This window comes from Lathamus discolor, chromosome 6, assembly GCF_037157495.1.
Source record: "Lathamus discolor isolate bLatDis1 chromosome 6, bLatDis1.hap1, whole genome shotgun sequence".
Lineage (NCBI taxonomy): Eukaryota > Metazoa > Chordata > Aves > Psittaciformes > Psittacidae > Lathamus > Lathamus discolor.
This window is the reverse complement of record NC_088889.1, coordinates 6,232,977-6,304,323: the sequence shown is the minus strand read 5'-3', so window position 1 is coordinate 6,304,323 and position 71,347 is coordinate 6,232,977. Positions and strand designations below refer to the sequence as shown.

At 48.3% G+C, this 71,347-nt stretch overlaps 2 protein-coding genes across 10 annotated transcripts in view; one reads left to right on the top strand and one right to left on the bottom strand.

Moving 5' to 3' along the window:
* Positions 1 to 7,246, top strand: part of SYT13 (synaptotagmin 13) — a 14,578-nt gene extending 7,332 nt beyond the window's left edge. For both annotated transcript variants that reach the window (XM_065685516.1, XM_065685515.1), the window contains exons 4-6: positions 1,798 to 2,111; positions 6,546 to 6,675; positions 6,942 to 7,246. In XM_065685516.1, the coding sequence (XP_065541588.1) occupies positions 1,798 to 2,111; positions 6,546 to 6,675; positions 6,942 to 7,246 (749 nt within the window). The remainder of the gene's footprint in view (positions 1 to 1,797; positions 2,112 to 6,545; positions 6,676 to 6,941) is intronic.
* A 9,789-nt stretch (positions 7,247 to 17,035) lies between these two features.
* PRDM11 (PR/SET domain 11) lies at positions 17,036 to 70,233 on the bottom strand. 8 transcript variants are annotated; one of them, XM_065686741.1, is made up of 8 exons: positions 70,140 to 70,233; positions 49,412 to 49,530; positions 48,762 to 48,865; positions 47,606 to 47,868; positions 46,617 to 46,684; positions 30,764 to 30,951; positions 27,028 to 27,678; positions 17,036 to 26,195 (listed from the first exon to the last, which is right to left on the bottom strand). In XM_065686741.1, the coding sequence occupies exons 2-8, from the start codon at positions 49,525 to 49,527 to the stop codon at positions 24,031 to 24,033; spliced, it is 3,555 nt and encodes a 1,184-aa protein (XP_065542813.1). In that variant the 5' UTR covers positions 49,528 to 49,530; positions 70,140 to 70,233; the 3' UTR covers positions 17,036 to 24,030. The 8 variants fall into 8 exon arrangements, with proteins under 8 accessions (XP_065542813.1, XP_065542810.1, XP_065542812.1 ...); XM_065686738.1 differs by lacking the exon at positions 70,140 to 70,233 and adding an exon at positions 69,662 to 69,868; XM_065686740.1 differs by lacking the exon at positions 70,140 to 70,233 and adding an exon at positions 69,523 to 69,632.
* Between the last annotated feature and the right edge of the window lie 1,114 nt (positions 70,234 to 71,347).

Here is a 71,347-nt window from a genome sequence, read left to right as displayed (position 1 = left end):
ATAAATGTCCCCAGGACTGTAGTGACAGAACAAGGGGTAACGGGTTCAAACTTAAACAGGGGAAGTTTAGATTGGATATAAGGAGGAAATTCTTTCCTGTTAGGGTGGTGAGGCACTGGAATGGGTTGCCCAGGGAGGTTGTGAGTGCTCCATCCCTGGGGCTGTTCAAGGCCAGGTTGGATGAAGCCTTGGGTGAGATGGTTTAGTGTGAGTTGTCCCTGCCTATGGCAGGGGGGTTGGAACTAGATGATCTTGAGGTCCTTTCCAACCCTAACTATTCTATGATTCTATGACCACAGGCTATTTCACTTGTTCTGTTCTTGGAGAATAGAAATACCTGGCGATGGCACTGCTTGAAGTGAGTATGAAAACATAGAATAGTTTGGGTTGGAAGAGACCTTCAAAGCTCATCCAGTCCAACCCTGTCACAATGAGCAGGGACATCTTCAACTAGATCAGGTTGCCCAGAGCCACATCCAGCCTGGTCTGGAATGTCTCCAGGAATGGAGAACAATTGTCTGCACAGCTCAGAAAGCAGAAGTCAGGCACCAAATGGGCCTCTCCAGTCTCAGAGCACATAGCAACATCTTCTTTCTATTTTTTGTTTTGGGGCAATGGGAAGGGGGTTGCAATCTCCTTCCTCTCTATAACTTGCATTCTTCAATTGACCCACTCCCTACTGCCTCTTCCTCCAGTCAAGGTCTGATCTGGAGATACCAAACTTATCTTGTAGCCCACTGAGGAAGGTCCCTCTGCTGCGCCTGGCCAGGCAGCCAGGCTCTGTGTCACTCTCTGAAGTGGGAACTGACAACTGTAACACCTTCTCCGCTCAGGGCTGGAGCATCATCGGTTCCTCTGGGAAAGCAAAGTAAGCTGAGTGAATAATTCATGCACTGTGCAGATCTCTGTGGAAACCTCATCAAATCACACCCTCTGAGCCGAGAATCGAAAGGGTGCTAAACGGCAGCCACTGCTGTGGGTTGCCTGCCAGCAGCAAACCCTCCCCTCCCTTCCAGGGAGGACACCACGACTACTAACTGCCACCACGGATCTCCTGCATATGTGGTGCAGTAGAACCTGCACCTCCTCTTCCTCCTCATCCCTTAGAGCCCCTTTGTCACCCAGCAGGGTCCAGCTCTGCTTCCCAAGAAACCAGGAGACCCCACAGACTATGGGACGTGGGAGCTCATGAGGAGCTGTCCGTTCTCACTCCAGGCTTTTCAACATAAAAGGGATATAAAACTAGGGATGAATGCCTCTGACAAAGATCGCTGGGGCTGTGGGATGGTTTCTGAAGGATTCATTTACCAGAGGTTGTACAAGCAAACTGTAATAACCCTTAGATGTATCCCCCACTGGCCTGCAGGGGTGGATGTGTGCCAGGAGGGAGGTGTCTCCCGTCTCTGATGTCTGTGACCAACCATAATGCTTTTGAAGCCTCCGTAAGAGGCTTGCTTTGTGTAAAAGTAAATGAGAGCTCCCAGTCCCTGTGCCATGATGAGGCTCAGCTCATTGCTGCTCTCTTTCAACAGAGCATGTTTCCTTGAACTTAGCTGTTACTCTCCCAAACACCAACAGCATCCTTCTGCAGCAGCAGAAGGACAAGGACATTGTGCAGCATGAGCAAAACATCACAGCAAGGGCTCACAGCTTACTCCGCCCCGTATAAGCAGGAACAGGGGTCAATGTCTATGAAGCTGTTCTATTTTATGGCTCTCATAAAGCGAGCAGTTTAGTCACAGATATTTCAGGGCTGTCTTTTGTGAGAGGTCCTTAAAATCAATCATTCTCTTCCAGCTATGCATGGCAGAATGAGTGGGGACCAAGATGCTGGCTGCCATTGCTACATACTGGGCACGCTGGTGAGCAAGGCTGGCACTGCTGAAGCCCAAACAGAGCTGAAGAAGAAGGTGCTTCACACCCTCTGGGAGGAGGTCCTGCGATTCCCATTAACAGAGGAGGAGATGCCGGAGGGGACATTGACTCTCACCCTGAGAAACTGCGACAAGTTCTCCAGGCACAGCATTGTGGGGGAGCTCAAACTGAGCCTTGCTAACATGGAGGAGTCCTTCGGGACAGCCCAATGGGAAAGGCTAAAGATCCCAGAGAAGGTAAGGACCCAGGAACTCTAATGATTAATTGTTTGGGCAAGAGAAGCCCTATTCCATGTCAGTGGGTGGCTGTACTTGTTTGGAGCAAGGTTTAGAGGGGTGATGTGTGACTGCAGAGGTCACTCTGCACTGCTCTGTGTTGGTCTCTAGCTAAAACCATTTCAGAAAGCAACCAAAGGCCCATCAACCAACCCTTCCCTCTACAGCTTCTGGCAGTTAAGATGTGTCAGGACCCCCTTGCCTCCTCCTTCAATTACATGACCCTTGACATTGGTATCTCTAATTCAAAGCCTGTGTCTAGAAGCTACACGGGCTTCTGTGAATTAGTGATGCAGGACCATAGTAGCAAGAGCTGGAACACCAGAATGAGTGCTTACAGAGCAGGATGGAGGGACTCTGCAGAGCTGGATGTGGGTAAGGCATATAGGAACACCCCAGGGAGCCTTAAGCTAGGAATGAAGTACATTGTTGAGACCAAAATGCTGGCCTGAAGACAACTTATCCTTCTGGGATCAATCCAGTGCTGTATGTTCTGTTAGATGTCAAAACATCACTCACTGCATTGTGTTGGTCTTAAACATTAAACCCTCCTTTTCCTTCTTTATCCACACCTTCCAGCTGCACAGACAGGGAAAATGGAGAGAAGATTCCACCAGTACTTGAAGTAGGTACAGGGGATGCTTCACATGCACTAAGTTCTTGCACATCTCAGGAGCCTTTTCCTTGCCATGATCTAGATTCTTCTTTTGGCAGCAGCAATACACTTAACAACGCGGCAGCAGGGTGCTGCAATTGTTGCTACTAGTACATTGCTACAAGTGGGTACCTATTGTACTCTGGTATATGGGGTGAGCAATGCAAAACAACAGCATCATTGTCGCTACTCATACTGAAATACATGATTGCCTATCACCATTCGGGGTGAGGGCTCTCCACTGGGATGCCCACAGGCACCGAGTACAGAGTTAGAATGTGTGATTTCCTATAATGCTCATTTGCCTGATCACCACTTGAATGCTAATAGTGCTGGCCTTTAAAAATCCTCTGTCAGAGAGAGAGGCAGCAGAAACAAATTCGAAGCTTAATAAGCTTCAAGAACCAGGCTAAATAGCTGCATATTAATAATGAGCAGCCTAACAGCTGTAAATTGAACTCAGTTCCCAATCCGCTGCTGCAAAAAGAGGCGTCCGAAAGAAATTATTCCAATGATTTAAATTCCTAAACTGAGATAGATGGAGCCTCCCCCTCAGCTACTGCAATCTCTGCTTTGTGAGCAATACTCAAGGAACAGCCTGTGCACAGCAATGGTCAGTTGTCAGTCAAGGGCACCCGATGGAGTCCTGACACGCTGGGTGTTCTGCCTTGGTCCAGCTCCACAACTCTGAGCAGAAACAGGGCAGCATTCTCTTCTTCTCCAGGCTGACAGCACAAGGTTAACACTCACAGCACTGCTGAGCAGTGCCCCAGTTTGAGCTGAGGATGTGCAGTGAAAGCTGAATTTGCGTCATCTGGGACCTGAAAGAGCCAACCATTGCACAGAGAGCTTATATACAGATCCTGAATCATTCATTGAGAACCAGAGCGGGAGGGAGTGAGGAGGAGCTGATAAAAAAGAGGAGCTATTTTTGACAGCATCCATCCAGGAACAAAGTTCCTGGGCTTTAAACAAAGTCTGACATTTCCTTGAGATGCCATGAGAGGCAGAAAGCTCATCCCTGCCTTCCCAGTGATTCTCCCACAGGCAAGCGAAGGAGCTCAGAGGGGAGCTTGCAGCTAACCAGGCAGTGCAATTCGTATTCAGGAATTCAGTGAGTTCTGTGAGCAATGCAAACACAGATCCTGCAGGCTGATATCCTTATCTTGTCTTCCTTCCCTCCCACTGCCTTGCTAATGACAGTGATGATAGTGGCTCTTCGAATAGCACCTTCCCCTTTGTGATGCACACGTAACTCATTGATAACTCCCTGATGCTTTTTGTCCTGTTGCACAGAAAGGAAGACTGAAAGGCTCTGGTGGTTGTGTGAATTGTAGCACAAAAGGCAGGTTATGGCTTTAATAGGAAAAAGAAAAATACAGAAAAGAAATCCCAGAAGGAGTGGGAAGAAAAAATACCTTTGTCTTGGTCTCTTCACACAAAACTCCAGCAGACACCAACCACTGTAGGCTTTGTGCTCATGTGGATGCAGACTGGTCAAAAACTTGATCAGAATATTAGGAGCTCGCAAGCCATAAGCACAAGATGTGGTGTGTGCGTACAATGTGTGTGTTTGTGTACGTGCATGAGTGTGTGTGCACGTTTACAGAGCCCTGCCAACCCCTATCTCCAATCTCCACGTTATCTATGTGTGCCTGGAGCTACAGGAACCAAATTCTAGCCAAGAGCTATAGTGTGAGACCTGGTGAGAGGTAGAGGGTGTAAATAAACAAAAGCATCTTATGACCTGGCTTAACTATGGCTTTGTACTGAGGTGGTATTTGTATTTGTCCATCCATGTACAAACACCCATTCTTTCATAGTGAATATACATCTATTTGAACCTGCCTCTGTTTTGGTTCTATGTTGTGGGGTTTTTCAACATCTACTTCGACATAGGGTAGGATTTATGCGAGTGAAATGCACACGAGCCCTTTGTTTCTACCTGAGCGCTTGAGAAAGAGATTTACTGGGGCTGATTTGGGATTGGATTTCAGGCTTCCTTGCTAATGGCCTCCCCCCTGATTTGTGCATGACAAATCAGTCATTCAAACCAGACAGCGATGACAACCGTGTTTGCTGGAGAGTCAGTCAGCTCCTGGGGAGCACACGGGGGCCTGCCCCCGCCTGTTGTGAGTAACCGGGTGAAAACTCAATCTGAAATATTTATGGCTCACTTAGGAGCATAGCGCAGAGTACAGAAATGGCCTGGAGAAGGGCTGCCTGTCCTAAAGCGTGTAGATCATGCTAAGGAGTCCAAAGGGAGTCTATCGAATTGACATTGGCTTTCTGGGACTCTTCTGGGTCATTAACCTCACACTAAAGCAGATTTCTGTCGCAAGCTCCTACTCACTGAGAGAATTACTGCTCCCCTTTTGCTCCTTGCCACGGGCTGGCAGCTCTGCATGTACCAGCAAGGGTTTTCCTGGCTTCCCTTGCTTCCCAGCCAGCTTCCAAGGAGGAAATGGCACTGATCTCCCAGGGAAAAGTGATGGGTGATGTGGTTTCTCTGCTTCCCCCTCCGGGGGTGCTTGCCCAAGGCAAGGGGGAAGGAAAGGTCAGGAGGCTAAGAGGCCAATCACTAGTGGGAAGAAAGGAATAAATGAGAAGAAAAGGAAAGAAAAGCAAAAGTGTGCCCTGCTGAATTGACTGGTGGTTCCAAGCCTTTGTCCTGGAGGAAATCCTGCAGGGCAGCAGGGAGAGATGCCCACAAGCTGGAGGGAAGACTGTTGGGAAGGAAGAGTAGGTAAAGCACTGTGTGGAGCTCATGGAGGATTTCAGGATGGGTGGGCTTTTTACTATACCAAGTGAGTGTGTCAGAGAAGATTCAGCTCCAGCTCCAGGGTCTGGCTGTGGCACAGCCCCGGGTATATCCTACTCTTTCCTAGGGAGACCAACACTCCTGCTAAACAGTGTGGACCATGGTCCACATGAGGTCAGGGCCTTCTGAGAAAAAGAATCATAGAATGGTTTGGGTTGGAAGGGACCTTAAAACTCATCCAGTTCCAAATCCCTGCCATGGGCAGGGACATGCCCACTAGACCGGGTTGCTCCAAGCCCCATCCAACCTGGCCTTGAGCACTGCTAGGGATGGGGCAGCCACAGCTTCTCTGGACAGCAAGCTTCTCATGTCTCACCACCCACATAATGAAGTTATTTTCCTAGTATCTAATATAAATCCACAGAAGCAGCTGAAATGAAGAGTGAATGATAAAAAGCAGTAATAGAAGTAGGGGACATAGATAAAGAGCAGCTAGATGATCAAAAAAATGAGTATCTGACTACTTGCATGCAGTTCAGCCCCAAATCCTCTTCTTCTGATTAAATATTCTACTAAAAGTAGATGTAAGGAAGCAGTTATTTTCCAATGATAAAAGAAAGCAATAACTCATGAAAGAAAGAAGTAACCTAACTGTGGAGGACAGACATCCTTGTCAAGTTTATTCTCATCCAGTGTAACTGGAAAGATATCCCCTGTACAAAGACATGGAGACAACTTGGTCAGTTCATCACGTCATAGTATTTAGCATTCCTATATAGTACTCCAGTATTCCACTTTTTCAAGGCCAGGTTGGACGAAGCCTTGGGTGAGATGGTTTAGTGTGAGGTGTCCCTGCCCATGGCAGGGAAGTTGGAACTGAATGATCTTAAGGTCCTTTCCAACCCTAATGATTCTATGATTCAATGGTTATGGCCATGATTGTATATAAAATGAACCCTTCCTGCATCTCCGTTTCCAGGAGCCATCTACGGGCCATGGGGAGGTCCTGCTCTCCATCAGCTACCTGCCAGCAGCGAACCGCCTGCTGGTGGTGATCATCAAGGCTAAAAACCTCCATTCCAAGCAGCTGAAAGATCTACTTGGCAATGGTGAGTAGAATAGCAAGAAAACAGAGACTGTTGTTTCTGCTGTTATGTAAATCTAGAAGGAAAGTGGGAAGGGTGGTTGTTTGGCAGAAAAAAAGTAAATGTTTGTCTTAGAAAGTCAAGGAGATTTGAATAATTGCTAAAAAGTGAAAACCAAAACCAAGATCAATGTTTCTCATGTTCTCTCTCTCAGTCACCAGTTAGAATTCTCTTGCATTCATTTTGTCGCATGCTCATTAACACGGTGCCTCTTTCCACTCCCTATACAGACGTTTCCGTCAAGGTGACACTAAGGCATCAGTCCTTGAAGCTGAAGAAGAAGCAGACCAAACGCGCAAAGCACAAGATCAACCCTGTGTGGAACGAGATGATCATGTTCGAGGTGCCTCAAGAGCTCCTGCGTGCCTCCAGTGTGGAGCTGGAAATGCTGAGCCAGGTTGGCGCTGGGCAGAGCCACGTGCTTGGCAAGTGCAGCCTGGGCTTACATGTCACGGGCACGGAGAGGAGCCATTGGGAAGAAATGCTGCGGAACCCCAGGAGACAGATCGCCATGTGGCACCAGCTCCACATGTAGGCTCCTTGTGGTTCCTGCCTCTGAGCCTGGGCGAATAAGCTGCATTTCACCTTCCACCTTCCCCTCCACAAAGCTGACCAGCACAGCATCCTTCTTATACCCCCTTCTCTGATCTTCCTGCCTCATCCTAGCCCGGGGAACTGCCTGGAAAAGGTATTTAAAGGACAATGTCTCATCTGATCAAGTGGTTCCCTCAAACAAGGGGGTTGGCTGCCTGGAGGATTTGAATGAATTCTTTTAGCCTGCCCACTGTCATCTGTGTGAGGTCCTTGTTCCTACAGAGGAGCAAAGGTATCATGCAAATGTGAGATCCTCCTTGGCATCTGGCTCTGTCACTCAAGTCCTTGATGAGTGCTGGCTCCATATTCACAAACACATGGAAGATGTTGTACCAGTCATTGTTTTCCATAATACTTTGTAAGACTGTGAGAAATGCAGATCACAGAAGTGACTTTCACTGCAAACATAAAGTATCAGCATGAAAGAGAGTGAAGCCGAAGTGCAATAAATGGGTATCTAGAAATAAGGGAGAAAACAGAGGAAGAAGAGAATGAGACAGTCAACACTATCATCCTATGTAGCCTTTGAAGCAAACACTGCCAAACAAGAAGTCAAATACCTTCATGTACTTTTGTTTCCTGTAGTGTTTGATATTTAGGATTCACAAAAACTGCTGAAAATGTGAATGTTTCAGGATCCTTCAGCACAATACATCTTCTGTCTTTCCACACTGTCACCCAGGAAGACCCTAAACACGGACAAGAAGTCACCTCCAAAAACCTGGACCAAATCTTCCTGCTTACTGCCACGTTTTCTGTTTGGGTTTTTTTCTGAGCTAGGAAGTCTCAAATAGTTTTATTCCAGGCAACATTTAAGACTAGGCAAGAGAAATGAGATCATTTCATACCTTAGCAGTTGATTGGCGGTTTTGGCTTGACAGTTAACTATTGCTCCTAAATCCTCATGCCAGCCTTACTCAAAAACAGCCCCTAAGAACTGCCATGTATTTCATCACTTCCAGACAAAAGGAATTCACTGACCAGACAGACTCCCCAAGGCTTGTTTTTTGTGTGTGTGCACTTTCAAGACTTGATGTAGCTTAAATGTTACTGTTTACTGTCCTTTTGTGTCTCTATGGGCTGAAAGTCTGGCATTGGCAGTGATGATGTTATGACCCCATAAGCACACTGCTTGTCCTATCACTTCATTTAAAGGAGTAGACAACAGCTTTAAAGGACTTCAACTGGGACAAGGCACTCAACAGCCTGAAAACAGAACCATGTAGTTTGTAGCGCTGAAAAACTCAGAGAACTTCATATTTGCAGGGCCAACTTGATCCTCTGTTCAATTCAGACTATAAGCTAGGCTTTATCTAGTATCCATCCCATTTTGATGGCTTAGTCAAACAAGTCTAGCAGATGCTGCCATCCTGTTGGCAAAGGGAAAACACCAAAACCAGTGTCTGAAAACTGTCTGAAGTGACAGCACAGTTACAAACAGGGCAATGAAGCTCAGATGGAAGCCAATCACTAAGTGGTGACTGGAGCTGGTAGTGGGGATGACTGCTTAGCTTCTTCTTAAATGACCTGGACAATAGGGCAGAGCATGCCCTCAGCAAGTTTGCAAATGTTGTAACACTCAGAGTAGTGGCTGATACACCAGGCAGTTGTGCTGCCATGCAGAGGGATGTGGAGAGGCTGGAGAAATGGTCTGACAGGGTCCTGCTGAAGTTCAACAAGAAGAGCTAAGTCCTGCACCTGCAGAAGAACAACCCCATGCACCAATGCAGAGCTAGAGCTGACCGTCTCGAAAGCAGCTTCCTAGGAAAGGACCTGAGCATTCTGTTGAATATGACCCAGCAATGTGCTCTTGCAGCAAAGAAAGTCAATAGTGTCTTGGTCTGCAATAGGAAAAGCATTGTGAGCAGGTCAAGGGGGTGATCCTCTCTACTCAGTGAGGGCACATCTGCAGTGCTGTGTCTACTTCAGAGCTCCCCGGTGCAAGAAAGGTATGGACTTACTGGAGAAAGTGCAACAAACGGCCATGAAGATGATTAAGGGACTGGAGCATCTTCTGCACAAGGAGAGCCTGAGAGAGCTGGGTCTGTTCAGCCTGGTCAAGAGAAACATCGGGGAGGGAACTCAGCAATATGTATAAATACCTGATCTAGGAGAAGACTCTTCAGTGCCGTCCAGTAACAGGACAAGAGGCAAGGGCACAAACTGCAATAATGGAAATTCCATTTGAACACATGATAAGAACAAAGAAAAAATATTCTGAGGATGGTCAAACACTGGAACAAGTTGTCAAGAGAGGTTGCTGTGAGGTTCCATCCTCGGAAGCAAAACTTGAGGGGATACAACACTGAACAACCAGATCTAGTTTGGACAAGATGATCTCCAGAGGTGTTTTCCGTCCTCAGCAATGCTGTGGTTCTGTGAAAAGATTGACAAGGTTGATGCACACTGAAAAGTCTGTTACCCTTTATAGGTAAAACTGCTCTTCCCTTTAAAGCTGGTGTAGCCAGGAGTTACAGGATCATTTTATAGAGAGTGATAGAAACAGCTTTGATCAACCAACCAAACATTGGCTAAGTACGCCAATGGACCTTAGAGCTAATGTTTTAACCTCTGCTATTGCTCCACTGGCTAGAGGGGGTTTAAACAAGAAATAATTGACTTCTCGTTTTGCTCTGTGGGGCTTTGTTTATTAACTGAAAGCTGTAGGATGCTGCGATCAAAGTAGACACAGGGTTTCATCTGATAGTGAATTCTTAATAGTTGCTCTGTTCATAGGTGCCTGTAGATACAGATTTGGAATCATTATTTCCCTTGAAGTGCAAAAGTCATTGTAATGTTGGCCTACTCTACATACAGGCTCCTGGCAGCACTGTGATCCTCCCTTCTATTTAGGATAACGATAAGGATAATCCCTTGGTACGAACCTATTTGGCTGGCACCGGAAAGCCTAAAGGGCGAAATATTTGCCTTGCTGCCAAGAGATTTCTTTAGTTCTGCCTCCTGTTTATTTTAATGAACCTTTTATAACATCTTGGTGACTGATGGTAAACAGCATTATCTGCCCCTGGAGATTTTGGCACACCCTGTAATTAGACAGCAATCCTGTAGCATTCTAAAGGCACAGCCCCTCACATAATCTCATAATGTCCCTTTTACCTGTCTACACACTGCTTAACTACAAATCTGTTTTAGGAGCAAAGTGGTGCCATCAGTGTTAACAAATGGTGGTGTTCCCTCACTTTGCTGCAATGGGATTTAAATAGGAAAAAAGGAAGAGGGAAAGCGCATGCATCTTTCCCAGCTGGATCATTTCTGTTGTCTGGCATTTTATCCTGGAAGGAATGTTTCTCACATTCAGCTCAACCTGAACAAAGCCTGACGGGTGCCTGTTTAATGAGGCAGCATTTGATGTGCTGGGGCTGGAAGCAGGAGCAGGGAAGGGCACTGGTTTTCCTGGACAGGAGGAATGCTGCGTACGTGTGGTACTGGAGGGGCAGGGACCCTCAGCTCAGGCCCTTTTGAACTCTGTTAATAGGAGCTGTTTCTCACCGCATTCCATTGCCTGCCATGGCCCTGCCCTCATCCCTGTTTAGCAATGCTGTATGCCCCTAAGCCTCAGCACCCCAAGGGCTGGAGATGCTAAACTGGTCCAAGCAGACAAACTGCAGGGAGCTGTTGTGGTGGATGACAACGTCATGAATACAAATGCAACATGCTTGGAAATGCGTTGTGCCATCATATCCAGCAGTTTCAGCAACACAAGCTGGTGAAGCATCACTCAAGTGCAGGAAGGACAGGGAACAGAGCCAGGCAACCCTTTGGTTTTCAGCTCCTAAATACAGGAACATCACGAATGTCTCAAATCAAAGGGTGCTGCTTATAAACTGCATCATAAGAGAAGCAGCAAAAAAACCCCCCCACAGTTATGGCAATTAATGTTCTTTAGCTGTGTGTGTGACCAAAAATAGGCATTAGAGTCCCCAGTGGCTATTTGGTGGTTGCACTGATTCTTCTTCATGTTGTTCTTCTCATTATTCTTCTTCATGTTAATGGGTTATAGCAAAAACCCATTAACATGAAGATGCTGTAAGCCAAGAGACTGCAGGGAAGAAGGAAATGAAAACAGAGGGTGGGGGGAAATCTACCTGGTCAGAACGAACAATCCTTTCACAACGGGACAGAGAGCTACAAATTCAAGGACACGGATTCACAGTCCCTTGTCCAGTGACAAAACCTAAACAACGCAACTACTGTAAAACAGAGTGGGAAATGCAGCTCCCATATTGCATCCAGCATGCCCAGGGAGAGGTGGTCTCATGCTGTGGCCTCTGGACAGGACCGAGAGGCCAGAGGAGATAACTTGAGGCTAGTTACCTGGTTAAAACATAGATTATAACCATGTGTTGCTTTGCCTTGACCTGCCCTCAGAGCTAGATCTTCCTAGAGAAGTGATTTAGTCTGATTTTAGGCAATTTGTGTTGCAGTAGACAAGATTTAAAAGCACAATCACTGATTGTTATTAAAACATCTCTGAGATGCTTTAGACATCTCTGGGATGATTTAGACTCATTACTACCCTCACCCCTTCCCCAGTTGTAAGGGGGAGCAGTTGCAGCTGGTCTCCTGTAAGGGTAACACTATTTCAGTGCACAGTTTTCCCCTCACTTTGTGTCCCAAATATCCCCGCATGGCGATAGGAACCATGCTTGCTTTGCAAACAGGGAATACATCAAAATCAATGGAAAATTCCCTTCAACTGGTCTGGGAAAAGATTTAGGCTTAACTATTCTCCCAGGCACCACTGTGCTTTCAACACCTTGAGCAAAAGTACTTTGCATTTTGCTAGCATCTGCTGTCAGTATAATCTGGCAGTGGTGCCCAAAAACACCCAGGCTGGTTTTCTTCCAGAATGGAGGAGGTTGCAATTTGGGCTCTAGAAATACAGCCCGAGGTTTTCCTGTTTTCCTCATGTCTAAGATGAGTTGGGCATGGTGATGTTTAGTAGGAGTCAGGAGCTAATGTGGCTTGGACCACACTCCCTGCACTCTTTTGAAGGTCAGTTTGAAGTTGGATTGAATTGAAGGGCAGAGCTTTGGCAGCATTTTTTATGTGTTTCTGCTTTTCACTGTCCCGAGTGTATTTGATTATTGTGTTGAAAGAGAAGCATGATGAGTAAATGCTAATACTTGACACCTTATATTGTTTGTTCTATCGGTAATAATCAAACTGCACAAGAACAGTAGCAAAGTGAAATAGTGTTTTGTAGCCTTCCAGCATGAGAAGGTTTTTCTGCTTACTTGGTCCTTTGGTGTCCCAGTGTGTTTACTGTGCAGAGCCACATATTGTTCGTCAAGACTCTATATTGTTCACACAGTCCAAAGCACAAACCAGAGCATGAGGCTCAGCTGTTGCGTCCCATGTTAGAGCACAACATGTAAATCACTGCAAGTAAATGATTCCAAACTGTTCCAACAGTGTGTCTGTGTTATTTCCCCTTTGCTTGCAGCTCACGTCAGGGGTACAAAGGACAGGGATGAGTCAACAGAAGGTCCTCAGAATGGTGTCACCAAGGATGGGTGTATGATGAGAAGGGGAGCAGTCAGCTATGGAGTCCTATCATGGTTAAGCACAGGAAATCTATTGGCTTTTTCAGCAAGGAGGCAATTAAACAGTGTTGGAAAGGCTTCCCTGCCACTGTAAGGAGGTTAGGGAACAGAATCTGGGAATCAGGTTCCTCCCAGATATTGGCTCCAACTCTGAAACAAAACTAAGTGAATTTGGATTCAGCCTTTTTGCCACTCAGTACTTCCAAGTTAACTGCCTCAGTAAGGAGGAACACCTACTTAGCTGCCCTAATACCATCACTGCAACGAGCTGATTCCTAACAAGACATAGAGATCAAAAACTGTACATAAAAGAGAAAGCAGATTTTGGGGGCAGGAGTGGGAAGCCTTTACCTCACTGACAGTTTGGGGGCACCCTCTTACCCATCACAGTCTGCATTAAGGCACAAGGAGAAACAACAAAGGGAACCTGCCAGAGCCCTTTCAAATGGATGTCACCAGCCTGTCTGCTGCACAGTGAGGCTGATGCTACTGAAGCATTACGCAGAGGTGGGGGCAAAGGAGCTGTGTTTTTGCTGCACAGGGAGTGCATTTGCCAGGGGCGAGCCTTCCCAAAGGGGGGATTAGCATGGGGTTACTCAGTAATTCCCAGCCCAGCGCATTGAGAAGCAGCAATAGCTGCTGCAGAACCATTCTTAATGCTGCTGTTCATTGTCACTTTGGAGTTATCAGAAGCTTCTTCTCCTCCCATGGTATTTAAACGTTAAAATGGGACTGGCCCAGGACAGTGGCACCCAATCTACCAGCTGTGTGCAGCCATTGTCAGTGCTGGCCATAGAGGTTTGCAGCCTGTTCCTGTGCTTCCTTGAATTTAATGCCTGCTGAATGTGAAATCATAGAATCCCAGGCTGGCTTGTGTTGGAAGGGACCTTTAAGCTCATCCACTTCTAACCCCTGCCACAGGCAGAGACCCCTTCCACTGGAGCAGCTTGCTCCAAGCCCCTGTGTCCAACCTGGCCTTGAGAACTGCCAGGGATGGGGCAGCCACAGCTCCTCTGGGCACCCTGTGCCAGCGCCTCAGCACCCTCACAGGGAAGAACTTCTTCCTTATATCCAACCTGAACTTCCCCTGTTCAGGTTTGAATCCATCACCCCTTGTCCTATCATTACAGTCCCTGATGATGAGTCCCTCTCCAGCATCCCTGTAGGCCCCCTTCAGATACACTGAGAATAAACCCAATGAGGAAGGGGCTCCAAGATGCCCCTGAGAAGACAGCTCAGACCTGAAGCCTACCCAGTTCTCCAGGACAGCTCTCCTGAGCATCACAATGTGAGGCAGCTCTGCAAATCCCATCCCACTGCCACACAAGGCTCCCCATCCTCGTCCCATCCCCAGCACCTCCATGCTGCTTTCCCACCCCTCTGTGCCTCTGGAGGGACCATCAGTGTCCCATAAGTGGGGCAGCTGCAGCAGCGCAGACAGCACACTTGTTTCCCCCCCAGATCAAAACAACATCAAACGGGGCACTTCAGAGAGCTCAGAAGCCCAGCTGGCACATATGCTGTTCTGTGGGAGCCTTTGATTATCCTGCAGATATTTTTAGAGCCCCTTGTAAATGAGCTATGGCTCCATCCGTGTGGAACGGCTCTGCAAGAAGCAGCCTCTGGTCCCCTGTGCCCACTGCTCTGGGTCACCACAGAGCCTGCCCCATCCCTTTGATTCAAACACCTTGAGGGTATCATAGAATCATGGAATCATAGAATAGTTAGGGTTGGAAAGGACCTCAAGATCATCCAGTTCCAACCCCTCTGCCATGGGCAGGGACACCTCACACTAAACCATCCCACCCAAGGCTTCATCCAACCTGGCCTTGAACACTGCCAAGGATGGAGCATTCACAACCTCCCTGGGCAACCCATTCCAGTGCCTCACCACCCTCACAGGAAAGAATTTCCTCCTTATATCCAATCTAAACTTCCCCTGTTTAAGTTTTAACCCATTACCCCTTGTCCTGTCACTACAGTCCCTGACGAAGAGTCCCTCCCCAGCATCCCTATAGGCCCCCTTCAGGTATCCCCTTAAACCCACTCGTGTCAGTGATGTGCTCAGCTGCCCATGTTCCCCTCCTTCCTCAGGAGATGTACATAGGGAAGACAGACCCAGGAAGCACTGCAAACCCCTCTGTTATGCCTGCAAGCATCGCGTCACAAGTCCTGTTTCCAGGAAGAAACAACACATCGGGGTTATTTTGCTAAATCAGGTTGTAAATGCCAGCTGCTGATCAACAGCCATCTCCATGGACCATGTCCAGGGCACCAGTGGGGATGAGGAACACACCAGGCTTTAGTGCTATGACAGCCATCACAGAGGAGTGTTTCAATTTCCTTTCCACTCCTATTGACATGCAAATCAGTGGCCCTAAACACGAAGGGCACCTTTAGCCCTACATCAGATTTACTTGTGCAAGCTTCCCTTCCTGACACCAGCTCGTGCACTTTGCTTGAAGGCATCTTCCTTTAAAACCTTGGTTTGAAGTTATCATCAGGAAGCTGATCACTGCCAACCCAGCTGGTCAAGTGTCCACAGCACAAAACCACTTTAGCAATGCACTTCACACACTGCCCTGACTTACACATGGTTGAGCTGCTGAAAGTGAAGCACTGCCCTGTTTTGTGTGCTGCCAATTGACTAGCAAAGGCAAAACACCAGAGGTGAGGTTTCCACCAGCCTGGAGCCTAAGTTGGAGCCCTGACAAGCAGCAGGACTTTGCTTACTGCTCAAAAAGAAGTGATTTTAAACCACTACAGTGAAAGCTGCCAGGTAATGGCAAGTTGTTTGTAACACTTGGCCTGCTCAATGACTTCGAGGAAGTCACTAAAAGCAACCTTTTCTATTGGATCACTGATTTTGGGTTATTTCCACTTCTGAGTCTGGAAATAACCTCTCGCTTCCAGTCCCTAGGTTAAAACTGGGGAGCATTCACTCTGAAATCAAAGCTTCTGCACAGTCCATCACCCATGGGGTCTGATGCATCCATACACACGCTTTTCCTTGGACCAGAGACCTCTAAACCCAAATCTCTGTGAAAGCCAGAATTTCCACCCAAATTACCTTTCGTTTGGGAGCACCAGCAAGCTGCAAAGCATTTCACCTTGCAACAGTGGGATACACCTGGGCACTTAACTTATGGATGCTCAAGTCCAAGACTATGAGCATCCATATGACAGTAGAGCCTCAAAGGGGGAGCAAACCCCTTTTTATGCATTAAACATTGCTACAGGGCCAAACTGTGTGCCTGCTTCATGTAACACTGACTTACCCGCTGGCATCCATCTATTTCCAGGTATCCACACCCAGGATTAATTGGAAAACTGAGATCCCTCCCAACCCAGTTAAAGAGCCAGTCCTGTTTATGAGAGCTTTCACCTGTATGTACTGAAGCTCATCAGTACCGTCAGCATCAACACTTACAGCACACAGTGCATATACAGGATCCATGCAGTCGGCTGCACTGCTTTGCTCCTGTATGTCCTGATTTCCCCCCCAGACACATTTACAGCTGAGTGAGCAACTGAATGAGCCAGAAGGCATTTTTCCTATGTTCCTCTCTAGCTGTGGCTGACACCCTATAGTGGGGTTGGCCTAAACCTTTGCAATGTCCTCCCTGCCTGCACTGCCCTGCAAACCCAAAGTGAACCCAAAAGGAGCCAATGTTCTCAGCTTTGACAGTGTTTGGTCAGGAAACACAACTCACAGCCCAGCGCTAACCCGTGGATACTCCAACTGAAGATGTTGCCTCTCACATTCATGCAGATTTAGGAGGTACAAGCACCTCCATGTCCAAAATGTCTCTTCTTTAGTTCATCCCTTGTGGACTCAGCCTCAACCATAACCTTAATGTCAAAGAACAATATAAAGTTAAACTTGCCCTTTCTTTTAAGGGTAGAAAATGTCCAACTTCCCCAGGCTTTGGAGCATGTAGAGCTCAGGAGAAGAGCCTCCATCCTTCAAGTGTCAATGTGTGTTACAAGCACATCCCACTACAACAATACCACCACTGCACCCAGTTAGAAAGGGAACCGCACGGGCACCCATATCCTTAACCATAACCCTTATCCCTATCCTCATCCTCATCCATAACCCTGCTCTGGGAAAACAACATTAACCCCCAAGCACAAGGTAAAGAATGAGCAACCCAACGTGATAAATTTAAATGTTTTTTTATTAACAAACATTTTACATTACAAGGATAATATGACAAAAGGAAGGTTCTCGTGTACATACTATGATATATCAACATAGCTCTATTCGTATCCAGTGTCCTAGGTCCTTTCACACAGGTACTATAAAGCATAGTCTGTAAAGTAATAACATTTTTAATGTTCTCCAAAAGAGTGATATTAACATATTAATACATATGTAATAATAGACGTCTAGATATTTTCCTCTCATGTGTTTGTGTGTGTGCGGTGGGTGGGTGAGAGATCGTTTGCAACAGTTCAGCAGGGCTGTGCTTGTGGATATGGAGAGGTTCGAGACGAAACCTCCTGTTTTCTGCAAGTAGAAAATGCCTTTTTTGCCAACAGTCGGGTGAGTTTATGAGGATGCCATTGACTGGCAGAAAAACTCCGTGGCCCTCCCATAGCATTCGGGACATTTACAGCATATGAGACATGGTTTCCTCACGAGGCCCAGCGAGCTTATTCGACATGAGGTGCAGTGCAAGGGGAGCCCCTCGCCGGGCTGAGCCTCCGTGAGTGTCAGTGGCATCCGAAGGAGAGGGCTGGGAGCGAGGAAAACCATCGCTGAGGTTCATGAGGAGCCGGCGGGGCTCCCCATCGGCACTGCATGGCCGGGATGGGGAGCTGCCGGCAGGCGGGTTGTGGTGAGGTGGATTACCAGTTGTGTGGAGGAGAGAGGCCGGGGAGAGGGCACTGAGGTGTGTGGTAGGGCTTGGGGGGAGCTTGCAGAGCTCAATGCGATACCAGTGTAATGAGTCGTTCCATTCGGCAAGGCGGAATTACAACCCATCCTCTTCCCTGCAGTTAGAACCAACGGAGAGGAGCGCATGGTTGGGTGGACCTGCAAAGCCAAGCCTCCATGCCTCCCCTTCAACACTTAGAGGGAAGCAGCATGGTGATGCCAGCCCGGCCAGAGGAACCTCTTGGGTTGCCTCAAGCACCAGCCAAGGACTGCACCCTGCAGTAGGGTCAGTGTCCTAACAGTGGCTGTGTGAAGGAAGGGATGCAGGGATGAGGCTGCTGTCCAACCCAAAGACATGGGCACTAAGGGGAGGCTGATCCAGTGCCTGGATCCATCCCCAGTCCCGGCACAGAAACGCCTGTCATGCAAAACCAGCTTGGGCAAGAGGGGTGCACCCTCTGGTGCTTCAGCCTGGTAAGGTCAGCACACAGTGTGTTGGGGCCCAAAGGCCACATGTGCCACCGACCACATCTTCTGCTCAATAACATCATTCCCTCCCTTCCAGAAAAGCCACCAGGTCCCCAACCCAGGCAGGATGCTCACCAATGAGGAGCATCCATGAAGCCTGAGGGAGCAGAGTGGCTCCTGCAGCACAGCAGTGGCCAGCCTGGCCCAACAGAGCTGCACCATTGGGCTTACACACTCCCACCATTACTGCTCTGAGCTTGCAGTCCTTTCTCATCCGTGCTGCTCCAGCTCCAAACACCATCCCTGTCACCTCCGACCGCGCAGCAGCAACCCTCCCTCTACTCAGGAATGCCTTGGCTTTCTTGCTGCCTTTATCCCAGTGCGTGGCTGCGTCACTGACTGATGCCCATGAGCAAAGCCATGCTCTCACTGAGCCTGCCAGCACCAAGGAGCACTGGGAACAACAGCAGAAAGCCCCATTCTCATGGCACCAGTTGCCAGCCGCGTCTGTGCAGAGAGCAAAGTGCATATGAAGGCGGGATATGTATCCGTGCAAGTGCGAACACACAGGACCTCAGCCAGAGGCTCACTCGGGAGAAGACAAGGACACTCAAGCAATTTCCCCCCACCAAGACATTCCCCTACGACACAAACCTTATTTAGCACTTGGTTAACATGCCAGCAAGGACACCCCTTGCCCTAACCACAGCAAAGCCCCTCTCCATAGAGTGCTATACACCTAAATGCAGGCCTCAGTGTATGGCTAAAACTATCCCAAAGTCTTCAGTGTTACGTGCCTTGTGCCAGAACACAGGGCCAGCCTTACACAAGGGTGGTTGAGACTATCTCTATATTATATCTTTATATCTATTGAAAACATAGAAATATATAAATATATAGGATTTTATTTATAGATATATAAGCATGTGACTTTAATCTTTTTTTTTGTACTGTGTGTATATGTACTGGGATGTGCGTATATACAATATATAGACCATATGCATATGTACTGTATACATACACTAGCTTACATGCACACACATCATATGTGTCTCCAAGGGAGACAGGAATTGCATAGGCATTACTGCATTGAATACAATGGCTGGGGGAGCAACGTACCATTTCTCTGCTTTTAAGACCTCTTTCGACAGGGCTCAGTGGGCAATCTGCAAAAGCAGAGGTTGCTGATGCTTATTTGCAAGCCGGCTGTCTAGGTTGTCTTACCCACTGGTCAAACAAACAGCAATCCTCATGAGATAAGAAAGAAAAGGGACCCCGAAGGACCCCGAGGGCGACCTGGTTGAGTTTGTGCTGTGAGAAAGAGATGGACTGAGCCTGAATCACATCTGAGGAGTTGTATCAGCAAAAGCGCAACAGCACAAGGGGGACATCACCGCAGTCAGATGAGACCCAAGGCAGGCAACACATCAGGACCCTGCCCATCATGTCCCCTCTCAACCCCCTGTGGCTCCCACCTGCTTTTGCTGGTATGGGAAGAGCTTTGGTCTCTTGTGAGGATTATCCCTGCTGAGTTCGGCCTCGTGGCCAGAGGAACCCCTGCGGCCACAGGCGAGCCCTGCAGAAGGACATGTCTGGATGTGCTTCACGGATTCCTGCTTCACAGCAGGGTGAAAGAGGCAAGAGCCTGAGCGAAGAGAGGGGAGGGGAGATTGGCAACAGAAACCCGAGGGTCTGGAGAAGTGTGCATTATTCACAGTCCAATGCCATAGCGAAGATACAGGGAGGGGGGGAGAACATAAAGAGCTCATCTGAGACAAATTAAACCCTTCTCTCTGTGCAGCCGAAGCAGTTCAAGATGCTGTAAGCAACATGTTCAAAACAACCTCCTCTCACTCACTCAGCACAGCAGGAAAGGCATTGATTTAACCAAAACCATGGTGATCTCTGATCCAAAGAGCCTTCCCCATGCCTGCTGCTGCCCAGCCGGGCCCTGGGGATTGTAAACAGGGCACAGAATTGAACCTGCTCCTAGGAAAGGCCAGGCAGGGAAGCCAGAGGCACTTTGCATTGGTATTCCTCCCCGTCTTGCTCGTGCCTGCAGTCACGTTTCCATCCACAGCCCATCCATGGGAGTAACAGCTACAGATCGGAGATAGGCAGGGAAGGCTAGAGGGAAAGCTTGCAAAGCACCTGTGTTTGTCTAGGACAAAAGCCGGGAATTGTTTGTGCTGGGGGAGCTGGGCTGGCTTTTTTCCCCATCACAGGTATCCATAACATCCCGTGGCAGGGAATCACGCTTCCTACCAATGCTGCTCACTGATGCACACAAAGTCATTTGCAAAAGAAACAAACACTTTCCCTTTGCCAGCTGACTGCCTGGAGGAAAAACCAGCACTGGTGCACGTTCCGCTCTGCCGTGAGGAATGAGAGCAGCCGGTGAGAGCTGTCACCGAGGATGGGATTCGCAAAGGAGTGACAAATTAGAGGAATCATTCTTGAACAAGCCTGTGGCAGCTCTTACTTGCCAACAAGGCAAGGCACCGTTTACTACCCACTGGCAACAGCAGAAAGGCTCAGAGCAGTTCTAAACGGGCCTCTCGGGTGGCTCAGCACAAGCCTTGGGGAGCACTCCTGTCTGCAAAGGTGCCTGGACACTCAACTGTCCCTTCCCTCCACGCAGGCCAGGTACTTCGGTGGGCCTACGTGCCCACAAGCTTCCATTGCTGCAAACAGCATCGTAGAATCAATCGGGTTGGAAAAGACCTTTAAGACCATCAAGTCCAACCGTTCCCCATCACTGCCAAGGCCACCACTAACCCATGGCACTGAGGCCTCGTCTCCACGGTGTGTGAACACTTGCAGGGACCGTGACTCCAGCACTGCCCTAGGCAGCCTGTTCCAATGCCTGAGCACCCTTTGGGGAAGGAATTTGTCCTAATATCCAACCTAAACCTCTTCTGGCACAGCAAGGCAGGTGATTATTTCCCCCCTGCAAAGAGCTATGGAGTTGAGCAAAAAGAAAATAGAAGAAAACGGGAGGAGGGAAACTGTCTTTACAGCCCCTCTGACAGCCAACACAGCATGCATCAAATATCTTTGCTACTTGTGTCTTCTGCTGCTCGACAAGGAAGACTCTCCCCAACCTGCCTACTCCCCTCTGCTGCACCAAATCTCTTCTTGTCTCCAGCATCTACATTCACCTTGCCCATCTCCAGGTCAGAGACTAACAGAGCAGCAATTCCACCTTTCTTTTTACATCTCCAAAATGTTAGCTAAGGAGGGAGCCTGCCTCCTCCCTACCAAGGAGCAGCTCTGAGAGCTTTGGGGCAGCACCCTGAGCAGAGCTGAAGCACCTTGTGTGAAGAGATCCCTATTTTACCATCAGGCAAACAACAGCCCAAGCCTGCCCGGCTGCAGAGGGTTTAATTTTTACTCCTCTAGATGAATGGGTCAATCTGATCACATCATTTATTGGGAAGAAAATGCAAACACCACCATATTATTTTGCTTGCTAGGTGTTGCGTATCGATGCCCCCGCTCTGCAACGGCGCAATGCCCTGACCTAGCTCCCGACGTTGCCATCTGAGGTAAGGCAGAGGGGACAAGGAGTAAGTGCTACGGAAGGTATGTGGGGTCTGCTCTACACCCCTTGGACCGTCTGGCCCCATTTTACAGCAAAGGAAGCAGAGTCAGGACACAAAGACTGGCCACCACTAGTGCTTCGGGTAGGCTCAGTCCCACAGGGATAGAGGGAAAATGCTTCCAAAGCTCTGACCAATACCAGTCTAGCTGTTCCCATGGGATCTGAAAGCTGATCCAGCCCACAGTGGCTTGGCCACACATCTCTGCCCAGTGCTGGCTGTGTGGTTCTGCTGGGGGCAAAGGGGTTTAGCAGGAGGTGAGCAAGACCTAGGTAGAAGTGCGTGTTTTCTGGGGAAGACAGTGCGTGAACCCTGGCAGTGAAAGTGACTCCGAGAGAGATCGGTTCCAAACATGCTACATCTCCATTGAAAACAAACAAAAAAGTTTTAAAAATAAAATAATATTTTATATATATATATATATATTTATATAAATGAAAAGCTATCAACTAGCAGCAACGGTTCTAGAGATATCTTAGCACCAAGACCAAGGGCAGGGGGGTAACAGGAGAAAGGAAAGGTTCAGTGTTGCTGATACCACCATCATGTTTCCAAACAACACAGCTTGGCACAAAGCTCATCCCTCTGGGGAGTAAGAACGTGTTGAACACCTTCTGGACAACATGTTCTCACCCCCACGATGATCTGGTCAGGTTGGTGCTGTCCATGCCACATCAGCAGGGCAAGGCACTAGCATCTGTGGAGTTTTTGCACCTTTTTGTTTGTGTGGGGTTGGTTTTTTTTGGTTAGTTTTTCTCTTTTTTTTCTCTTTTTTTTTTTTTTTTTGCTTTTCTAACCTGAAGTGATATTGTGTGAATACCTGGAGCTCGTTTACTGCAAAAGAATAAAACAAAGAAGAACCCCAAGCCCACAGAACAATCTCTATGTGATGGAAGGTGCAAGTCCCCCATTCACATTACAGCTGGGCTTTGCATCCCTTCAAGAAAGGAAGAAGTATTTCACAGGAAGAAGCAGAGCAACCCCTTCTTCCTGCTGTCATCAGTCTGCTGTGCTGTGGAACATGTTACCTTGGTCACAAGAGAATACGTGAACCTTTGTAGAACATCATCACATGAATATAATCCAAGATAATCTTGCATTGATAGCTCCTGCCACCAAACCGCAGCAGGTTTTTCTTTCAGTCATTCCAAAGGAAAACAAAAGGAAACAGAACAAAAACCCCCACAACAATCTAGGATTATAAAGACATAGTATAAATAATGTAAATTAGAATATACTTTTTTAAGCCTTTGAATCTCAAAGCCCATGGATGGCTCTTGACTCATTGGCTGTCTAGCTTCCACAGCAGCCCTGGTTTTCGAATGAATAGTTGTATATATATATATATTTATCTCCTACAATATAAAAATATAAATGCAAAAAATTTCCCCCTGCCTTCTCTAATTTGCTATTTTATAGTCTGCACATGACATTGTGTTAGAATATATGCATGATAGACTGGTACTACTGTAATCAGACAAGGAGCTGAAAGCCAAGTATTACTCTACAGCCCAAAAGGAAGGAGAACTGAGAAAGCGGCATCACAGTTTTGTTGCTAAATCAGAAGAAAAACCCAAAATCACACCCCCAGCTTCTCCCTCCTGCCAGTAATCTCTATGAGTGAAGATTATCTCCCACTCAGCCAAGAGGGAGAACTGGGGACTACAGAAAAGCACGGGATGCTCTGTCAGGAATCAGAACAAAGGGTTGTCAACGAAAGGCTCAAATGGCTCAATAACCGGACTGAACAACGGAAAGAGAGGCAGAGATTCAAACTGAGGAGGAAAAAAACCCCAATAACCAACCCCAAAACAAAACAACAACAAAAAAAAACAACCCAACAACAACACACATACAAAAGAAACCGCCGGGAGGATGAGGCTGACAAAGACCCGTTGTGTAGCTTATAGAGAGTTAGGTTTGAACATGTAGAGTATGGCCCCAGCACATGCTTCTAAAGAATGAAATGTTGCCACCTACACTGCAGCTGCCATGGTTGGAGACACCAGTAAAAGTCTAAACGTTGTCTCAATCTTTAAAACTCTGCTTAGGTTCTATCAGACGCACATCGTCTTAAAGTTTTAAACTTTCAGTGTGGGTTTCTCCTTAGTATAGATAATATATATATATTTTATATAATATATCAAAGTTTAGAGTATAGATTAAAAAAATTATTCAACAGCTTTCTGATCTGAGGCATTCCTTCCTAAATATCGGGGTAAAACTCAGAGCCGTGGTCCATGCTCTGCAACATCGGCTTCTGATCAAGGGACGACATTCTGCTCAGCATTTCAGCTGACAGAGCGTAGCTATTGCCCGACTTCTCCTCGAACCAACTATCTAGTGCCCTTTTGCAATCGAAGTTGGCAATGGGCGGCCCGTTAACGGCAATGGTCAGAAGATCACTGAGCTGCTCCAGCGTGAGCCGGGAGCGGTTGTTTTTGCGCACTCTCTGCAGGGCAGCGCGCCCCTTCTCACAGCAGGCCGATGAGGTGGGAAGGACTTTGAGGATCTGAACTATTTTATTGAGGAGGGGGAATCTCTGTTTGTATTTACAAATGTGACTGAGCAAGTCTTTAAAACCATTTTTGGTATAATAATCCACCTTGAGTTCTCGCCACTCCATCAGCAGACTCCCGCGGGTGTCCATCCCCTCTCGGCAAACCTCTCTGGAAAAGGATGGGACCGTCTCCAGGTGTTCAAATATCTGTACCATATCCTCCTTCCCATAGCTCATGAGCTCGTCAGTGCTTCTGGGCCAAGCTGCAAGGTCAAATACCTGACAGGCCTTCACAAATGTCCGGCTACGGGAATCGAACCTTTGGGCTAGGATCACCTGGGTCTTCTGGCAGATCTTTTCTCGGATCGACTGGAATTTGGCTTCAGCCACCCGGAGGTTTTTCACAGCAATGCCATTAAAGCTTTCACGGAAGTTTTCCTCAAACTCCTGCAAGTATTCCCCGGGTGAGTCCGCAAGCCGGCTGATTTCTTGGATGGCCTCCTCTATCTTATCATCCACCTGCGACACAAGAAGGTATTCCCCTTGGAAGACGTAGGCGAGGCGTGAAAGCACAGCAATCACATCCAGTAGGAAGTAGATGAGTTTAATCGACTGGTAGTCCATCAGGAACTGCAGGAGGGCCAAGGCAATGGCAGAAGCATCCGCTCTTTGGGTCTGGCCACTGACATCTTTGAGATGGGCCACAACCTCAAGGTAATCCTTGATTAGAGCATTGAGCACATTCTGCTCCCCGATGATCCACTTCACTGCTCTAATGTCCCCCAAGAACTCGGTCTCCTCGCACAGAGTGGCTGCAGTGACCCTCAACTCGCACATGAGTCGGGGAGAGTAACGATAGAAACTGAGCAGCTGCTTCAAATTGTTTTCCAGCTCCTCCAGGCATGGCAGTTCCTTCCCACTGATGGCATCCAAAATTTCCAGGTGGGGCCTATGTACCATAAAAGGCAGGCAGAGAAGCCAGGGCAAGGTCTTTCTGATTGTCATGAACAAGTTGGCTCTCAGGCTGGCGGTAATGTTAGCACCATCGACTCCCAAGCCAATAGTCGGCTTCTCATCCTGCAGTTGTATTCCGAGGCTGGAAAAAGCCCTGTCTAATGCTTGGAGGTAACTGTCTGTTGTAGAAAAGCCCAGCTCCTGAAGAGACAGGAATTCTGTTGCCGGGGGCCCATCACTGCTTGTGTACTGCACATAAACTGCCACAGTATCTGCAAGCAAGTCATCACTCTGCCCATCTAGGATGATGCTGAGAAAGGGAGACTGTCGGATGCGTTCAACGAGGTCCTCTCGAAGAGCCCGGGCAATGTGATGGATTAAGATTTGGCAGTCTCCCTCATTCATGTACTGATCCACCACCTTGAGCTCACACTTCCTCAGCAGTTCTGCCAGAGGCCGAAAGTCATAGTAGGGCCTGCCCTCCAGGGCCAAGTGGTAGGCTGTATTGAAGAGGAGGGTCATGTTCCGGCACATCTCTTCTGTCTTCTCCGGGTGCATCCTGAGCTTGTAAAGCTGCAGGCACTTCTTGTGGAGGTTGCTCTGGCTGTGAAGCTTTATTGTGTGTATCTTGAACTGCTTTGAGCCAATGATGAAGGCTGAAGTCCGAGAGGATTGCACTGTGTACTGCCTGCAGACGTGGCACCACATTTCATTCAGTGTCGGGGAGTACCGCAGAAACCAGAACTTTTTAAGCCACTCTTGCTTGAACCGCCGTATCCTCCGGCCCGTCGCAGAAGACATCTTGGAAGGCTCATCTGTAGCAGCAATCATGTCATTGGAAACTGATTCATCAGCAGAATCTACCTCCTGGTCATCGTCCTCCATGATGGTGGGAACAGAGATGATGCTTTCTGAAGCTGTAACAAGAACAAAAACAAACAGAAAAGGTATTTACAAAGTTGCTGAGCTAGAGAAGCATCCTACTGGTGACAGTAGAGCATTGCCTGATGAGGCAGCCACAACCTGCCCTCTCCTGCCCCCACGGTGCACTACAGGTAGAATTTGAATCATGGCTTTGAAGGGAAAACAAATCAATGTTTCTGCATATGAACTTTGTCTCCAACATGCCACAATGGACAGCAAGAAAGAACACTACATCCTGGCCACTTACACAATACATAGTATGACCCACATATTCCCTTTGGTGAAGGTTCCTGGCCGCTCAACAACACATTCCTGAAGGAAATGAAATGTATCTTCAGAAAGGGACACATGGTTGTGTTAAGGCAATGGAGAAACAGAGAGGGCTTTCCAACAAGGGGCACAGCGGGACATCATTTCATACACAAAGAGCGCACATTTCAGTGTTACCACAGTCATTCAGCCTTGCTTGGTAGCCCTTGAGGCACTGCGGAGGGGCTTCCGCTGGAAGAGAAGGCATCAAAAATACAGCAAACAAACTGTCTGCAATGGAATGTCTTTTTTATTGGCAGTGCATTATTGATTACAATGGCAACAAAGAGCAAGTTGTCATACAGAGTCTTTCCCAAGACAGTGTTTTCCACTGTGCCCACAGCGTCAGCTCCTGGCCCACCTGGTCACAAAACCTGACAGCGAGCCTTCCATGGAACCAACGTGTTCACCTGAATACTCAGGGCAAAAACGCTTTAGATGGGCACACAGCACACAGGCATCTCACTACTCTCCTTAGGCAGGGTTTGGAGAACGCTGTTACTCGGCAAGGCTTACCTGTGGGGTCTGAGAATTCTTGGAGCTCGGGTACCTGGGGCGGTAACACGGGTGGCTCGGGTAACTTCCCAGATCTCAGCATGTCTAACTCAGCCTGCAGCTCCCGGATCTTCTTCTTCAGACGGATGCAGTTGGGGCAGAAGGAGGTGGTGGGGATTTCATGGGAGTTGCCTTGTGCAGAGGCCAGCGACAGCTCCGTTGGGCTGTCTGCTTTGAGTGACAAAGGCTCTTCTTCCTCATCTTCAAGGATTCCCATCTCTTTGGCAGAGCTGAAAGAGGAACCATGAGGGACCTTCCATTCCCCCTCGCTCCGGTTTCTGCTGAGGCCCAGGGAGCTGTGCTGCATGGCACTGCCACACCGCTCAAAGATGTCTTCAGCCTGGTATTTAGATGCTTTTCTGATGGCAAGTGGTGTACTTGTTACTAACTGGTTCTCTTCGAATTTGGCGGACTCCAAAGAAGCCTCCAGGACATCTTTGAAGATGAGGTCAATCTTTTTCTTCTTCGTTTGGGGGTGGGATTCCCCCTCCTCACAGCTGCGCTTGTAGGGGCTCTTCCCTTGCTTTAAGGTGGCGAGCTGGAGCGACCCCCTCGCGTCCTCTTGGCTCTCCATGTTCTTTTCCAACTTTTCCCTCTGTAACCTTTTGTCTCCTAGAAAGGAAAGCGAGGGGTGGGGATTATCACCGGGAACCCAGCAACATCCCTCAATCTAAAACTCAAACAGAAAACAGAACAAAAAGGCAGGCTGAATCCCTGCAGGTCTGCACGTTGCGTTCCAAACCAGGGAACTGACACAACCCAGTGGAAACCAAGGCTTGTGAGAGGAAGGAGCCCTGCTAATGGGCACGTCTGCAAAAACAGAGACAGTTTTGGGTAGCCACAGCGGAGTAGAACCCACACACTTTAAAGAGAAGAGCAACTATAGGCAGCTCGTTTAACCTAAAGGTGTAACCAACCTGTGCTGGAAGAGGACTACGAGTTGAATGACTGATCGCAGTGGAACCTAACGCTCAGAGCCCAAGCACTATTTTGGCTGGCTGGAAGACCTATGCCTGTTTTGACTTGGTAAAAGGTATCAAGTGTACAGCAGTGCAGCGAGAGATTTGGACCATTTCATGACAACCATGGTACAAAGTTTGCAAGCCCCTTTACTCTCGTTCAGTTTGGAGGCTGCTCCAGAAATGCAAAGGTAAAGGAGTAAAAAACAACCTGCACTCTTAAACCCCAAAGGTACTCATTGTCAACTGAGCTACAATGGGTGAATGCCCTCAAAGGATGGGGCATCAGTGGAGTCTAAGAGCGTGGCCATTCAATGATAAAATGAAAATAAAATAAAAGCAACCTCATACAAATTATTAATTGCTTAAAATAAATGGAATAGCCAGATTTCCTTACCTGGAAATTCAAAAGACGATAGGTTTGGCTCAATTTCCATCATTCTTCTATCTTGTAAATAACTTCAAGCATTGATGGCTTCCCAAGCAAGACGCTGCTTTATGCTGATTTTTGGTTTTGTTTGCTTTTAAAGTGTATTCATGCTTTCAGAATTGTTACGGAGCAAAAGCTACCATTCCCTCTCTAAGGAGAGCAATGCTATGAATGCAGAAAAGATGCAAGACTTGAAACAGTTAGAGTAAGGCACTGTAAAAAGGGCTGGCCCGAAAGGCAGGGATTTTGCACTGGGTTTGGATGCTGGCTGGCAACCCCAGCCTCTTCTGGACTGAATCCATAACAACAGATCTCATTTTCAACACATTGATGAGGATTTCTATGGGCAAAGCTTTTGAGCCTTGAGTACTGGTATTTGAGTCTTGGTATTTCCCCTGTTGCAGACTAAAACAACTGCTGGCAGAGGTAGGGGTTTAGAGAATGGGTTCTTCTTCCCCAGTGATTTTTTCCCCCAACCACCCAAGTGGTTCAGCCCTAGGGAAAAGCTATAAATCACAAGATGATCCCTCACATTACTGTTCCCAACTCCATTGGTGGGGCAGGTCAGAAACTGCCAACAGAAACAAAACCCTGTGAGTTTAAAGCGTGCCACTTCACGCACGGGGCTCATCTGCAGGGGATTTGAAGTCTGTTCAATAGAAAGTGACTCAAGAGGTTTTGGTGCTGCTCCCTGACCACCTCCCAGTGCCCTTCCAGCTGAGTTGGTGATGTCTCTTGCAAGTCTAGCAATGGCTCAAGTGATGCTCCGTTTAACAACGTCCCTGTGCTGCTTTTTGGAATGCAGGCTGAGCCCAACATGCCGCAGGATGCTCCTAGAATGTTTTCCATGGCCATGTAGGTTTCTACCTGAGTGTGTGGTATGGCAGGTCCTGGTGAGCAGATCTTCACTGCACTTGTAGCACAGAGCAGGCTGTGAGCGACCATTTCAAATCATGACACCATGAAAGACCGTGACTAAAGGCATGTCTGTGTGGCAGGGCAGGAGCCTTGGTGCCCATCCAGAGCAGCTGCTCCAAGGGCACGGTCCTTCTCTTGACATACTAAGTACTAAGCCATCTGGACCACTAACGTGTGCATGTTGTGCAGCCAAATCACTGCAGCCTGGACCTAATCACTCAGTGATGTTCATTAACATAGAAAACCACATTCAAATCAACGTTAATTCAGAAGTGGGAATTGCCCAAGTACAGCCATCAAGATGTGACACAGCAAGTGCATAATAACTCTAAGGTGAGAGAGGATAACCAGCTTTGTCAGGACATCTTGTCCACCCCATGATTAAAGAGGAGACACCTTTTACCAAGTCAAGGCAGCAACAGCAGCTGTGTAATAATATACATGGAAATCTTAATTAGAAAGTTATATTTAGTGTGGCTGCCCCTCTGAGGCCCTGCCATTCTGTGGGTAGGCCTGGAAAAAAATGCCCTTAATTAACTTCAGGTATCAGCGCTATATAGATGAAGAGATGCATTAAGAGTTTTGCCTTCCTCTAAAGCTTCCTTTATTGCTGACATTACACTGACCTAAAGGACCGCTGGGTTTGTTCCAGAATGGCTACTCCTTAAGATAAGAACAATTTTTATCCAGGGAGGAATCAGTGTGACAAGAACAAAGCCTCCTGTATGTTGTACACGCACTCTAAGGTTGTGAGACTAAGGAGTCTCTAGCTGATGTCGTGCTGATCCCAAATTATCTCTCTGAAGAAAGAGGAGATAAATTAAGCGAGGAAAATGGACATACAAACACACCGAGGAGATCTCTCTTTCTTATGCACACAAAACCAGATGGACCTCCCCCAGACGGGCTACTCAAAGAGCCAGAGGTAGCAGCATGTTCAGAGGAAAAACCTAATGCTGTCTGTAATCTTCAGGCTGGAAAGTCTTGTGTTAGAGGAGCTCTGTGATCCCTGGGCTTTGCTTCAGGCTCTTGTACACACATGACATGACACAACACATGACATGACACATAGCACAAATCTCTTTCATGATGTCCATGACAGTGGTTATCTGATTCTTCTTGTACACCTACCCATCCATCCATCCATCCACGCATCCATCCATCCATCCACGCATCCATCCATCCATCCATCCATCCACGCATCCATCCATCCATCCATTCATCCATGCCATGCATAACTGGTGACTCTCACCTAGAGGTGCTCTGTGTCTAGAAAAACAGATCTCCTCACCTAGCCTGTGCATCACCTATTCCACCCATCACACGTGGTCCAACAAGTGTCTCAGCCCAAGGGGATGAGGAGAGAAGAGTGGAAAGGGAAGGGACTCACCGCTTGTGAGGTTCCTGTTGATGGTCTCCTGGGACATACAGTGTAACCTCTTCATGTAATCCTCACTGTACCAGACCCGCAGCTTCTCCCCAGGGCAGATGTCACGGCAGGCACGGAAGTAAATCCTCTCACTGTGCTGGAAGGCCATCAGGTTCTGCTCCCTCTCCTCCCGGGAGATGATCACGTACCTGGAGGCAAGGTGACAAGGCAGGTGTGAAGCACAAAGCTCTCTCCTATGCCCTCCCCTCAAACCAGAATGACAACCATGATGGAGCCAGAATGACCTTCATAGAGAGCCATCAACACAGCCACACTGGAAAGCATGGAATTATAAGTAATGGTGTGCAAATTGCCAGATACAGGACAACAAGCACAAACACCCAGGGAACACTAAGCCAATGGGTCCATTTCTGCTGGGGAAGGGATAACAACCATGTCCATCCAACCTGAAGGAGCATCTGCCAGTGAGGGTGACACAGAATCTTAAAGCAGAAATATCTTTGCCTGGTGATGGAAACAAGGACTTCTTGACTCCTCACTACCACTTCATACCCCAAGGACTCCTCCCTTGTTCTCAGGAACATCCGGAATATGGCAGTTTCCCTCAGCCAGTCTCTTTTCCCAAAACACCATCTCTCTTTTTAGTAGATACCAGATTTCCTTGCTTCTCTCCTCTTGGACAAGCAGAATTGAGATCTCAGGACAGAAACAAGGACACCTAATGTGCACGGGGGTATTCACTGGTTGTCCAAAAGGAAACCAAGGACATGCCAGAAATGGAAGGTTTTGCACTTGGGCATTCAGCAGGGTGGGACATTAAGAGTACAATCAGTCCTGCAAGTGGAAACCCCAGCACAACATTGGGCATCTCTTTGCAGTGCTGACAGGAAGATTGCCTTCTGGGCATGGGATTTATCTTTCCGATTTAAACCAGCTAGATTTCAGCTCAGCAGAAATGTATTAATTCCCACTCCAAGCAACTGGCCTTCTGTTCACTTGCTCAGACAGATATATAGCTAGGATCACATCATTTGCTCTCATACTTCTTGTGTTCCTGTTAAGAAAACATTAAAAAGGCTTGGTAAGCCTGGTTCCAGCTGCCACCAACACAAGCTCCTAACACCCACCCAGAACCAGGAGGAGGCCCCATCATTGCACATACAAGCAGATCTGAATGGCTCACAGCTAAAAGCTTTTTCTTTTCTTATTCCATTTGCCTCTATTATTCGATTATTATTATTATATATGCATTATATACTCCCTGCTGCAGTAATGTTAATGAAGGCGAGTGGCACATGGCTCCTCTGACATCTGCTGCTACGAGTCCTTGCCATCCTCAGCTCACAGGAATGTCTTTGGCTTAAGAAATCCAAACACTCCCCTTCTCCAGCCATGAGCATGCACACACAGAAGACACAAGCCCACCTGCCCATGAGCCCTCTAACACAAGGTCACAAACTTGGTGAAGCTTCCCACAAAACACCCAAAACAAGTCTGCAGTATCTCAGACCACCCATTCTGGTTTTAATGTTCAGCAACGGTGCATGAACCTGCAATCAGTTGTATTTTTCCTAATGTGAACGACACAGAATGCTCTGCAATCTTCAGTCATTATCCAAGCTGCAGGCTCTGGCACTGCCAAAATTAGCCGTTGTTTTACTTCTGAGCACAAAAGGCACTTTTAAACCACCAGCTTGTGTGTGTCTGAGAAGGAAAGGAGGCCTGGAGCAGTGCAGTGGGAAGGAGGTCCTGCAAGAGCACACAGCTAGTGCTGCTGGGCTGTCACTTCTGAGTGTTAGCTATCACTACAAAAGGTGCATCAGGCATTCAGAGATGCCTTACAATACAAACCTTGAGATGCAGCAACTTGCTGTGGTCAGCCTGGTGCCCCACAGCACAGGAGATCCTAGAGGATGCTCTCCCTAGTCCAAGCAGAATGCCAGGATGCTTCTATCAGCTAAAGAGAGACCCTGCATCTGTCCTGCATCCCACTGCCCAAACAGAGCAATGACAAGATGAAGCTGACCCTGCAAAGAAGTCTGGTCACCTGAAGTCTGGTCACCTGCACAGATTTACTGTAGAATCAAACATAGAATGGCTTAGGTTGGAAAGGACTTTATGATCGTGCAGCTCCAACCCCTTGCCACAGGGAAGGATGCCTCACACTAGACCAAGTCGCCCAAGGCTCTGTCCAACCTGGCCTTGAACACTTCTCACCCTGAGGTTGCTCACAGCTCCTCAGTGCAACACAGAGGGTTCGCATTCCCACAGTCAGTGGCACTGAATTCAATGGGCAGTGGCAGGATGCCTGGTGCATCCCCATCAAAGTGCATGTGACAGCAAGATGCACAGAATCCTCTAAAGCACAACTCTGCATGGGAAAGGGAGAGCATGGTTAACTGTAACTGCTCCCACCAGGGCTCACTTTTATGATGAAGTACGATTAAGAATGAGCATGCTTTTCCTGTTCGCCTCTCTCTTTGCGCCTCCAAGTTTCTGCCTGAGGAAAGGCAGCTTTGCTGCTGCATCCTGCAGCGACGGACACATCCTGGAGCATCAGGAAGCTGGGAGGAGAGCGCTGCTGCTTTTACCAGGAGGTATGTAGGAAGCCCTTAGCAGAGAGTCGTGGAATAATCCAGTCACAAACACGTTTGTTGACTGCTTCTGGCAGCTGGTAACTGCTTTACACTCCTTGAGAGGAAGCTTTACAACTGTGATACTTCCCTGAGGTAACATAAAGAGGGATGAGATCATCCATATAAATGAAACCAGTGCTTCTCTGTTGACCACAGAGGCACAAATGACACAGGTTATAAAGGACTGCATTAAACCCAAATTCACCGGCTGGCCTAAGGTCTGCACACCACGGGTTGAGGATGGAGGAAGTCACAACATTAAAGAGCAGCCTGCTTGGCAAGGCAGGGACACAAACTGCCTCTGAGGGCAGAGCACAGGATCTGCCTTCACTGACACATCCTCCCGAGACCGCAATGCTCACACCCTCAGCAACCGTCCTGTGAAGGCTGGGAAGCAGCCAGTTCCCTCCCGATGCCAAACACTCAAGCTGCATGGGGGCAGGATGGCTCCCTTAGTTTAGATGCCCAGGACACAAGTACTGCACGCAGACAGGCATGGCTCTGCTCGTGTAGTGAGTTTCCCTTGGAGCACGATCCCTGGAGGAGGAGCGGGATCCAGATCACTGATGGAACAGACCCAGCCACCCAGAGCTGCTCCTGCTCCTGCAGGAAGCACAGCCAACAGCTACAAGTAGGTCACTTCATGTCCTGCTCAGTCCCTCAGCCAGGCTCAAAAACACCACAGATTCTTGCCCAGGCTACTCAGGAGCAGCCACTGCATCAATGGAGACTATTAATGACCCATTTGCAGCTATCGGGGCTTAGATCAACTCCATGGCTATTGGAAACACCGCCTTCCCGTTCAGGGCCACCTTTCCCATAGCCTCTCCAGCCAGCAGCACACTCAGGACACCCAATTGCCAGGTTTTGGGATGGCCCAGTGAGTATGCCCAGGAAAACATCAAGGTAATGAGGAAGCTCAGGCTCCTACCCACCCAGCTCCTCCCCATGCAGGCTCTGCCCTATGCCTACCCCATGCCTCCGTGTTGCTCACCCTCTGGCTTGGCCCTGGTGGTGCTCCACTGATGCTCTGCCATGGCTGAGCACCACAGGGAAAAGGCCACTCACTGGCCTTTCCCAGAGCAGAGGCAGGGCAGGAGATGCCACATGAGAGCTGCCACAAGCCCAGATGCCATGAGGTGCCATACCCACAAACCCTACCCCAGCACCTCCAGGAGACCCAGGCATGTGTAACAGGCTTATCACCAGCTCAGGCAGATCTTATAGGAGAGAAACAAATGACTCGGCAGCTGTGTTAAAAGTGTTATGTATTTATTGCATTCTTAACAAAAATACTTTGAAAGAGATAATTCTTTTTCAGCATGTACAAGACATGGAGATACTGGGGTTGAGCACAGCAGTTTGCTTTGACACAGGCACTTACTTCAACAGTCAGTTAACATGATGGGTGCAGGACAAAGCATCCTTTGCAAGCCAGTACAGACAAGCCACTCCACCAAGGGGTCTACACAGGGCAGGAGATACGTCCCCAGAGCTGGGCCAATCTGTAATAGTCCACAGAGGAAACTGGGGGAAGACATCAGGCAGTTCACAGCACGAGGTCCTTTCTCCTGACCAGAGCCCAGCCTTTGGGGGCTTGGATGGAAGGCTGCACATCCTGCACCAGGATGCTCTGTCTGAACATGTCTGTGTGGGCAAACTGACGGCAGCAACACCACCAGCTCCCTCCAGCGCCCAGCACCTATGGGAGCCTCCTCCTCTGCAGACCTGAGGGTTCCTGGAAGGGATCCCCCTGAACAACATGCAAGGCGCTTATCCTATCACAGTGCATCCACGGGAGAACATCAGCAGGGACCAGGTATTATAAAAATATAAAATACCACTTTTAATATATAGCAGCAGCACTGTATGGACTCAGCCTTTAAAATATATCATGGTTTTTATTTCAGTTCTTTGTGATTCATAAATTAGATCCATTTCTACCACCTTTCCCAATCTTCCCTTCAGCTGAAGAGAGACTGTGACTTTACAGAATACACATGTTGTAACAGAAGTAAAACTACATCCTCTAAGGAAGGTGAGCAAGTACTGCCCTGGTCTGGTACCAGCACTATGAGGAATGTCCTCTGCACGAAACTAGCCAGGTCATTCCTCGGAGAGCAGGTTTTTCTCCTTGCCAGGCCTCTGCTTCCTTAAGCAAACCTTTTACCACACCACTGAAAATAAATTACTTGCATCAGGATTACAGAACAACTAAAAAAGGACAGGCAGGAATGCCTGACACAGCAGACATCCAGTGAACTTCCCAGGAGAGAAGCTAGTGCACCATACTTCTGAAAGACAGCCCAGATAGATTCAAGATCTCTCAAGACTATGTAAAGCCATCCTTCTGCTACCCTGCACTGCCTATGTTCAATACCTGATAAAGTTTATACAACTTTTTGGCCTAGTCTGTAGCCCAGACATGGCACTGAGAATGGGCATTCACATTGCCTGCAACCACCACATACAATAGGACAGCCTGGAGAGCAGCAGTGTGCTAACTGTGTGCTAGCTTGGAGCTTTTCCCTGCTGGAGCATATCATGGTAACAGAACAGAATAGGATCAACTACTAGTCCATTTTTGTTTTGCAGGGATGGAAGGTGCAGATGTGCAAATCAAAGAGAAGACAGAGATCACGTAAAAAGGTGCCAGATTCTCACCACCTGAGACGGCGTTATTCAAGCCTAGTTTCAGAACTGGGGCTGTGCATGGGAACCTCATGCAGCACTAAAGCAATTCTAATGTTGTAACACAGTTCTTCCTTGCAGCTGTATTGGGAAAGCAAGCAGTACAAAACCAGCACGTCTAAGACTTTCACCTATGCAGCTGTGAATTTAGCTCGTAAACTCTTCATGAGAGGAGAACAAAGTACAGATCTCACCCTAAGTAACACTAAGTAAGTGCAAAGTAACTGAAGTTGACAGAATTACAGCGATACAGAACCAACCTGTTCCCAAGGTCAGAAGAAGGCCCTACATCCTTCCTTGTTTCTGTGCAGTCTCTGACATTTTGGGGAGGGAGAGGTGGTTCTAAACTGAAGCTTGTAACATGCAAGGAAATAATACGGTACCATTACCTTTAAATGCTGTCACATTATGAATAACTGCAGGTAGGGGTTTTAGACTGGAGCAGACAAAGGTTAAACTCTCTGATGTAAGTGCATGTGGCACTGCAGGATCCAGGCACATGCCATAGCAGCCCTTCTGAGCAGCCTAAAACCACACAGTGCTCAGACCTGTCCTTCTGGTCTTAGCATTGTTCCTCCTTGCCTTCCACTGCACAAGCTCTGCTTTACATCCCTCTCCCCAAACCTATTCCTAAATCACAGTAAGCCCTGGATTACCCATTCCTGCTGGTAATAATGACAGTAAGAGTCTCTAGAGCCATAAGGATATGACTCTGCACACTACATACAATAACTTGGAGGAAGATGATGGGAAGGCAGTAGTAGGGCAAATTTGTTGGTTGCTTGTAAAGGGAGCTCTGGAATACACTGTCTCAGTAAATAACATTTCACAGGCACAAGAAAAGATCAAGACAATGATTCCTATTGCATCTCTTAGTTTATAGAGCATTCAAAGCATGGGGAGCCCAGCGAAAACTCCTAATATCTATGAATAGAATGATGTCCTACATTCCAAGCTCTATAAGATTTAGGATTCCTCTTTGCCACTGCAGAGGGCCAGCCCTACTATTCAGCTGCCACAATTCATACTGCTGTTAGCTAGCAGGGGGATGGACCAGTTGGGGTAGCTGCTGACCTTCCCCGCAGAGTACTGATACAGATGGAGAGGCCACATGAGCATGCAGCAGCTCGAGGAAGGGGCACCCTTCTTTATGTTGTATCAGACTAAAGATGGTATTTTCTCTTCCGTGACCTGGTAATCCGTGCAGGAGGGGTCTGTTTTGGGGTGTTTTGGTTAGATTCTGCACTGGACTCAGGGGGCTGTTTTGAGCAAGCTGCTTGAGGAGGAGAGCCCTGCATGACACTAGGATCCTGCATCCTATGGAAAGCCTGGACCCCATCACGGATTTCTGATAGGGTCTGGCACAACTGGCCAACCTGGCTGGTGAGGTCAGCTGTGCTCTGAGCGATGACATGCATGCTGTCTGCCATGTCCCTGTGAACAGCCACCAGCTCCTGGCAGAACTGCCTGAACAGCTCCATTTGCTGCATGTGCGAATGGAGAAGCTGGCGGTCGAAGCTGGAGAGGGGAGGGCTCTTTGTGCGGGAGCGCGGGGGTCTGCAGGACGAGGTGGTGTGTGGGGATGGGCAGTGCAGCTCCTGCCTTTGGCTGGTGGCTTCTGACTGCTCCGAGGAGGAAGAAGTGTGGAGAAAGGAGGGCCTGGAAGGCTGGTTGGCTCCTGTACCGGCCCTCTGCAGCGACGAGAAGCAGTGTCCCTGAGAAGTGCCTGGCATCTCTTCATCTTCATCAGCTTGAATAGAAGAGAAAGCACGGATTATTGATGTGAATCTCTCACAGCTCTGACTTCTGTTTCATGGTATCTAAAAGTACATGGAAAAAGAGTTTTTCCCTCCCCCCCACCCCGCCCGCCCCCCGACTGCCAGTTGAGACAAGCCTGTAGCACCTGATGCATAACTCAGCATGCACGTGCTGCAACATTAGCATCTGGGTGACAAGCTTAGCCATAAGAGCCCTCAAGAGCAGGCGAACTCAGTCAACAGAGGAGGAATCCAAGCTGCCAAGGTAGCCTGTACATAGCATTGTTCATTACTAGAACATAAATCCATTTTCAGACAGTAGCAATGAATCCCTTCCCCAAAACCATAAGCAGCTAGAACATTTTGGAGGGAGAAAGGCTCCTGGCCATTGGTCCAGTCTCTGAACACCCTGATACATTTGGTTCTTCATGGCAAAACCCTGCTCCCATGTGATTTCTTACATCCTCTGAGCAAAGCGTAGATGTAGTATTAGCTGCTCATGAAGTCTGAACTGCAAAGCCACTATGTGGCTTGGCATCACTGGGATAACCAGGCAGTCAGGTACAGCAGCAGCAAAACCCTGTATTAATAGGGCAAGTATACTTGATGCAAAACCAAACCCAAAGCAAAACACCATGGGGAAGTTCTCATTAGTCTAATGATATGCCAGTTCACAGGTACAGGCAAAAGTAAGAAGAAACAATACTTCACTTGTTGCAACTGACCACTACCTCCTTGCACAAACTGTATTCGTTTTACCTCTGAAATAGCGCAACTGGCTTCCAAGATAGATGCAAAGAATGATCAAGTCCCACTTTGTTCTTGAAGACTTTTGTCCTTTCCCGTTAACATTACTTCAGATATGAGATAAGACCTAATGTGGTAGGACAGTGCCACCCATGAAGTGTTAGTTGGCTCTCTTCCCAAGAAGTTATCTCCTCTTTCTCTCTTTTGTTAACCCTAGAAGCTCAGAGACCACCTCTGAGCTGCACCTCCACACAAGACAACCGTATGTATGCAAGTGAGGAAAGAACCTGCAAAAAGCAGGTTATGGTTCAGCACTGGAAGGTGTCTGAGAGTTGTGGTGTAAGAAGATTAACTTGGAAGGCAGGGCCAGGAAGAAGAGAGTCATCATCTACCTATTTCACAGCACTTGCGCTGAATCTTCAGAACACTAGTGAGAAATCATTAGTGGCCAGGCCTCAGAGCATCAACACCAAAGAGCACTGAGCCCCCTCAACAGCCCTCCTGGAAGACGGTTACCATGCAGTGATCCATTAGTAACTGGCACATGATTCTCAGCTTGATAGCATTGCTGTTTTATTGGGGTGCATGCAAGATGAAGAACTCCTAATCCTTTACGAACACTTCTTCATGAACTAGAGGTAGTTGCACTTCAACTACAGATGTTCCCTCACTTGTAAGATTAGTTCAGACTTACAACCCATTAAGCAAGTGGAATCTGAACAGCATCTACCCTAAGAAGGAAGCATGGAAAAGGACTAGATGAACAGATAAAGATGATTTTAACTTGGAAACAGCTTTCCCTCAATCCATCTCAACGCCCCACCAGAGCAGGCTGTCCTGAAACCAAACTCAGCAGTAAGGACCTGGTTTGACAAGGCAACCCAGCATCTCACAAACCACACAACGCTCCTGTGGTGTCACACTGAGATATGCAAGCATAAGACAAAGAGGTGTTAAGGCAGTGATACTTACAGCTTGTTGACGGGCTGTCAACCACGTCCAGATCCGCGCTCCGGAAGCCGTGCCTCTGGCGTGTCGAATGCAGTGTGGACTCGATGGCTCTCTCGTGGGCAGTCAGGACGATGGCCGAGGGCCGCCCCGCTCTGCCGGGGCTGGACAGGGACCTCTGCATGAAGGCCAGTTTGTCCTTGGTCCTTCTCTTCATGTCGTCCCATCTGTGTTTAATGTCTTTCACAGACCTGGGCACCTGGCTGACTGATGTGATCTGCCTGGCTATGCTTTCCCAGATCTTGTCCCTGTCAGCATGGGATAGACGCACTGTCTCCCTCCCAAACAGCATGGCTTCATTTCGGGTCACCTCAGTGACCAGAATGTCCAGTTCTTCCTTGGAAAACTTGGGCTTCCTCTTTCGTTCAGCCATGTTCCTTAGGTTGAACATCCCACAAAGCACAATTGGGTAAAAGGAAATCAGCACAAAGCATCCCCCTGCAGCCAGCCACTTGGCCAGTACAGCACGGGGGCAGAGGAGCTGGGTGGGATCCAGCTCCCCCCCAGCCTGCAACAACCTCTCAGTTTTCCTCACTTGCACCAGGAAAAGGCACATGATTTAAGAAGCAATTCCCAAGCTTAGGTTAAAAAACACCAAGCGACACTATAGTGTAAAAGGAGCCTCCTCAGCTTTACAGTTACAATGAAATCTTACACTTTGTCTGATGCCCTGGCTCAGCTGTGAGGATTTCAGCACAGCCTCACATCACCTGCTTCAATTTGTGCTCAGGAATAAGCATGAAAAGTCACAACCATGGTGGTGAATTAGCTTCTAAGGTGATATTGCTCAGAAATGAGCTCTCGAGGAAATCTAGAGGCCTGAAGCATACCCTATTGCTCTGCCTGGCACAACATGCAATGGAAACTTTTACATCACCCTTTCTGTTAAAACTTGCAGGATGTCATATAGGGGCTACATCAAATTGGGATGTTTTGCAGGGGAGAGAGATTCCTACTAGACTGAGGGGCTAATTCTGCAACTTGTTTTTCCTAAGGAAAAGTCTCTTCTTCAGCACCAGCAGTATGGCACATCCAGCATTCATCTGCTCCACTGCAAACCCTTGTTCCACCCAGAAATGGTTGTCATTTCCCATTGTTCTCAAAAGGAATGAGGCCACCCACTTGTTTTTCCTGGCTAGGCTTTGCTGTCACTGGTGCTGACAGGAGCCTGCACCCAGTTTACGGTGCTTCAAATCAACAACTCGTAGCCTCAGTCCATTGAGAAGAGGAGGCAGCATCCTGAGAAGAGGCACTTCTGCCCAAAGGGGGAGGGTGTTAATTCTTCCAGCCACAGTCAAAGGAAACTTAAACAAAACACTAGTCCTAACTGTGGCTTTTTATTAGGGGAAGAAAGGCAGTGGCAGATCTATTCAACAGAGAAGGAGAAAACAGACTATGTGAACATCCAGCACATAAACAAGGTGGGACTGCAGACAGGGGAATAATGAATACCCTGGCCAATGCTGTGCATGAGCATGGAGAACAGCATGGAGCATGGAGAACAGCACGGAAGAGAGTAGATGCCACGGAGGAGCAGAACTGCTGGGAAAACTCAGTGTATGCCTTGACTTGAATGATAGCAGAGAGAAATAAAATGCCAAAATGGTTATTCTAGTGCTATACATTAGAAAAAGATTTGCTTTAACACATCTTAACACAACTGAAAGCAGGGATGTTGGGAACTATTTTGAAAGAGGTCAGACTTTTTGGTCCTCACATCATGTAGTTCTTAGTAAGTTAAAAGGAAGTTCTCAGCTAGAAAACTACATCAGCATGGAGTTATGGAGGAGAACACAACATTCATAGAATCACAGAATGGTTTTGGTTGGAAAAGACCTTAAGATCATCCAGTTTCAACCCCCTGCCATAGGCAGGGACACCTCACACTAAACCATCTCACCCAAGGCTCTGTCCAACCTGGCCTTGAACACTGCCAGGCATGGAGCATTTACTACCTCTTTGGTCATCTGAGGTAGAGGCCTTCAGTGTTAATATAAAGTGCTCCCAAAAGCTGTCACCACAAGCCTATAAAATCAATTTTAAAAGGGATATTACGATGTAACATACAAGAAATAAGACATCTTAATGGTTGGGACACCTAACAACTGTAACTCTGAAGTGACACCATGGGAGGGAAAACCTATTGGCTTTCTGATGTGTTAGCTTTCTTTCTGCTTATGGTCCCAAATTAAATGAAACCAAAGGTGCTATGTAATAGCAATAGCATCTTTGTTACTACTTTGCTACTACTATGCTATCTTAAATTACCTTTAATCCCAAAATCTCAGCTGAACACCGTCTATCACAGGCTGGCTTTAGCCACCCCAAAATACTACCTGAAAGGTTGGTATAAGCAAAGGCCCTGGCATTTTTCCCACTTGCCCCATGTTTGTGATGGCCCTGCTGGTATCTCCTCAGAGAAAGGTGCCTCCCAGCACTGCTGTGACCCAGCAGAAGGATTGGGATGCACTCATGTGCTTGTGGGCTGCAGACTAAGAACCTACAGAAAGGCAGAGTGCCCCTTGTCAGATATCATTCTGGTTTCTCCTTAGTGCTGTCACACAGCTGCTTAATGAATCTCACTGACACTGCTGCCCTCCACTGGGATAAGTGTCAGAAGCTGTTAACCTTGGTTAAAGCTGGAAAAACAGTAGGAAACGCTGCTCAGATCCAGGCTGGGAGCTAAGTGCACAGATGCATTTCACCAGGACAAATGTAAATGCATCCTTGAGAGGCTGTTGGTGGAGCTTCATTTACAGAGAGAAGATGTAATGAAACAATGGAGAGCCAGGTAATGAAATGATGGAGAGCCAGCAAAGCACTTGCTACACTGACCTCAAGGGGATAATAAATAAATAAAAGCGAAAAGGAGTTCTCCCAGCTGAACACTGGAAGAAGGCAAAAGGCCACAAAGAGCATTGAGCAAAGGAACATTTACCGTTTGATTTTTATCACATTCAGCAAAACAGGGATTCATGTATATTCTCCACGGTACCTACAACCAGAGTATCATCAGTGCCTCCATGTGGTGGAAACACACCTCCACTGACAAGCTGCTCTGGTGAAAAGGAGTAACTGTATTTGCCAAGTGCCCCTGGGTGGGGGTGAGCTTGCACAACCCAAGTCTCTCCAGATCTGGTCAAGAACCCTCTCTTCTAAGCTGAACCTATGGTTGCTCAGCAGCAAAGCTGCCCCCATCGGGAATTAAAGCCTTTTTTGCTCTTCCCACACAGGATATTCCATTAAATGCACATAGGACAATGTGTGGCAGACCTGGATATTTAGATTTGAAGGTTTCCACTCATTTACTCCAGCATGAGTTGGGTCAAAATGATTTAAAGAGAACTTAAGTATTCTAATAGCTAATTCACCATGCAAAGAGTAATGAGTTCTGGCCAGTTTTAATTACAAATTCAATCAAGGTGAGGTTCCCAGCAGGCACATTAACCTCCTCCTTATAAAAATGCAGACGGCATTACAGGCAGAGAGATCTTTTCCTCTCAAGCATTTCCTCTAGCATGCAGAATGTCCCTAGGAGCAGTCACTGATACCTGGAAGCATCTCTCTGGAGATGCTGTGTGGGTTTTATCAGGCTGTGAGGCTGCGAATTAACACCTCAGCCCTGGTCAATGTGAAAGTGCAAGACAGCGCAGCTATTCCTTTAAAAACACATGTGATGTTGTAACTATGAGGACAGGGAACACTTACTGATCACCCCACGAAGACACCGACCAACTCCATTTTTCTTGGCCTCTAAGAAACAAGCATAATGCTTTTTCCAGGGCTCTCCAGTAGGTTTTTTTACAAGGATCAGTGCTGCAGTACTTTAGGATCCCTTTGCTCTGCATAAACTTCAGTAATGGATAAGAACATTTGCTCCCCTTGCTGCAAGGTAACAGAGAGCAGTTCATGAAGTTCAATAAAATGAGTTGTGCAGAGGCTGGTGGCTTTAACTGCCCTTGAACACATGGGCGGACACCGTAACCCTGACTTTTAAAGGTGTTATGTTTAAAAGGTCCTCTAAAGTTAAACCAACAGCTTAAAAGACCTACTTATCATGCTTTGAGCAGGCTGTTGGTGCACCTGACCAAAGCTCCCTTCCAAGCTCCATTATTGTATGAAGATCAAATCACAGACATCTCCATTGTAGGGAGATACAGGAAGACTTACAGAACAGCCTTGCTCTCCGTAACCTCTTTTGTTACTGCATTCGAAGTGGAAAAGGGCAGAAAGGAAGGCAAAGGAGAAGGAATGAGGAAGTCCTGCACAAGCCCTTTCGCCATGGGCTGAGGGAAAGGATTAATTTGAACTGTGCCAAAAGCCTGAGAACTCAGGGAATCACATGTAAGAAGCGATACAGACTATAAATGCCCCAACTAGCCTGAAAACCCCACACATGAGGCACTTCAGCAAGAAAGTGGTAGATACTCAGAGGGATGTTAACTGGACTTCCTGAATTACTTTCATTTTTGGTCTGATCCATTACTTTTTTAAAGGTCTCAACAACTGAATAACAGAAATTCCTCAGAAATAACCAGGAACTGGTTCTACACAGTCCTTCAGAAGCCCCAAGAACTCCCATAAGCAGCAGTTTATGGTCTGTGTCCAAGCCAGCACCAATTTTGCTTGAGGTATGCTGCAATCCACAGTAATTGGTCACCCTGATGCCCCAGAAAAGAAAACCAGAGGAAGATGTTTGCACACATCCCTGCAGGTCAAAGCCATGGAATTTCATAAAGTATTGGAAACACTTTACCCTGCACAGAGATGAAGGGTGCATTATCTTGTGCCAAAGCCAGCTTAGGAGAACATGCTCCCAGCATCAGGAGTTTGTGTCAACTGACTGATAGGGAAAGGGCAAGAGGATGTTCCCATTGCCATGCCATCTGCTGTGCTTTGTGCTCCTTCCTCCCTGTCATCCACTGCCCTGGGTAAACAGCCACTTGAAATGAAACCAGCAAGTGCTGCAGAGCACACACTGTTCTCAGCAGGAACATGAAAATGGACTCAGATGTGGTAGTCAAACAACAAAAACAATAGCCAGATCTACAAGAAGAGAGAGGAGTCAGACCAAGCTGCCCTCTCCTTGCCATACCCACCTACCCAGAGGGTGAGTAGATCTGCTTTGCAAAGCACTCCATCTGTGAGTGATGGCAAAGAGCATCATCTGAAAAACAAAAAGAGTGCTGTCTACAGTGTCCTGGCAGTGTGGTTTCTGTGGGTAATCTCCATGACAAATGTCCTAGCACAGGGTATCCAGTGCACCTCTGTTTGAAAGCTGGTTACAAGCAAAACCAAGGCTTTTTGAGGACCACCATCTCCATCTGTCAAATTTTCAAGAGTGAAAACAGAAAGATCAGTAAGACTGGTACAGCCTGCACAGGTCCTTTGATACATCCTTTCCCAGAAGAGCTGCAAACATTCCCTTTCCACAAAGCCATAACCTCCTTGCCTTTCCAGGTTGTAGAGAATGGCCCAGACCACACTCATCCTGAGACCTAATCATGGCAAATACAAGTTCAGACAAGAACACTCTGTTCTTTGGTGCTGGGACCAGGAGTAGTGCCCCTTTAAATCCAGACATCCAGTTCATGGCAGCAAGATGAGTTCGTCACTGGATTTTTCCTTTCCAAGACCATGTTTCCCGCTGGCTTCTTTATCATCCAGATCACACAGAGATCCAGATCCAAGCAGAAAAATCTCACTCTGAGCTTTGAACTTTGTATTCTTTACTTCAAGATACACAGAATCACAGAATCATAGAATAGTTAGGCTTGGAAAGGACCTTAAGATCATTTAGATTCAATGCCCCCATACCTATCTGTCCACTGTACCACTGCCTCTTTCGGGGGTGACAACTCCAGCCTCAACCCAGGTCTAGCATTTTCTTTCATTCAGCGGTGAAACAGCTGGAATTCTTACAGAAAAATGAGATTCTTTGCTGAACTTTGTGAAGGCAGTGGTCAGAACTGCTCCTTTCCATGTGAACGCTCACATGGAGCAAAAGTGGTGCAACTACATTTGACCAGCAAGGTCAGGCTTGCATCCACCTGCACTTCACCCTCTCTCTTTCCTAAAACCCAACTGAAAATCCTAGACATCCAGGCCAACAAACCAGTTAATTCCCACTCTGCTTTACTCTTGTATAAAATGCCTTCTTGACAACAGCCATTTCCAAAATTCACCCCTGAATAAGGATTGGTCTGAATGTCGGACAGGCTTCAGTGCGCAATGCCCCATCCTGGTGATGCACCATACACAGGAGGCACTTCAGTGCTCTGCCTCTGTCTCGGGAGGCTGCAAGAGTGACCTACATCCTTTGCAGGTACATGACAATACTTGAAGCACTGCATCATGGTTAAACATGTTCCCTTACCGTTGCAGTTAAACCACAGTCAGCCCCACTGACTGGTAATTGGGTTCTGCTCTGCTGGGTCAGCAGAGGGAGTGCAAGAACAAGCAGCATTCCTGCATTCAGAGCTGAGGCAACTCACTCCATGTTTCTCCTAACACAGTAAAGCTGCCACTACTCATGACAGCCATCACTGACAATTATTTCAAGTGAAGCACAGAAAGAATACAAGAAAAGCACCTTTTCCAATGTCCATCAAATGGGAAAGGAGAAAAAGCCCCAACAGAATCAAACGGTACCTTGGGGGTTATGCAAAGCATTTTGCAAATACTTGAACTAGAAGTTAAAAAAACCCACAAAACCAATGGAGTGAGACCTGTCAGCATTTGAAAGAGTGGACAAATACGATCATCTTTATCATTTGTCCTCATTCCAGAAAACAGCCATCCTCCATACACACATCCTTGTTTTAGTCCCTGTCACTGATGTGCCTCCAAAGGATTCTCATCACAATAAACACTGGAAGAGCACAAGCACACCCTTTACAGAAGGGGTAGAGGCATTTTGGTCTGGTTTTCTGTCACACAAAACAAGGAGTGTTTGATGGCCTCTCTCTGGAAGACAAAACCCTAAAAGGGAAGGCAGAAGAGAAATGGACTCACCTCATCCAGTTTGCTTTGGTTTCATCTGTCCCATCGATGGATTTGTAGCGGTTGTTCTTATCAACGATCTGTGGGACAAGAGAACAGATGGGAGTATGTCAACTAGCTGGTCCAGACAGAAGGTGTATTACTCTCAAATCACTGCTTCAGTTCTTGCCTTAAGTCAGGACATGAATCTCAGCCGTCCTGGTACTAGAGGCTGTTGCCCTGGGTATGTGTGTAGAAGCTACTTGGAACTAAGAGGCATCTCCTACATACAAATGTAATACAGAACTACGAATGCAGCTGACAAAACTGCTAACAGTCCTCAGAAATAGAAGATTAACTCCCCTTTCAGCACAGGGCTGAGGCACACATTTATTTTACAGACAAAAGCGTGAGCAGCAGCTCAGAGCAGCAGCTCTCAATTATCTTCCCACCTATAACTCAAGTTCTGGATCTCCTAATAATTAATACCTGTCCATCTAGTGACATCTCTATCTCCTAGGCTAAGCAAAGCCTGTAGTACTGGGAGAAAAATTATGGGTTTTGGTGCTGGAGTCTGCATAGAGATCACTTCCTGATGGACTGGATCTCCTCTCTCCTGGCCTCTTGGATGACCTACTCTGCTCAGAAAGGAGTGCTGCATGTCCATGAGAGAGCTCTGCAATCTCTAGATACAGTCCTTCCTCTATCCTCAAAGTAATGACTGGAGCAGGAAAAGATACTGGAAGAGCACCAGGGGTTGAGTGGGGATGGAAAACATGGCCAGAGGGCAAGAGGAAGCAAACTCTGCTTCCTACAGCCATGAACTTGGTGCCATGGCACCTGGTTTCCTTTCACTATCTATACCCTTAAGCTGCTAATAATTATGGCAGTAGATGTTTGCCTACTGTGGGTCAGCAGATCTTCAGAGATGGGGGAAGATGGCTAAGATTCGGCTCCACAAGTCCCCCAGCTCTGAGCTGAATGGCTGGGGTATCACTTCAGTGGGGAGACAGGTCACTCACCAGCCATGAGAAGAATCCTGCAGACTTGTCCTGGCTGGACATCTGCCCCTCGTACGGCCCGAAGATGTGCCCTTTGGGGATCACCTCGTTCATACAGCGCACGTCGTTCTCCCCATTGGGCTCTTTCACCACCTCCATTCCAGGCGGGATGGTCAGCGCTGCCCGGTCAGGGATGCCAACAGGCACTGGGGTGTCAGACACGAACACTGGGGGGCCATGGTTCGGGCATTCATCCACAAAGTACTCCTGGCAGGACTCACAGACTGTGGGTATGAGGGGACAAGGGTTAGGCTGGGAGGATGTCATGTCTGTATAGGCTCATGCAGCTCACAAGACACACAGTACTCAGGCCAGTGTGCCTCAGCTCTCTCCACCCTGGCTAAGCCCCTTTCCCAAAGCCTGGCCTCCATGCAGACACTTCACCAACTGCTCACTTGTTTCACCACGCAACTCTCAACAAGGGCTCTGTCCCAACCCACGCCTGCCCAACCAGTGCCTGTGCCTGCATGAGCCCTGGTGTCCTATACAGATTCACCACCAAGAGCTGCACACAGGGAAAGGTGCCACCACAATCTGCACAGACAGATGTTGGGAGCTCCCTGCACATCCCTGGATAGCAGCAATGTCCTCAAGCCAAAAGGTTTGATTCCCTACACACCAGCAGGGAACTAAACCAAACAACCCTGAAAACAAATACCCTCATCATACAGCCTTTATTCAGTGTTTGGGAGAGAGACAGCAGCCCCAGGCACTTGCCCTGTGGCCAGACAGGGACTCAGGCCTACAGTTTGGTATTCTGTAGGTATGCCAATGTAACTGCAACCAACTTTGTTTCCCAGAATATGGGGAAGAGTTGTCCCTTCACAGCTTCTGAATCTAAGCCTTTGGGTTTTGCAGGCTCCTGGAGTCTTCCCTATGTGCATTTTCATGTTTCCAGCACACTTTCCACTCACCTCCATACTGCTGCAGAGCCCCATGACAGACAAACTGCTTTTGTGCAACAGCTTCCTAGCAAATGTGCTGGAGGAGCATACAAATATGTCCCAGCCATTTTGTCCCCATCTTCTCACCCCAAAGCAGCAGGGCATCAACTAGGAAAGACCAAAGCCTATGCAAATGGCAGCATTGCTTTTCCCCTCACTTATAAGACACTTACACCAGAAATCCACCTGCTGAAAGCTCTTGGTCATGATCAAATCCCGTTTCCCTTTCAGTTTCTTGGGTTCCACCTCCATGGACTGTGGGTCGGGCCTTCCAGAGCTGGGGATGGAACAAGAGAAAGATGACATCAACCAACCAAGATACTGGGACTGCACAGAGAGAGGAGCAGAGGCAATGGGGCCTGATCAACTCTCTTAGTCCTGACATCTACAGCAGAGAAATGACTCCACTTGCTGTCCAACCTGCCAAAAGCTGGTACCTGAGATGGCTTAAGGCTCAGACTACAGCAGGTAGCTTCAGCTACAGCACCTCCATGCACGGATATTAGGACAAATTCCTTCATGGAATGGTAGTCAGGCACTGGAACAGGCTGCCCAGGGCTGTGGTGGAATCACTGTCCCTGGAAGTGTTCACAGACCGTGTAGATGAGGCCCTCAGTGACGTGGTTTAGCAGTGGCTTTAGCAGTGCTGGGGAACGGTTGAACTCGATGATCCTAAAGGTCTTTTCCAGCTTCACATGGGAGGGTTTTAATAACTTTGAGAAGTTCAAATATATCCCACGCAACCAACTTTAAGCTCGGGGTGGGGGGGTGGAGGTAGAGAAAAAGGGGTTAGAGTACATGGGACTGCAGCTCTGCCACGTACCAAGGCTGTCCATACTCCTGGTCCCGGCGCGGAGAGCAGGCCTCTGTTTTTATTGTCACCATCTCCCCTAAGGAAGCCTGGGTCTGGATCAAACAGTCCTTCAAGTTCTCACTCATGTTCTGAAAGAGAATGAAGGGAGGGAGGAGAAAAATGAGCACCCAGGAAATGGCAGCCTTCCTCCCCCAGGAAATCACAGCCCTTCTCCTCTGGGATGCAGCAGCAGAGCAAGGTTGCACCAAGAGTCACTGTCATCATCCGGGGCACAAGTTGATGGAACCCCCTTCCCAGGCTGGGGAGGAAAGAGCAGTTCAGTCGCAGGTCAGGTGAAGTGTGTGAGACACCATGGAGCAACCTGAGGCACGGGGAATCTGAAGTATGCACCACAGCACCCATTAAAAATGTCATGCATGGAATTTAAGACGGATGGGTGGGATGTGTTATGGAAATACGGAGCACCACTACCTCAGAGCATGTATCTGGAGACTGAATGACAAGAAAGAGGAATGCAGGTTGTAGCATGAACCAGGATCCATTTACAAATACGATTCTATGATCCATCACTTGATTCTATGATTCTAATGTAACATATACCAGTTCCCATCACCTCTGCAGATGGAGCTTTCAGTGTGCTCTGTGCACCTCTGACAAACAGGTAAGTGCCCACAGCGCCCTGCAGGACTCCACCAAAACTGCACAAGTCATGCTCTCAACTTTCCCGTTCCTTGCAGTGACCTGATCTGAGCTACCACAGCCCTCCTGGCACGCAGGCTGCAGTAGTGAAAAGGCTTCTCCCTCAGCTCAATGCAAGAGCCAGGAACCTCTTAACGATGCCTAAGGACAGCAAACTCCAGAATGATAACAATTCCCTCTTCCCCCATCACGGGATGGCGCTGAAGAGAAAATACTGGTAAAGCAAATGATGATAATTCTGAATTGCTTGACTCAAGGTTTTTGGAAGAGCCATTAAGCTCCACAGCATCCCAGATTGACACAAGGAATAGAGCGCTGCTTGCCTCCTTATTGCATTTGTCTTAAGGCTTCCTCCAAGGCACACACACTGGCTGCCCTCAGGCACCATAACAGATTGGACAGACTTCACAGCTGCTGTCCCCAAAATTCCCTGTAATCCATCCCTCTTTTCCATGTCCACTGCCCGGTGGCATGTGCTGTCGTGCTGCATACTCACAGCACCCAGCGGAGGGGCCTCCGCAGCTGACCAGACCCCTTCTGTCAGGGGAGATGGAAGAGCACATCCTCATCACAACTCAACCCTGGACAAAATCCATGTTCTGAGGTCACAACCCCCTGAAGACAGGAACTCCCTTATTCCACACGTGGTTGTACAGGACTGAGCACTGTAGAAGTCCGGTCTGTGCCCTGTTTACAGCCAGAAGGAATGCTATTCCCAGCCTCCTCTTCGTGCCAGGGGACAAATGATTAGTTTTTCCAGCCCAACTTCTCACATGTCAACATGCAGCCTGAAGGACCTTTATCGAGCCTGTCTCGAGGAAGCACTAGTTAATATTCATATAGTGCTCTGAAAGCAAAGCATAAATACAATTAGATACAGGCAAACACAGACACTTTTGAATCTTTACAAGGTGCCCAAAACAAGACACAGAATTACTACAGCCAGTAAGAAGGAAAGTGACAGGGCAAGGAGGGACTCATTATTCTGCAATGCTGAACCCCTGGTCTGCACTCTCTGTAAAGGGAAGCTCTCCAGTCATGCCCCCATGCACCAGCCACTGTTGCAGGCAAGGAATACCTGCCCTTCCCAAAGGAGAAGCCTTTCCTTAAAAGTCTGTAGTAAAACAGCTCAAAAGGCAAAAGCAGCAGCTGGGGCAGAAGGAAATTATTAAAACCAAGAGAATATGGGTGTTGCCCCAGAGCTGGTTAGCTGTGGGCACTGCAATGGTGCTGGCTACGGGGCAGATGCTCTTGGTCAGTAAACGAACCCATTTGGAAACCTGGTAGATGAGGCACCTGGAGGTAAAACACTCACAACCCCCAGGGCTTCAGTAGGAAGAGATGCAGACATCTGTCTGTGAACAGACAATGGCTTTTCCTTTCCTTCTCTTCCCTCCTGGAGATTCCTGTTACAGAGCAATAGAGACCCTGTGATGATGCAGTGCGACCTCCTGCACAAGGCAGGCCACCGCGCTTCCTTCAGTGAACTCCTTTAAACTACAGCGTGTCTCCAACACGGAAAAAGGCAAGAAGGAGAAACCCAGTGTTTATTTTACAGGCAGCACTGCTCATTTCACTGTATGCCTTCCATCCCCTCTCATGGTCCTCCCTGAACTTATCAGCAACATTCCTGCACAGCACTGGCAGCAGCACTCCTGCGCTGATCGGAGCAGCACCTTGCACCGCGATAACACCCTCCCTGCCCTGCTCAGGATTTCCATGTTTGCGTCCAAGCACCCATTTACTTTCTGGCTGGTTTATGTTCTGAACAACCGTGCTGCTTTAAGAGCCCAAGCTCCTGCAACAGTTCCCTCCTTCCTGCTCTGAGACTCGGTACCTGCATTCATACAATTCCTTGCTGTCCCACCCAGCATACATGAGATCACAACTCCACCACTAACTTGCCTCTTTTCATTACTTGTGACTTGCTTAGACTTTGTGTTGCCCACAAACATATTCCAAATTAACTCTGTGTTTTAGAATCACAAAATCCCAGACTGGTTTGCGTTGCAAGGATGATTATAATCATCCAGATCCAATGCCCTGCCACGGGCAGGGACACCTTCCACTACAGCAGGTTGCTCAAAGCCCCATCCAGCCTGGCCTTGAACACTGCCAGGGATGGAGCATTTACCACTTCTTTGGGCAACCTGTGCCAGTGCTTCACCACCCTCACAGTAAAGAAATTCCCCCTTATACCTAACCTGAATCTCCACCTGTTTAACTTTAAATCCATCACCCCTTGTCTTCTTACTACAGTCTCCGATGAAGAGTCCCTCTCCAACATCCTTGTAGGCTCCCTTCAGTTTTACTCCAGGACAAGAACAGACTTAAGAATCACACAATCATTTAGGCTGGAAAAGATCTTCAAGACCATTGAGTCCACCCATAAACCTAACACTGCCATCACCACTGAGCCATGTCCCTAAGTGCCACATCTACACATCTTTTAAGTATCTCCAGGGATGGCAACTCACCCTCTTCCCTGAGCAGCCTATTCCAGTGCTTGGTAACTATTTCAGTACAGAATTTTTCCCTAATATCCAATCTAAACCTCCCCAGGCCCAACTTGAGGCCATTTCCTCTCACCCTACCACTTGTTACTCAGGAAAAGAGACCAACACCCATCACTTGATTAGAATCAAGCCAAAGAAACAATTCCCACGTGACACTGCTAGAAATACACTTATCAGCAATGGCTCTCCTTTTGTCACACTGTGACCTTTCATTTAGTCAGGTTTTCATTTACTCATGAAATATTTTGGGTTGGAAGGGACCTTAAAGTTCATCCAGTTCCAACCCCTGCTACGGGCAGAGACACCTTTCACAAGAGCAGGTTGCTCCAAGCCCCCGTGTCCAACCTGGCCTTGAACACTGCCAGGGATGGGGCAGCCACAGCTTCTCTGGGGACCCTGTGCCAGAGCCTCAGCACCCTTATACTGAAAAAATCCCTTTCTTCTATCTAGCCTGGATCTCCCCTCTTTCAGTTTAAAACATTACCCCTTGTTCTAGTGCTACAGGCCCTACTAAAAATCCTGCTCTATCTTTCTTACAAGCCCCCTTTGAGTGCTGAAAGGCTGCAAGAAGGTCTCCCTTCTCTTCTCCAGACTGACCCAGCCCAGCTCTCCCAGCCTGGCTCCAGAGCAGAGCTGCTCCAGCCCTCGCAGCATCTTTGTAGCTTCCTCTGGGCCTGCTCCAACAATGCCACACACTGAATCATTCTAGATGCTTATTCCAATGACCTGTGGCACAACTTCAGCGCATTAAACACAAAACACATACCAAAGCTTTAACCTTTATCAAGCAGAATTATAGCAACATCAGGAAATCACACAAAACCCCTATTTTAAAATATTTTAACAGGCTGATTATTACAATTAACAACCCCTTAAATCATGACCAATCCACCCCCTATCTGCTATTGTTATTTTATTGGGAGCCAACATCAGACTGCCAACTATTCTAGCTTGCCCAGATTAAGACGTGATATTAGCTTACTTGTTAGCAACTAACACACGCTTTTTTCTCAGTCTAACTCATTACATGTGTGTACATATATATTTTAAACCAGCATTTATGGCCCTGAGAGCAATGCTCAGCAGTCCTTTTAAAATCCATGGATGCAACTTTAGAATGTACTCAGTAGTAGCTGCTGTTTGGTATTTCCCCAAGCTACTGCTATGGCAGAGAGCATCATGCTGCTGTTGCAACTGGTAACATCATCCAACTTTTCTACCAGCTACAGGAAAGGAACATCTGACATTTCTCCAGTTCCAGGCACCAGCAGGTGACTGTGCTTTCAGGACTGGTTTAGATTCTGATATATTTCGAGCTGGTTTTAAGTTTTGCTAATTTCACTGCCCATTAGTTCCTCTTTCTTGCCCTTTCTCCCCCCCCTTTCAGTTTCCCACTGCTACAAGAGTCTAGTTCACATTCTGTACTTTACACTTCCTTCAATTCATTGTTCTTTTCTCTTTTTTTGGGGGGGCAATTTTTATAGCTGTGTTTGTGCTAACACCTAAATATGAAGATCATCTGAAGGTTTCAGATGATGTGGAGAAGCACCATGTAAGCATAAACAGAGCAGGCTCCTTGGTTACTGCTGAAGATATTTCAGTGGGTACTTGGCCTGCTTTGTGCATGTCCTTTTGCCTACCAGGACAGCCAGTCCTCCCAGTGCCACTGTGCACACAGCCTAGTGCAAAGTCATAGAACCACAGAATGGTTTGGGTTGGAAGGGACCTTAAGATCATCCAATTCCAACCCCTGCCATGGGCAGGGACCCTTTCCACTAGAGCAGGTTGCTCCAAGCCCCATCCAACCTGGCCTTGAACACTGCCAGGGATGGGGCAGCCACAACATCTAGGATGATCCCTAGGTGACAGGGATGCTGTGAAGATCCAGGTGCTGTTTGCATACAACATCAAGTCCTCTGGGCACGAGCATGACTGCTACACATCCCAAGAGGCATCCCTGGGTTCACAGGCAGTGCCCCATAAGCTCTCTCACTTTCTTCACAAAGTAGGTAAGGACCTGCCACGTATCTTCATGACACATGCAGTGGCTTCACCATGTTGCTCACTATCAGGGAAGTAGAACACAAAAGAACATGGGAGCTGTTAATCTCTAATGCAGAAAAAAGGCGTACAAATGGGGTTAAGCATGAACAAACCTGTGAATTCCTGTCTCCAAGTATTCCGCCTTTATCATTGCCCCTCTTGTAGTTACTAGTTAACAGCCTCAGACTCTTATCTGCATGGATCAGCCTCCAAAACAGAGCTTTAATTTTACATTTTACTGGCACGTTTCCCAGACTGGGACATTCTTGCATGTGAAACAGCCATATAGGAATCCATCCCCTCCTCAGCGCACAGCTCTTCCACTCAGTTTCTCACTGCCGCCTTTCTGGAGGTCATCCCCTCTGCTTTTAAGAAAGATCTTGTGTAGCTTGTAACATGTTCTAAAGTGCAGGCCCATGGTGAAAGACGGACTTGAATTCATATGCTTCTTCTACAGTTGCATATTATTATCAGAAATAGGAATCCAGAACAGTCAGCTACTGATGAGACAAGAAGGGGGAATAAAGCAAAGCATTCAAGGCTCTGAGCTCCCCCCAAATAGCCATGAAAGACCCAAGCTGACTGCTGTCCCCGAGGTGAATTCACTTACCCAGGTCCTTGGCCATGCCAACCATATCAGGTCACTATATGAAGTACCAGCTGGCTACACAGCTCATGCTCATCACCAATGCAAACACCAAGAGATTCCACAAAATAAGAGGGAGAACCGGTTTGCCCAGAGGAGGACCACTGTCTATGGACAGAACCAAACCCATACTCCACTGGAAAAAGAGCTTTCACCTTGACAGTTGCCACAGCACTGGCTTAACTTTCCCCCTTAAGGTTCCTCTGGGCAAAGCTGTTCTGCATTCTGAAAGCTGGTGTCAGGGAAAGACCTGATGACCTGTCTCCCAGCTTGATGCAAGGCCAAGGCTCTCTGACAGCCACAGAGCAGGGCTGAGCATAGCCTGCACAGCTGGAGAGAAGCTGGATTAGTCACAAATTCAAACTCAATTAGTGGAAATTACAGGGCATGGATGATGCAGGATTTGAGCATCATAGGCTGCGATTAGGACTTGGTTAAATCATTGCCAATCACTCCACTACAGTCAATAGCTGTAAATTCACCAGAAAAGTAGGAAACACTTTGAGTCTTGAATTCTGAAGACACTAAAGAAGGTCAGGACTACAAGAAACCTTCAAAACCACAGCACTGATACCCATTTTACTGCAGGGAAGGCTGATTGTTCTCAGTGGTTTCAATGACTTCCTCAAGACCAACAAGTGACATGACAAACAGCATCATGGTGCCACAACTCTATGTTCCTGGTGTTATCCTGACCGTAGACAGGCCGGGGACAGGGAAATTCCCACTTGCCAACCTGGAACTCCTCCTGTCATTTCAAGTGGATGCAAGATGTGTTCACACTGTCACTCTTAAATGGTTTATTGGCAGAACATGTCACCAAAACCTGCCATGATCTATTTCATGACAGACACATTTAAGAGGGAGAAGAAGAACAACCTCTGAAATAATCCCTGAACTAGTCTTAAATTTGTCTCACAGTGGCTTCTAGCAAAGGTGGAAAATGATGCTGATTTTACAGGATTTGACACAAAATTCTGTATTACAGTCAGCTGGAAGCATTTGCTCTTTGCTGATGATCACAGAGTAAGAAGCTAGTATCATATAATCATAGAATCATAGAAGAGTTAGGGTTGGAAAGGACCTCAAGATCATCTAGTTCCAACACCCCTGCCATGGGCAGAGACACCTCACACTAAACCATCCCACACAAGGCTTCATCCAACCTGGCCTTGAACACTGCCAGGGATGGAGCAATCACAACCTCCCTGGGCAACCCATTCCAGTGCCTCACCACCCTCACAGTAAAGAACTTCTTCCTTATATCCAATCTAAACTTCCCCTGTTTAAGTTTTAACCCATTACCCCTTGTCCTGTCACTACAGTCCCTGATGAAGAGTCCCTCCCCAGCATCCCTGTAGGCCCCCTTCAGGTACTGGAAGGCTGCTATTAGGTCCCCACGCAGCCTTCTCTTCTCCAGGCTGAACAGCCCCAACTTCCTCAGCCTGTCTTCATACGGGAGGTGCTCCAGTCCCCTGATTATCCTCGTGGCCTCCTCTGGACTTGTTCCAACAGTTCCATGTCCTTTTTATGTTGAGGACACCAGAACTGCACACAATGCTCCAGGGGAGGTCTCACAAGAGCAGAGTAGAGGGGCAGGATCACCTCCTTCGACCTGTTGGTCACGCTCCTTTTGATGCAGCCCAGGATACGGTTGGCTTTCTGGGCTGCGAGCGCACACTAAAGCCAGCTCATGTTCATTTTCTCATCATGGAATGGTTCGGGTTGGAAAGGACCTTAAAGCTCATCCAGTTCCAACCCCTGCCATGGGCAGGGACACCTTCCACTAGAGCAGCTTGCTCCAAGCCCTGTCCAACCTGGCCTTGAGCACTGCCAGGGAGGGGGCAGCCAGAGCTTCTCTGGGCACCCTGTGCCAGTGCCTCAGCATCCTCATAGTAAAAAATCATGGATCAGCACAAGCCCCTGCAAACCAGGTACTATTTGGTGCAACTACATTAAGTGCTGAGTAAGGACTCAGCACAGCAGGATGCTGTGTATGTAAAGCTTCCATGAAGCCTTAAAGCCTCTGAAACAGTGCAGCATGCCACCGAGCCAAGGCAGCCACTTACTGCAGCTGGAAGAACATGCAAGTAACTTGCACTTTTTAAATACACTAAAAATAATTCCCTTAAACTGGAAACTTCTCATTTTTACTGTGTTCAGCTCCTTGTGCTGATCTCGCAGATTCACAGTTTGAGGGTAGAAAGGAGAATTAGGTCAACCTGACTGATCCCCTGTACGTCACACGCCCTTTAGCCTACAAACAGGACAAAATCTCCATCCAAGCCTAGCCAGGGGAACAGAAGCCAACACTTTCTTAGAAGTTCATTTCAACTGTTAATCTCAACCAGGGACATGCTGTATGTGGATCTCTCTAGTTCTGGGTACCAGTCAACAGCTCTTCCAAAGGGCTCTGCAACCCTGTGGGAAAGGCTGAAATAGCCATCATGTTGGGATGCAGCTTTGTGCGGTTAATGGCTGTAACAATCCTCGCCATCTTTGGACAGTTGCACTTCTTCGCCTTAGGCTTCTTCAACATAAATATATATATATACACATTTACAAAGTTAAAACACACACAAACCCCCAGTGCTAAGACAAGATGCTGTTACACCACCATTTTTCTCCCCAAGGACAGAATAAGGGTACAAGCAAGTGGCAGACGCAAGCCTTGTTTCTTAAGGCACTGTTGAAAGGTGTTTGGACAGCAGTAGTGACAAGCACTGAATAAAACCACATACATAGCAGAGCCCTGGATATGCACCCATGCAGCATCTTCTCAACTTCCCAACAGTTTTTTGTCATTCTTCTTTGTAACTCTTCCAATATTCTCTGCATGACTTCAAGATGCTGGCACCAGAAAGCCACACTGTTGTCAGATAAAGCTTAAAGTAAATATAAGCATTACAGATATAAAACTGCCTCCTCACCCTGATTCATTACCTCCCTGTTTGTATGTCCAAAATCAGAGTCATCTTTTCCAGCTAGGACCTGGCACTGAAGCTCCCTGACGCCACTTGCCCATTCTGACCCCTACATGGGACTGCTCAGGCCTCCCTTCACAGATTTCAGGAGATACCTTCCCAGGTCCATAACTCTCCACTTGTTTGCATAAAAATGACTGTTTCAATGGCTCCATTTACCAAACAAACTGTGTAACTCCATCCTTCCCCTATCAACAGCTGTATTTCACCAAACTTGTTTCATTAACACGTTTTGCCAGTGGCGAGTCATGGTTTCTTCTGCATCACTGAGTGAATGTGAGGCAGAATCGGCTTCTCCCCTCCACTCATTTGGAAGGAAGGATCATCGAGTCCACTTCTTTGAAGCCACGGTCTCCACATATCATGTTGCAAAGACTCTTCTGTAAAATGATCAAGCTCTAGCTTAAAATAGCTGGATTATTTGCTCCCCTCGTCTAAGGTGGCAACGCCAGAGCCTTGATCCTTTGATGCTGAAAAATTACTTTCTACGTTCATTTTAAAGTTAAGACACAAACACTAGACTCATTAGTGTGCTAATACTGTCCTTTAGTTCTGAGTATCCTCCATCTCCCTTACTGTTTATACTGCCACTTCAGTTTATTTACTGGATACAGACTATCAATCACTACCTTGACTTACTAAACCACTCGTATTTTATTGATATTCTATGGCATCAGATATTAGACATTAGTTGTGTCCTCATGCACTGAGTTAACTGCCTTATAGATCCAAGTATATCACATCTATGGATCTTTTCTTTAAACCAACAAAATCTTCTAAACAAAATCAGACCTGTTGGAGAAGTACAAGACACTTTCCATAACATCAAGTTTCAGGCATGAATTATTATATATTTACCATGAATTAGTGTCTTGCTACCCAATCTATCATTTCCAGAACCATCCCAACGCAACCACTCTTCCAGTCTTCTGGATTTGCTGCGATTCACCAAGACTGATTAAAGATGAACATCTATCAGCAAGCTAGACACCTTCTCTTGTTTATCTAGGGCTCACTGTTTCAAGGGAACATGCTTTTTCCTAAGCACAGCTTGCCAGCAAAACTTTGCTTACACACAGGACTACGCTACACAACTCCTACACAGATCCCTGGATCCTTACTTATAGGGCTCAAGTTTTGGATAATCAACTTACTGGGAAAAATTTCTTCACAGCGAGGGTAATCAGGTGTTGGAACAGGGTTCCCAGGGAAGTGGTGGAATCGCCATCCCTGGAAGTGTTCAAAAACCATGCAGATGAGGCCCTCAGTGATATGGGTTAGTGGTGGCCTTGGCAGTCCTGGGGTAATGGTTGGAATTGATGATCTTAAAAGTCTTTTCCAACCTTGTTGATACTATGACCCTATGATTCTCTCCATTCCTTGCTGCTGGCCCAGACAGCACCCTCTATGGCAATCAAGCACGCACAGCTTAACAAAGGGAAGTTATCTTTCGGTCTGGAGAAGTCAAGTTTTTCATCACTTAGATGCCTTTATAGAAAGTAAAGATGTGAATTTAACACCCATATCACCTACTCATCCACGGGCAGACAAAAAGGCTGGAGCGAGGAAGCACTTGGCTGAGACATTGCAGCACGTTCCTGCTCTTCTGCTGCACTAGGAGCAGCCACAGGAGCGCCTTTCATGTTTCACAAAGCACGTGCAGGAAACCCAAGCCACCCCAGTGGGGTCCTGCCAGCCCTGCCACACGCCTGGGACCCGGCCACATAGCACTCAGCACCCACCTGCTGCCCAGCCACCCACCCCGAGGACCCCTGCGCTTGTGCCAGCCTAAAAATGCCTTTGGGGGAGCGATACCAGCGGTTCATTTATGTGAGCACTGATGGATGTGAGAAAGAAGGGAAAGGGAAGGCGTAGGGGGGGTGGGCAGGAAGCAAACCCCAGACAGTACTTTCTAAATAGCAGATGTGGCTATTCTGGCTAGCAAAGTTCCACTTTAATTTCTAACCAACAGAGATGGGAAATGATTCATGAAAAAATCAACGGGATAAAATTAGCTGGAAGGCAGAGAGAGAATTCACGCAAGCCAACAGTCATGGGCTGCAGTGCCAGCACTACCAGCCCTGCCTGGCATTGCAGCCTCCGGTGCCCTTCAGTGACGGGCATGCAGCCAGCAATCAGCTCCACATATATTTCCTTAGTGTCTAAATTAGCCCCTCTGGAGAACACAATCCATCTTTTAACAAGACAGCCTTTCACTCAAGGCTTTTCTACAAGTTCCAGCTCTTTATCTTTTAATAAAGAAGACTACCTGCAGTAGTCTTGATTCTTTTCTTGCACTGGTGAAAGTGTAGTGGTGCTAGAGGAGAGGACAGGACGAAGTGACAGGATACCCAAACCATTCTATGACTCTATGACAGGCTTGCAAATGCATCTGTAACCATGGCCAAGCTAAGCGTGAAACTCAGACTGTCCCACGGAGTCAGAAAGCTCAGTGCATTTCACCTTGGCCTGCACAAAGCCAACAACACACCCAACAGTGACAACCAAGTGTTTGTCAGCCTTTATACACACTATGAGGTTTAAATAAGACTGCCCTTAAATTCTGTCACATAAAAAGCACAAACCACAAAGCACAATTTCACTCCTGATACAGCCACATGACAGAAAGTTTCTTGAGCAGATGGTATTGCTTACAAAGCACAATCCAGAATCCTGTATCCCAAAGGCAGATGAGAAACTCCCACCCCACCAGGACACCTCTGGACCTCCGGTAAGCACCTGGTTATTGAGCACTGCCCCATCCCACCACCCAACTCAAAAGCCAAACATCAAATTGTAAAGCCTCTACAGCATCCAGGCAGGGTGCCTCAGCAGCTGCGGGAGCCCCATGTAAGTGGGACCTATGGGTACAGATGCAAAATAAAGATAAAATCCTGCTTTGGCACCATTTGTCCAGTTGGTGCCTGTTCATTTCTGCTGAATGATGTTACATTATGGTTCCTCTATATTTGTTACAGTGGTTTCACTCTACTTGGGCACCAGAACATGCAAACTTTCTTTTTACTTGTTCAGCAAAAAGGGGAAGAGTATTTGCAGGGAAAACAAGAAGACAGGAGCAAATCATATGTTCCTTTGCTCCAAAACTCCTAAAACCCTAGCTCAGTCCTTTAAAGGCACTGGTGAACACTCCAGGCAAAACAAGAACAAATCAACTGTTTTATAAAATGCAGAGGAAGCAAAAGCAAAAGCAGTATTTATTTCTCCTCATTTGTACCCTCTTGCAGGCCATTAGGGAGATAAGATCACACAGCACAACAGACATTATTCAGGGCTGGTAAATCTGTCTACAGGTTAGGGGTTCACGTTACACAGCTTGGATGAGTACTGGCTGAGCATGGGTCATGCTGACCCTCTTTTCCTTGGGGCAGGCAGCAGTCCAGATACTCCCAGTGTCCGATCTGCCAAGAAATCAGATATCCATGTGCTGGATTCACCATCACTACCATAGGACCTGCACATTCCCTTCCACACAGAGAGGGGTGTTCAGACCCTGTGTATCCTAACACAGCGAACTACAACAGATTTCCAGCCAAGTATTCCTGGTCCATTCCTTCAACCACCCCCTGTGCATCTTCTATATAAAAGGACTGGGTAAAGGCACCAAAAATACCTGGTCCTCTACCCTGCAGACGTTTTTAAAGTACTGATTAGCAGAAGCATCGAAAGAGCCCAAGAACTCATTCAGTTCTAGTCCAGAAATAAGAGGGAGCACATCATAGTGACTTCATGCGTGCAAGTCACTGAGGAACTACAACAGATCACTGACCCCCCTAAGAAGATCATAGAACAGCCAGGGTTGGAAAGGACCTTAAGTTCCAGCCCCACTCCCATGGGCAGGGACACCTCACACTAAACCATCCCACCCAAGGCTCTGTCCAACCTGGCCTTGAACACTGCCAGGGATGGAGCATTCACAACCTCCCTGGGCAACCCGTTCCAGTGCCTCACCACCCTTACAGTAAAGAACTTCTTCCTTATATCCAATCTAAACTTCCCCTGTTAAAGTTCTAACCCATCACCTCTTGTCCTACCACTACAGTCCCTGATGAAGAGTCCCTCTCCAGCATCCCTGTAGGCTCCCTTCAGGTACTGGAAGGCTGCTATGAGGTCTCCACGCAGCCTTCTCTTCTCCAGGCTGAACAGCCCCAACTTTCTCAGCCTGTCTCCATACAGGAAGTGCTCCAGTCCCCTGATCATCCTTGTGACCTCCTCTGGACTTGCTCCAACAGCTCCATGCCCTTCTTACTCTGGGGACACCAGAACTGCAGACAGTGCTCCAAGTGGGGTCTCTGACCACCAACCACCAGTGAAGACCACACCTAAGGAGGTGATGTTAGCATCAGATTTAGCTGGAGCTAGCTCTCAGCAAGTCCAGGACACGCAGTAAGGGGATCCACCTTTCTGGAAGTAGTGCATTAGCAACAGCAATGCAGTGTTAGCTGGTGGGATTCTGCCTTGAGGTTCAGGTACTGCTGCACCCATCCAGCGGTCCCTCACCATATCATTTAGGAAGAGTTTCTCAAGGAATGAAGCAACTTACACACATTCTGTACATACGAATGCTCTCCCAGTCATGATGGGAAGAGAAATTCAGTAATTAGAAGGCTTCTGTTCTTCAAAAGCTAATTAAACTCATTCAAGCTCAAAAAAGATAATCTGCGTGCCTAGGTATGTACACAGGACAACTCTAGGACATATTTTATTGTTCAGACTGACACAAAAATACACCCATGTTCCACCAGCATTGATGTTTCCTTCAGTCAGTTTGCAAGTGTTTTCATTCATTTCTCCTGAAGGGATAACAGGACTGGACTTTGCAAACTGTGGCATATTTAACATCTCCATGAGCCTTTCTGAGCAGAAGTCCTCCAATTTAATGAGAGCAGCTGACCACATGAAGTACTCCAGCAGCCTCAGAACAAAAGAAATCAAACCAAAACAGAACAGCAATCCCGGGCCCCCCACATATGGGGAAGTCAAGGTTTATCCAAATGAAGGGTGTAAAAAGGAACATGTGTGGAGTGGGAAGGTAATCCCAGCTAAACTTAAATCTATTTTCAATGAAGATGCTATGTACACTCAAGTCTACTCAGCTGCTTGAATCTGCAGTTGAAGGACCACATTTAGCTCCACTCAGCATATTATGATAGAGTTTATATGATATATTTTCAAAATAAAGCTTCATTGTACTGAAAAGGAATGTACTGGGCAATATTTCACGTCAGTTATCAGCCTGGAAACAGCTGATGTCCCTGACTAACATCAGCTCCAATTACTGGCCTTCAACACTCTGGGGCCACAGAAGCTGTGTGCCCACAGTGCCCTCATCTGCACTCAGGAGCCTGGAGCCAGCCCAGCGATGGCCCCTGGCTTGGGGACCAGCACAGGGTGCTCTCAGGGTTAGCTCATTAAAGCTCAACATGACCTGGCAGTGTGCGCCTGAGCCCAGAAACCCACCGTGTCCTGGGCTGCATCAAAAGGAGCATGAGCAGCAGGTCAAAGAAGGTGAAACTGCCGCTCTACTGCGCTCTGGGGAGACACACCCCCCCCCCCCCCACCAGTCCTGTGTTCAGCTCTGGGGCCTCCAACACACGAGGGATGGAGCTGTTGGAGCGAGTCCAGACGAGGCCACAGAGCTGCTGCAAGGGCTGGAGCAGCTCTGCTCTGGAGCCAGGCCGAGAGAGCTGGGCTGGGTCAGTCTGGACAAGAGAAGGCTCCTTAACGGGAGACCTTAGAGCAGCTCCAGTGCCTAAAGGGGCTGCAGGAAACCTGGGGAGGGGCTTGGGACAAGGGCCTGTAGGGACAGGATGCTCTCAGGGTTAGCTCATTACAGCAATTCTGAAGCTGCTGAGATGATTCCGCACATCATCCTCCATGCATTTTCACCTCTCTGTCCTCATACATCACCCAAAGTACCCACAGCCAAGCTTCTTTACCATGAGGGTGCTGAGGTGCTGGCACAAGCTGCTCAGAAAAGCTGTGGCTGCCCCATCCCTGGCACTGTTCAAGGCCAGGTTGGACACAGGGGCTTGGAGCAACCTGCCCTAGTGGAAGGTGTCCCTGCCCGTGGCAGGGGTTGGAGCTGGATGAGCTTTAAGGTCCCTTCCAACCCAAGCTATTCTATGACACTATAAAAGCCAACCCGCAGCTGACAGCGGCACAGGCAGCCGCACTGAGCCCCAAGAGTGCCAGCCCCAGCAGGGCTCAATGCCAACACTCGCTTCGGAACAGCAATCCCTCCTCCAGCACGAGTCACTACAGCTGGAGTAAAACTACCCTTGCTGAAAAGCCAAAGCCTAAGGAAGGAGAGAGAAAAGGGGGCAGAGAAATGAAGCCATTTATCAGAGAGTGCTCAAATTGGACAGCTCTGCTTACAAATACCCTTCTGATGGGCCCCTTAGTGATGGCTGTCCCTGACCAAGGGTCTGCAGTGAACAGTCTTCTGCAGTATGCATTACTGATCTCTCTCTGGAGGCTGCCAGTTTTTGCAGCTTAAACCTTAAATTATATGTATAATATTTTTACCTTCTGACTGCAGAAAAACTCTCGAGAGTTTGAAACCCCAAAGTGCTGATTTGCAGGGAGAGGAGGCCTTGGAACAACAGCTCTCAAGGATATGAGCTATCCTGCTCACACAAACAGACCAACGTGATCAGGAAGCACAACAGCAAAGCTTTAAGTGTCGGTATTTTTAATTGCTTGACTGTCTTGCAGCAGAAACATGCGTTCCTGCAGTTATGTGCCGTTTGGGATGCGCCGTTTTCCCTCCTTGCTCTTAATCTTCCTGGTCTTTTTTATCAGTAATGTACTGCCTATCACAGAGTGGGCATTTCAAAGAAAAACTTCTCTAACACAGGATGCTTGTGTTGCCCTCCTCACCAGGCTTTTCCTCCATCCACCTTGGATGCTCTCACATTCCAAAGAAGCCACAGGACTACTCTGTTTTCCATCACTCTTTATTTTGCTTATTTTGCCCACAAACTTCCTCCCTTTCTGAAGCACTTTTCCCTCACCTTCCTGAAGATGCCAGGCAGGGAGACACGAACTTGTCTCTCACCTTATTCTCTCTGCTTTTGCTTTGGAAGGTTGGATTTGCTTTGGAATCCACTTGCAAAGGTTTAACTAGCAGGGATTCTTGAGAAGCAACATTTCACAATGCAGCTTCAGAAGAAGCACTGCTCTGGAAGCTTTATTTAAAGACACCTTCAGCAGCAGAGAAAAGGTGACAGGGAGAACAGAGCCTGTGAAACTGAAGCCTTCTTTAACCCACCACTGCAGAGAGCGGTGCAAGAGGAGGGACTAAAACTGTCTGCAGCTGCACAGGAGCTCTGGTCCAAGAAACATCACCCTTTATGACAGATCTTCAGGCAGGAATGCTGTATAGAAGCTCTGGCAATGAAATACACCACAAGCATGACAAGGGGCAAGATGAGGAGCAGAAAAGCCAGCGTCCCACGGGAGGGCTGCGCACTGGCAGTCAAGGAGGAATTCTGCCACTTGCTCAGTGCCAATGGATGTTGCACGTGCTGAGACCCCTTCATCAGCTATGCCTGTGCCCCAAGCAGCTCTCAGCCCTAGGCTCTGAAGGACCTGTGCTCAGGTGAGAATCCACAGGACTCAATGCTGATGCAAGAAGATATGTCAAGCATACCCAGACGTGCATTCAAATGACTCCAGATTTCTTAAAATGCTAGAAAAGTGCAATCCAAACTGAGGAATAAAAGTTTGTTCTGGCTCTCTCAGGAAAAACAGTTGTTCGTAAGTCTCAGATACACATTCCCAGCATGAAGCAGGCATCAAAAGTTTCCACCTGTGTTCATAGAATCATAGAATGGTTTGTGTTGGAAGGGACCTTAAAGCTCATCCAGTTCCAACCCCTGCCACAGGCAGGGACACCTTCCGCTAGAGCAGGGTGCTCCAAGCCCCTGTGTCCAACCTGGCCTTGAACACTGCCAGGGATGGGGCAGCCACAGCTTCTCTGGGCACCCTGTGCCAGCGCCTCAGCACCCTCACAGGGAAGAGCTGACTAATGTCTAACCTAAATCTCTCCTCTGTCAGTTTAAAGCCATTCCCCCTTGTCCTGTCACTACCTGCCCTTGTAAAAAGTCCCCCTGCATATCTGCCTCATGCCACAGGGAACAAGAGTCATTACTTCCTACAGTCACCCAGCCGTGTATCTTCAGACCAAGCTTTAGCAGCTTCTTTCTTTCTTCTGGAGGTCTCCCAGTTAGTCTACAGTACTATTATTTGACTGTCAAAGAAAACAAAACACCAAATCAAACAAACAGCATTTTGTCTTTGGGACTACGTTTAGTTTCTCCCTGCAAATTGTCCCAATGTCAACAATTGGCAATAACAATTTTAAATATGCTACTCCAAAATGTCATGAATTTTAAGAGCTCTGGAAGTGGTTGGTAGCACTTGCAGCCAAACCAGCAAGAAAGAGGCCCTGCTAATGGCAAATTTAAGAGTAAAGAAATAGGTAAAAGCATGTATTTCTCTTGCATAAATGGACAAGGGGAGGGGAAAACTAAAACAAACCCCAGCTTTGCTTTGGAATTAACCAGCATGAGACAGAAGTTATGAAAGGAAAAAAGTGCATTAATAAAAAACCCCAATAAGCGGAAGGATAAAGCGTACACAGCACTGTTTATAAAAAGACCAAAGGCCTGTCTTGCCTGGGCTTGTCACTTTTCTCCTCAATACACATACTTTACTCTGATTCCTGACTCAGGGCTGCAACCTCCGCTCACCGAGAGGCTTGTGGCACCCTGATCACAAACCCAGCCTGCTGCAGCAGGAACCTTCCTGCTTTGGGATCCCCCAGCAGTGTCCTTAGTGTTTAAAACCAGGAATTACCCTCACAGTAATCCTTCCCCCTTAAATTGTCAAGAAAGCACCATAATTGCTACCAGCAAGGCTCATGATGAGGGAGTCCCCCACAAACTGGCCCAGAAAACACTGTGCTTCATGCATGGTCCACAAAGATGCTACAGGAGTGAGAGGTCAATCTCCCCAAACCAGCCAGCTTCATAGCAAAGCCAGCCCTGGGCTGGGAGCTGCAGGATCCCCCTTCACCTCCCATGGACAGCCTGAGGGAAGAGCAGCTTTAGACACTGGGTGTTGAGGTGCTTTTCCTGCCCCTGGGTTGAGGCAATCCCAAGCACAAATACAGGCCAGCCAGAGACTAGACTGAGAGCAGCCCCGAGGAGGACTTGGGGGTGTTGGTTTATGAGATGCTCAATATGAGCCAGTAGTGAGCTCTTGCAGCCTAGAAACTGTGTCCTGGGCTGCATCGAAAGGAACATAAGCAGCAAGTCAAGGGATGGATCTCTCCCCCTCTACTGCTCTCTGGGGAGACCCCCCCCCGGCAGTCCTGCATCCAGCTCTGGAGCAACAGCACAAGAGGGATGTGGAGCTGTTGGAGCGAGTGCAGAAGAGGCCACAGAGATGATGAGAGGCCTGAAGCAGCTCTGCTCTGGAGTCAGGCTGAGAGAGCTGGGCTGGGTCAGCCTGGAGAAGAGAAGGCTCCTTAATGGGAGACATCAGAGCAGCTCCAGTGAATAAAGGGGCCACAGGAAACCTGGGCAGGGACTTCTGATAAGGGCATGTAAGAGACAGGACAAGAGCAAATGGCTTTAACCAGACAGAGGGGAGATCGAGGCTAGACATTAGGAAGAAATTCTTTACTATGAGAGTGGTGAAGCACTGGCACAGGGTGCCCGGAGAAGCCATGGCTGCCCCATCCCTTGCAGTGTTCATGGTCAGGTTGGACGGGGCTTGGAGCAATCCAGTCTAGTGGAAGATGTCCCTGCCCATGGCAGGGGGTTGGAATTGGATGATCTTAAGGTCCTTTACAACTCAAACCATTGCACAATTCTATGAACCCTAAAGCATGAGGGAGCAGTGGCTTCCCCTGGTCCTGCTTCTCCACAACACAGCATGACCAGACAACTCAGCATGTAGCCAAGAGCCAGGGCAGCCCTCAGCATCTCCCATAGCTCCTCAGTGTCACCATCCTTCCACTGGCCCCACCAGCAGCCCCAACACTCGATCTCTTTGCAGACTCCACGTGCATGAAGAGCCCCACATCACCCAGCCACACACTAAGCCACTATTCTTAGAGCAGGAGCACCTTTGCTCCAAGCACCTCTTGCAAGAGACGAACACACATCACCCGAATACTTCCATTTCCAATTGTAGCTTGCGCTTGAAACCAAACAAACCGCGCTATCCTCATCAGGCACGAATGTCCATGGTGGGGCTTATACAAGAGGCATCAGAAAGTTGAAAGAGTCATTTCCCTTTCCACTTTCATTGCTTATAATCTCCAATGAGTGCACGAACGGAAATTTGGGGGTCATAAAGCCCAGCCTGGCTGCACTGATCTCACAGGGAATCAAACCTCACCAGCAGGACCGGATCCAAAGGGGCTGCTGGATATTTGGGGCTCCTCAGCTGCTCAACAGAACACAGAGCAGCACCTGCAGCGCTGGAAAACAACCCTCTCTCCTTCAGGTCCGGGTGGTTTTCAAGCTGGTTCTGCCAGTTCTCCTCCCATTAATGAGAAGCATTAATCACTGGGAAAAGAGGAAGCAACCCTGAGCCAACAGTTTTGCCCACGGGCCAGTTTTCTGTTTGTTTTGGTTTTGGTTTTTAAGGGATCTGATACGGGATGCTGGAGGCATCTTCCCTTCCCCTTTGGAATATGCCAAGGGATATACGAACTGGGCTTAGAAAATACAGGTATAAAAACCACGCTCTTCGGGAGCGTCTGCGAAGCAGCCAGGATGAGTCAATAAGTTAACAGGGAAAAACGCCAAAACCCATGGATCTGGGGAAGTTTTTCCACACGGAGCGCCCTGGCTAAGCGGCGCACGGGCAACTCCGGGGGATGCTGCAGGCCGGGCTCCGCTGCCGCGGGGGGGGGGGGTCCCACCGACCCGGCTCTCGCCCCGCTGCGCTGCGGGAGCCCCGCGCTCCGGCCCCGGCCGCAGACCCGGCCGCCCCGGTGCCGCCGCGTCCCGCGGGCTCCCGCCGCCCCGCCCCGCCCGCCCATTGGCCGCCGGCCGCGTCACTCACCGGCCCCGTTAACGGCCGCGCGGGGGGGGCGCACACAGCGCTGAGGGGAAGGGCGGGAGCGGCGGGGCCGGGCCGGGCCCAGCGCCGCAGGGGAAGAGAAGGGGGGGCAATGGAGGGGGGCAGCGCTACCTGAGCCCGCGGGTCGTGGCCGCGCTGCTGGCGAGCCCTCGGCCGGGCACGGCTCGGCCGGACCTTCCCCCGTCTCCCGCCCCGCCGCACTCCGCAGCCATTTTCGTGGCCACCTTGGCTACCAGCGGGGCTGACTCACCTCGGCGCTGCGGGCGCGGGGGGCCCGCCTCGGCGTCGGGGGGCCCGGGGAGGGGGAGCGGGGAGAGCCCGTCTGGCTGCGCCCTCCCACCCTCCCCGCCGGCCCCGCTGGCTAGTCCCAGGCGAGGACGGGTCCCGGGGCCGGGCCGGGCTCGGCGGAGGCGGCGGCGGCGGCTCCCTCCCTCCCGGCCGTGACCACCATCTTATTAGCACAGGAAATGACATGGAGAACGGAAGAGAGGGGCGTTCGGGGGCCGAGCCCGGGGACCCCCCGAACCGGGGGGAGGCGCCGCCGGCCCGCCCGGCCCGGCCCGGCTCGGCCCGCCAGGGCTCTCCCGGGGCCGCGGTGCTCCCGCCTTCCCTCCGAGCGCCGGGGTGGAAGCAGAGGAGGGGATAGGAATGATAACAACAAACCCCAAAAGCCGCGCAGAGCAAGGGCAATAAAAGGGAGAAGCCGAGCGAACCCAACCCGGTCCCACCTCCTGCTCCGGAGCCGGCGAGTTCCGCGCGGAGCCGGCGGCGATCTGCGGCCGGGGGCTCGGCGGGGGCTGTGAAGGACAAACCCCGCCGCCCGGGCGGCCCTGGGGCAGAGCGGAGGGGGGACACCCGCGGGGCTCCCCTCCGGGCGCTGCCGCGGCCACCACCACCTGCCGCCGCCCGGCAGCCGCCCGAGCGGGACCGGGAGCGGGATGGAGCCGCTGGCCTGTGGGGACAGCGCTGGGACGTGCCCCGGGGCTCCGCTGCTACCCGGGGGGAGAGTCCAACTGTCCCCCGGGTGGCCCCGCTCCCCCCGGCGGAGCCCCGCCGGTGCGCGGCTGCGCTCGCCCATTCGGAGCCTCATGCCCTTGTGCGAGCAAGGAGTGGATGTGGAGACGCGGTGTTTGCCCTGCGCTTAGAGCGAGGCTGTATTAACTCTTCTCCCCCTTAAAAAGCAGTCCACCCAACGGCAATAACAACAACCCCTTCCCCCGAGTTCCGCGCAGGAATTACATGAGGGATGACAAAAAGTAGGCATAATTTAATAAGCAGAGGAAGCATGTCTCACCAATAAACCGAATTCTAAACAAAACCATCTGCGAGCGTTAAATGCGAAACAATGCGAACTGCTCAGCTGCTTTGCCAAAAGAGGCGCAGCAGGGGGTAAAGAAAGGGATGGATAAATAGCCATAATTTTCCAGTTCCTTTGGTTGACAATGGGCATATGCAATTGACATATGCAAACAGGGCAGTGGTGACAATGTGCATGCTTGGGTACTTGGAACCTATCCTGAGAAATACCCTTTTCTGCAGTCCCAAGGGAAAAGAGGAATTCTTTCCCAATATCCACTATCCTGAAGTGCCTGCTATGGTGTGGAGTGGAGAAAAGGCAGCGAGGGCACAAAGTAAAACAGGACATAGAGCAAAACAGAGGCCCCACTTCTGCCATCCCTAAGCTGCCATCACCGAGAGCTTAGGGGGTGGCAGGACTTTGGGGTCTTGATGCATCACTTAAGTGAGCAGAAGATCATTTGTTTGGAAGAACAGCAAGGAAAAGGCTATCAACTCGGGTGCAACACATGCTTGCCTTGCAGAGGCACTGGTGATTATTCGGAAGTTCAAACCATTGGCCAGCTTTCCAGCTGTGATGAGCGTTTTGCCCCCCATTTCTAACCTCTGGGGAACAGATTCCTATTTGGAGGGTAAGCGT

Bases quoted from the DNA above. Each gene is read 5' to 3' on its own strand.
- PRDM11 (XM_065686741.1), bottom strand. From the start codon at position 49,527: ATGAGTGAGAACTTGAAGGACTGTTTGATCCAGACCCAGGCTTCCTTA. The intron at 47,869-48,761 runs GTAAGTGTCTTA...TCATACCCACAG, and splicing joins TCAGCAGGTGGATTTCTGGT to TCTGTGAGTCCTGCCAGGAG. The intron at 26,196-27,027 runs GTAAGCCTTGCC...TTCTTGTTACAG, and splicing joins AGAATTCTCAGACCCCACAG to CTTCAGAAAGCATCATCTCT.